Source organism: Mercenaria mercenaria, chromosome 15, assembly GCF_021730395.1.
Source record: "Mercenaria mercenaria strain notata chromosome 15, MADL_Memer_1, whole genome shotgun sequence".
In the NCBI taxonomy this organism is placed as follows: Eukaryota; Metazoa; Mollusca; class Bivalvia; order Venerida; family Veneridae; genus Mercenaria; species Mercenaria mercenaria.
The window spans coordinates 22,998-95,086 of NC_069375.1; the positions used below are offsets into that span (position 1 = coordinate 22,998).

Genomic DNA, 72,089 nt, shown 5'->3' on the forward strand with positions numbered 1-72,089 from the left:
TCTGTTTGAATTTTGACAGAATAATGTCCCTTTTTAACTTAGAATTTTTTGTTTAAATTTTTGATAAAGTCAAATATCTCTGTTACTATTAAAGATTTTAACTTGAAACTCAAAATAGTTATTTACTATTAAAGTCTACACCAGGACACACAATTCTCGTAACTCTGATTTGAATTTTGACAGAGTTATGTCCCTTTTTAACTTGGATTTTTTTTACTGGCAAAGCTCTAATTCAGAGTCAAGCACTGAGAAAAGTCGAGTGCGCTGTCTTACAGACAGCTCTTGGACAAAAAATTCGTGAAACCCCCGGACGATCCGGGAAACTTGACATGTATGTCATCAAAAGACAAGATTAAAGAATGTTGAAAGGTGTGTTTGATCTTTATTGTTTAAAAAAGTTTAATTAAATAAAATCATTTCAAATGAGTAATTATGAAAGTAATAGCTCAATGGACTTTGAAAATATTTGGGGTGGTACGCAAACTTTAACATTTATTCTAAGTCAAAAAGGGTCCATAATTCAGTCAAAATGCTTGATAGAGTTGCCTTCTCCTTTTTACAGACTGGGGTCATGATGGTAAGCAAGTATGCAAAATATGAAAGTAATATCTCAATGGACTTTGAAAATATTTGGGGTGGTACGCAAACTTTAACATTTATTTTAAGTCAAAAAGGGTCCATAATTCAGTCAAAATGCTTGATAGAGTTGCCTCCTCCTTTTTACAGACTGGGGTCATGATGGTTAACAAGTATGCAAAATATGAAAGCAATATCTCAATGGACTTTGAAAATATTTGGGGTGGTACGCAAACTTCAACATTTGTGTGACGCCCACGCTAACGCCGACTCCGGGGCGAGTAGGATAGCTCCCCTATTCTTCGAATAGTCTAGCTAAAAAACAGTAATTAATGCCTTAATTAATAATTATAGAACCTGTATAATAATCGTAGCACCCCCAAACTAACAGTGTAAATGCAATACTTTTTACAGACAGGACTATAAAAACAAGAGGGCCAAAATGGCCCTATATCGCTCACCTGTTATCATTGCACTCAAGGACAAGAAGGTAAAAAAATCATAATCAAGATCAATCAAAAAAATTATGAGAAAATATAGTTGAAATTTTCTTAAAGTTACTTCAAATAAATCAGGCCAGTAGTTTCATGCCCGAAGGATTACATCAGAGGAGGTTAGGAGTAAAATTTTGATGAAGCCCAAAGGACAGGAACAACAAAGGGAAGAAATTAAAAATAAATCTAAGTCCTCAGAAAAAATGTCTAAGTCCAAAGGACAGGAACAACAAAGGGAAAAATTTAACCAAAAAGAAAAAAAAATTCTTACAAGGTACAGATATGTCAAAATACACCTAAAAATTGGAGGTACCATCCATGTTGTACCACAGAAAAGTGGTCTCGGTTTTTCCCTAAGGCCAATAATAAAAAAGTTACTAAATAAGCTATTTATAGTAACATAAAAGGGAAGTAAGTAAAAAAAGTTATCGTAAGTGAACAAAAGAAGGATCTGCCAAGTTGTGTGCAAGTCTGGTTAAAATCAAATCATAAATGAAGCCGCTATTGTGCAGACAAGGTCAAAATAGCTAATCTTGGCCCTTTCAGGGGCCATAACTCTTGAACCCATTATGGAATCTGGCCGGTTCAAGAAAGGAACCTAGACCTTATGGTGACATAAGTTTTGTGCAAGTTTGATTAAATTCAAATCATAAATGAAGCTGCTATTGTGCAGACTAGGTCAAAATAGCTAATTCTGGCCCTACCAGGGGCCATAACTCTGGAACCCATAAAGGAATCTGGCCAGTTTAAGAAAAGAACCAAGATCTTGTGGTGATACAAGTTGTGTGCAAGTTTGGTTAAAATCAAATCATAAATGAAGCTGCTATTGTGCAGACAAGGTCAAAAAAGCTAATTTTGGCCCTTTCAGGGGCCATAACTCTGGAACCCATAATGGTTATAGAAGTTGCAATACTTAGCAGTGGCAGTAAAGTACGGTAGCGGCAACAATAGAAAGTAGTAGTAGTAGTAGTAGTGGTAGTAGTAGTAGTAGTAGTAGTGGCAGTGGTAGTGGCAGCTGCAGTTGCAGCAGCAGCAGCAGCAGCAGTAGAGGAATAAGTGACAGCAACAACAGCAGCAGGAGAAGAAGAGATAGATGTACAAGACGTATTAGTGAAAGCAGGTATAGTAGTATCACTAGTAGCAGTTGTAGTAGTAGTAGTAGAAGTAGTAGTAGTAGTAGTAGAAGAAGAAGAACATGTAGTAATAGCAATAGAAGTAGCGGCACCAGTAGTAGTAGTACAATCAAAATGTTAACTATTGACAATGGAGGGTATTAGAGTTGTAGATCTTGTAAAATTGTCCGTTAGGTTTGGTGGGGATCACTTTTTAATAGATATTATCGTCGAAAGTCTTTTTAGGAGCCGGTGTTTTACACGGAAAGAGTAACTTTTTTAAATAGAATAATGTCCGGGAATCGATATTGTATGAGGGTTCGAATATAGTAATTTCAGCAGTGAGTATTTTACATGGAAGGAGTCACTTTTTCTATAGAATAATAACCGGGGTCGTTATTCTATGAAATTCGAAAGGAGTCATCTTTAGGGAGTCAGTATTTTACTTGGAGGGGTCAGTTTTTCCTAGAATAATGACCGGGGGTCGTTATTCTATAGAGTTTTCAAAGGGAGCCAGTTTTTTATAAGGGGAGTCAATATTTTACAGGAAAGGAGTCACATTTTCTATAGAATAATGACCGGGGGGGGGGGTCGTTATTCTATGGGGGTCGAATATACTTCATTACACCGGCTCTTGCATTTATTTTAGTTTCATTGTTCAATGTCTTTAAATTTACAAAAAAAAAAAATACAACAACAACAAAACATAAAAAAATAATTCGGACGAGTTTTAGTTATTCCGTAATGACATTTTTACCAAAATTAAGTATGCATGGTATGATACCTGACTTCAGCAGACGACGTTTGAGATATTTACACGTGCCTAGTAGTATATTGAACTCTTGTACATATTAATGTTTTTCAATTTTATTTTAATTTTATTATTATCTTTTTATTTGGCGCCGGTTCGGAGTTACTTTGGTATCATTGCAGTTTATATTCTAATACAATTAAGTATGCAAACAATTGAAATACATGTATTAACATAAAACCGTTTAGATATCATTATTTGAATATTCCGCCATACTAAAGTTCCTGACTTTTCATTATAGGTTTTTCAAGTAAAATATAACGTATAATCCGATATTTTTTATAGACTGTCATACAAGTGTCAGTTCCTTGTCCAGTTAAACAATTAAAACGTTTTCTTTGTAATTTTGCTGAATCGTTCAGGTTGTCGTATACGAGACACCTCCATACCTTCGTCCGTGTAAAATATACATTTCGTCGCCTTATTTCCACAATGCACCAAGTGCCATTTTTGCAATTTTGGGAAATGCAAATCGAAAGTTTAGGTATCAATAACTTTGCAACTATCAGGTAAAAAAAAAAATTTCAGAACTTCGTCGCCTTATTTCCACAATGCACCAAGTGCCATTTTTGCAATTTTGGGAAATACAAATCGAAAGTTTAGGTATCAATAACTTTGCAACTATCCGGTCAAAAAAATGAAAATTTCAGAACTTGTTTAGTTTGTATTCTTCAGACTCAAATTTCAAAAGAATTACTAAAATAGAATTTGAGGAAATTAAAAAAAATGATTTTAAAAAATCACATGAAAGTAAATATTATACTATTGAAAGTTAATTCCAAAATGCAACTTCGAGTTAGGCCGTTGTGGAATGAAAAGAACTTTCAGAAATAGGTCAAATTGCCTTGCAAACTGTCTTTTTCGATGTTTAACACCGACTAAAAAGAATAAAAACATTATTGCGATGAATATTCACACAGAGTCATATTAAAGTCTTAATGAAAACTGAAAAAGCCCTATTCAGTAAATTTCAAGCATAATACTTCTTACAAAGAACTATTGAACAACTTTCTATAATGCAATACTCCGAAATGATCTCCTTACAAAAATTCAACATTTGATATTGAAGCAAAACTATTGAATGACTTTCAATATTCAATGTAACCACTGTTACCTGCTAAACTAACATTCAAGAAATAACTTCCATCTGAGCATATTTATAATGAAAATTGTAACAAAACCAAAAAGACGCAGTATACCAGTCTATAGACTTTAGGCCTATTATATAGATTTCACCATTACCAGATCAGCCTTTAAAAACATAATTGTGTATCTTTTGATCAATTTTAGAATAAAACATCGATAGTATGAAACTTTATAGATAGTGCAGATATTTAAAATGACTCCTTAACACAAATTTGCAATAGCAGTATGAGTATTGCATAATTTCAAAGTACGATACTTTAAATTAATAGAAATTTTAAGGTATAGTTTACCCAAATTTCATACAAATACTGCATACTATTTATGTAAACATAAAATCAACAAGTTTATGTGTATGAACAGTACTATGCATTAGGATAAAAATAGTACACCCTGTATACATGTAAAACTGAACACAGTATAAATGTGCGTGTCCGCTAAAAACACAGAATGTTTTTTTAAACAGTCAACTGTAGCTACTCCAGGACATTTTGATTACAGCTGTTGCCAGTGTCTTAAATATTTTGGATATATATAAGAAACACTAGACTGTATGCTTCTTGAAACAGTAAAGTATTTTTAATGTTACTATGGACACTATCATTTTTTATATAAAAATGGCCTGCACAACAAATATCTCGTCATTATCGTTATCAATTATGAATCTTTTCAGTGCAAATGTAATTATGTAATTCCTATTTTGGGACCAAAGTGAGTTCGACATAATGGCTGAATGCTCCAGGACCTGCTTCTTCAGCCAGCCGTCAACGTGATATGCAGTTTTATCAATAGAAAAATAGGCCTGTCAGATTGTACATGTTCAATTTTCTTTTGCTGATAAAGTCTTAAAAATTTGCCCTTATTAACAGGAAGGACATTATCTAGATAAAAACATATAACCAAACTGTTTGTATTATTTCTACCAGTCTCTTGCTCACCCTTTGTATCGATTTTGTCCTGTAAGTGTTGTTCATATCTATGCCTAATGCTTTCATCTATATGCTCAAAGTCATCAACCATCGATCTTCACAAGTGTCATATTTGTCTTTCATAGGTATATTGAATTCTATTTTATATGTTTTGGAACGTTCTTTTTCAGCAGATTTAATCCATTCTATTGGCATTGAACAACATATGTCATACATCTCAGCCACTGACAAACATTCTAGGTATTCCCTTTGGTAAATATAGTGGTTCGGTATGAATTCTGAAATTCTTTGATCATTAACCCCATAACAATTATTGATCAAAGGTGAGAACTGACCGTTTATTGGATACTATTGTTTCTCTATTTATACACTATATATACCACTAATAAAAACAGTAAATTACTAGTCTCACACTCAAGTATCCGAAACAAAAACCATCCGAAAATGTAATACACATTAACATTGAGTTTGCATCAAAGGTTGTGCTCTTTTGGCACAAATTATATACACCACTAATTTATGAAATTGTAAAAAAGCAATAAATAGCAAGTAAATATTCTCTATTTGCAATAAATAATCTGCAATATCTGTTTCAAAGTATGTACCTTTTTTGTAGAAACTTCGCCATGTTCCTTATATTGTTGTCACGTGATGTGATATGACAAATATAATTGGCGTTTCAATGTGTGGCATTGTGGAAATTACCTATAGTGTTTTCAACGACTTAGGGATTTGTGGAAATGCGATTTACTCTAGTTATATACGTTCCGCAAGGAAACAATCAGGATATTATGATAGAGCTCGGCGAGACGAAAAAAACGATACCAAACACTCCAAATTGACCAAAACTGACATATGGCGTTGTGGAAATCAAGCGACGATTTGTCATGACACAAAATATCTCAGTTTATACTTAGAGCAAGCACTGTAGATAAACCGCTTGACTAAGTTTAATATAAGCATGCGTGTCTTTTGAGCAGTAAAGTAATGCCGGTCCTTCAGTTCCTCCGTGACAAATCATATATATGTGGGGCCAAAGTATTAGAATGTTAAAATGTTTATCTGCACGTGTCTATATTTATTAGTACACTCGTAATTATATACGTCTTCGTGAAATTTTTATACGTGTACGCGTAAATATGTAGTACGCGCTTATATGAACCTGTTTGTGTAAAAATACATGCACTTGTCAGAATGCATGCACGTATAAATGTACGCGTGTATGTTCATGTACGTGTGCATCCACATCTTTAGAATATACATGTGGCAGGGCCGTAGGAACTGGGGAGGGTGGGGGGGGGGCAGGGAGGGGACTCCCCCCCCCCCCCCCCCCCCCCAAATAATCTGACCGATTATGGTAATTATCTTAGCAGTTAATTATTTTTGACAGCGAGTTCATTTTAGCTGTGAGCTGTTACCAGACATGCAGTTTTATAATTGTATTGTTAACCTTATTAGTGTCAAATCAAAGAAGAAAACACGATAAAAAAAAGCCTTAGAAAAGCGTTTCTTTGTCGGACCCAAGCCCAAGAAAAAGGTGAGGGGATTTATACTATACTCATTATACTGTATTCATTTGAAAATGTCAATACACGGGGTATATTGTATATAAAATTGCAGTGGTAAAAGTGTTCTTAAATGCTCCCAAAATGCCCCCAGAATGCAGGAAATGAAGCGCTGAATTTCAAAATTTTCCGGACTCCCCTACCTAGTCGCCTACTTTTCTATTTCAGCCTGTTCAATAAAAACTTATTGACAACCCTGAATACTGTATTCACTAGATCTGGGTCTTTTATAGGTCGGCTGATTTTTATAATGTGTGCCCCCACACCCACCCCCAATCTGAAAATGCTTCCTACGGGGGGGCCTTCTTGGACGTATATATTTAAGCGTGCATGCATATTCTAGCTGCACTTAAATAAACTCGTGTATTTATACATTTTCAAGTGTACGCGTAAATATATAGGTGCACGTATAATTTAACGCGTGCCTGCGTAATTTCGGGTGCTAGTATATATACATGTATACGTGCACCGTTATATTTACCATTCTAAGTGTACAAGTTTATGCGTACACGCTTGATTCTGAATGCTTGTATATTTACAAATATGCAAGCGAAAATTTATACGTACACTTGCAATTATTAATACACGCATGTATGTATATATAGATGGGTACTTTTATACACGCGCGCACGTCCATATAAGCATGCACATACATATTAACACTTGCACATATATTTTTATCACATGTTTGATGTCACGGGAATGAAATAAAGTTATTACTAAGAGGATAATATTCGGCTTGGTTGTGCCTTCTTGTCATAATGGCACACCTAGTGTCATAATTGCCCGAAAGCCATTATAAAATTAGGTGGGCCATCATGGCTAGTAGGTACAACCAGGCGTTTAATGACCTTTTTATTATATATCTTCGCCTCATATTCATCTTGGTATTTTCATTTTACCTAAGCCTAAGCATCATTTGTATTGATTTCTTCATCAACAATGGTATCAGTATTTGACAATCTACCTGAAAATTATTCAGCACTCTTTCGCCCGCCATAATGACGTTGCTACATGAAATCAACGTCAGAACGCGCTGACATTCCGGTTACCCGGGGCCATTATGATTATGGTGCATGAGGCGCACTGCGTCATTATGGCTCCGTCAATAGAGGCCGTAATGACCGTTTTAAGCGGCTTTTTGTCACTATTTATATTAACTTATATAATAAATAAATTTAATAATACACTAGTGTAATAAAGCTCGTAATAAAGCTTTGACGTTGACGTCGCTTTAAGTAAAGGAGACTTTGGCCGAATTTGCTTGGTCTATTATAGGTACAAAAAGGAGAACTTTTGATTACAGCAGAGAAAAAAAAATGTTTTCAGTTAAGTTGGTCTGCAGTTCGCAGTTCGCAGTTCCAATTGCGAGTAAAATAAAAAGAGTAAAATGCGCAAGCAGATGTAAATCGCTTTATGATAAATACATAAGTGGAATTCGGCAGGGTGGCTGGTAAATGTAATACAACTATAATATAAAACCTACAAAAAGATAGTAACTGGCAACTGGAAAGTGATCACACACTTGTATTATCCAGTGGGTTCAAGTTCGAATGGTGGTTTTCATGTTTCTATATACTTCTTTGACAGTGTTACTGATCTTGTGTTACGCTTGAGTAACTCTCTCCTTAGGCATATAGCCAGTCTTTGGATTTATAGCTTTTTATCATATTAAATGAATGCTTTTATTTTCTACATGTACACATAAATTATGATGGCATGGGCACATTCATTGCTTAATTCGCTTCACTCATAATTTCAAGGAAGTTTGTTTGTAAATGATAAGTGTGGAGAAAACTCCATATAGATAGATAGTTTCAAAAACTAGTTTTACATGCATATTAGTATTTATCTGAAATTTATATTTCTTCCAAGTTGATAATAATTTGATTAGTTTAACATATTTTATTGCTTATACATGTATATATGCAGAGACAAGACATTTACGATATATTTAAAAGCAAAAGGGTTGGGCCCAAGTTCTTACAATATTAGCGATAATTTGTTTAGAAGTTATACACTCACCAAGATATGATCATTTTAACGTGAAAAAAAACACCTTTAGTGTATGTACATTTTCCGCCTATTTTTCCAGGAACGAGCACAGTTTGTGATCTAATATTGATAGTAATATTCTAGACACTGAATGTTTTAAATATAAAAGCTTTCGATGAGTTCTGGAAAATAGGATGACAGGGTACTTCCTTCAAACATATGATACATTTGTTTTCGATTAAAATTACCAAAAAGGAATATCAATTTGGTACATTACCTTTAATCCTACAATATTAAGGATTGTTTCAAGTAATTTTGTATATCCTGGAGTACATGAAGGGTATAATAAGACAGGAAGATAAAGTTGCAAGTGAAACATATCAATATTGTAACTTACGTTCTTTACGTCGAACATACGAATCATCCCCTGCCTGTTTTGTACCCGTATCTTCTGGAATGAGAGAAATAAATGATACAACATGTTATTACTTACCATTTACTGTTTGCAAGCGAAGTCAGGAAAAGGAGAATCAGATTTATATAAATCACCTTTTTTTATCATGTCACATTATGAAACATATCTATCAAAGGCAGCAAACATTGTAGTTATAGTTAGACTATATAAAAACAAGATGGTCATTGACCCTTAAGCGCTCACCTGTGTACAAGGCTTCAAATGTGTCTGTATACTGAGTACAGAGTTAGGTTTCTTCTATGTTAGCCTATATTATACACATGTCACACACATTTTTGAACCTAGGGCGACAATTTGAATAATCACGATAGAAATTACAAATCTGATATCACACACAAAATATCAAGGCTCTGGTTATTATTGATTCAGGGAAGAAGATTTTCTATGTTTCTTATATAAAAGCTTATGGTAAGTAAATGTCAGACACAGGGGCATGGCCATTTCTTTTACCTTACGGTAATAATTTGGACTAGTATGGTAGAGAGTCAGATCCTTATATCACATGCCAAATATCAAAGCTCTAGAGAAAGAGATTTTTAAATCTGACAGCAAAAAAACCTATTTTAACATAAAGAACGCTTATGTTCAATGAACCGGAACCGTTTGAACAATTTTGAAAGAGGGCTACCCAGAAATCAGTTGTGTAAAGTTTCATCAAAATCCATTCATTGGTTTTGGAAAAGATACTGTTTAAAGAAAGTGTTGATGAAAAGTGACCACGTCCTCTGGCAGCCATGTTTTTAGATGAATCAAAAAAATTTGAACACTATTTGTAGAAGGTCTCACAAGAATCATTTGTGTGAAATTAATTTAAAATCGGACCAACAGTTTCTCACAAGAAGATTTGTAAAGTTTCTCCTATATACATATATGAAAAACTGACCATGACCTCTGGTGACCATGTTTTTGACGAATTCCTTTTTAATTTGAAAAATCTTGGAAGACGGCCATATAAGGAACATTTTTTTGAAATTATCTAAAATCGGACAACAGTTTCACACGAGAAAAATTTTAAAGTTTCCACTATATAATGCTACAAGCAAATTTATGAAGATCAATCAAGGGGTTCGTGAGTAGAAGTTGGTTAAAACCCTTTTCTGATTCTAACTTTGCGGCCCTAAAAATGACCGAGCACCCTGATTGAACAACTTTAGGAGAGGGCCTTACAATGATGCACTAAAACCAATTTTGATGAATATCAATGAAGAAGATCATGTAATGGGTTGAAGTCATTTAAAAGTAATCTTTATCCTAGCTCAAATGGCCACTAAAATAAGCCAAGTGCCCCTATTTGAACAAATTTGGCAGAACATAGCAGACGTTATAATGATGCTGCAATCCAAGTTTGATGAAGATCCGAGAAGCGGTATATGAGAATCCTCGTTCGAAGGTTTTTCAATTTTTAGCTCTAGTGGCCTCGAAAGGGGCGAATCACACCCATCTGAATACACTAATGAGGGAGGATTTATCGAGAGGTTCAACTGTAGTAGCACATAAAAGGGACTAAGCGCCTACCATTTGAACACTAACTCGGGAGAAGACCTTGCAATGATGTTTCAGATTAAGTTTGATGAAGATCTATTAAGGTCAAGAAGGCGTAATTCAGCGCCATCTAAACGTATTTAGAGTAAACATATGGCTAAGATTTTGTCATTTGACCGTATCAATATCTTACACTCAGATAAAAACTTCCACCGTTTTTATCAGTATGTATTTTTTTTAATTTTTTTTTTTCAAATTCGAATAACGTGGGTATTATAGCTGGATAAAACCGCTCACCTCGCTGTCATTTTCAACTTCAGCTTGAAACAAAACCGGTAATTTGAATGAACTGAAGTAAAAAAAATGAAAGATCGTGCCGTTTCCAAACTTTTTACGCAAAAATTTAGAACCCGGGTCCCCCCGAAACATAATCGCTCAGAGTCAAAATGAACTATCAAAAAAAAATAAATAATAAATAAATAAATAAATAAATAAAAGGGAGGGGGGAGGTAGAGATAACGACTTCGCGGTTTGATAATTAATTAAATAACTTCATTTTTTTAATCATATTGATGGCTATTTCTTTATACAATTATAATACAAGCATATCTTTTTAAAACGCAGAAATAAAAATAAAAAAAAACAACTAGGTCGGGCTACAGATTGTTTTTAACAACAGCCATTCATGTTTAACTTTCATCTTTTAAATGAAAATTTTTAACCATTATTTTGCAATTCAGAGTTTTTAGAATAATTCCCGTTCTGAAAACTTCAAATACCTTGACCCTAGAAAATAGTCTCTTGTCTAACTCATCCAGTCAAAAATTTGCCCCCACCCTCATTCGGACCGAATGACACACTGGTTTGAAGCGTTCGCCCGCCAATCGGGCGGTCCCTAGGTTTGGTGTCCCCGGGACAGTCACTCACAGTCACTCTAAACCGTGACTAATATTTTCAATGACCCAGTTACAAGTCACTGTGGGGAAAGAGTTAGTGCTTGTGAAAAGTAAAATGTTTACGAAAACGGGTGTAACCCAACCCCGCCTCCGCCCCCTCAAAAAAATATATTCCCGGCTTATTCTGACTTTTAAGTTGGTCGAAATATGCACAGTTAAGAAGATGTGAAGTTAATGTTAGACGTTTAAAGTGTGCAGACAGGAAATAAATACGTTTTTGCACTTATGCATTGATAACCATTAATTGTGTTGGGTTTACACCGTTTTCCAACAACCTTTAATTTAATTCACGCGGTCTGCTAAGGCAAACCGGCACTCCTTCGAAAGAAATTTCAAATTTCACACTTCATGGATGGTGTATCTAGTAGGGCTAAAACTAACATCTCCGGATTCCGGGAAAATTGGGATTTCACTATTTATGAAACAGCTAAAATGGATTGAAAACTAACTGAAAACCCAAATTTATAATGCATACGCGATTCAATAAAGGCTGCATATAAAATCCTACAAACAGACAATGTGAACGTAACATTTTAAATGATCTTAATCTTCCCAATTTTCATAGCATCGTAGTGTAAAGCCTTATTTTGCATAATTTATTCTACAATTCATTTCGCTGTGATCAACTTCCGAAAGTTAGTGCCCAAAAGATACATGTTTTTTTTCTGTTCGCCAGGAAAAATACGTTAAAATTCACCAGAAAGACCCTGATTTTAGGTTTACTCTCAAACAATTAAACACATATTTGCCAAATTTCACCGGCTGACTATGCGCTACGTAACATTAGTGTTTAAGGGCGGCGAATGATATCGCAATGTTCATTAATACTAGTGAAAAAAGAGCTCTTTTGCATTAATAAAATGTTTGCAACCAATCAACGACTGTAAAAATCTAAACGCTATTCATGTCAGAACCTGTATTTCTATTAATTGAAAACGTACTATAATTAATGTTTTGTCGATAAAGAAATGGCGACTTGAATGCGTTAACGAGCCCTCAAATATACCTCACATTGCAAGATGCTTGGAAAAAAAGTTTTAGAAATAAAACTACTAAAATAATTATTACCTTGCAATTTCTTTTCAAATTCTAGTTGAGCGATCCTTTCTTTTACAGCCTTCATATGGTGCGTAACATTTTCCTTCACTGCGTCAACATCTTCTTGTACTTTTCCAACCTCTTTTGCTACGTCTTTCTTCACTACGTCAACATCTTTCTTTACTTCGGCAACATCTTTTTTTACTTTGCCAACCTCTTTTGTTACATCTTTCTTCACTTCGGCAACATCTTCTTTTACTTTGCCAACCTCTTTTGCTACATCTTTCTTCACTTCGACAACATCTTCTTTTACTTTACCAACCTCTTTTGCTACATCTTTTTTCACTTCGACAACATCTTCTTTTACTTTGCCAACCTCTTTTGCTACATCTTTTTTCACTTCGACAACATCTTCTTTTACTTTGCCAACCTCTTTTGCTACATCTTTCTTCACTATATTAACATCTTCCTTCACGCTGTCAACTTCTTTTTTAACGTTTCCAACCTCCTTTGTTACATCTAATACGTCTTTCTTTACAAGATGTATTTCAGTTTCTAAGCCTTTCTCCATGTTTCGCCAGTTTTGTATTTCTGTTTGTAACTTTTTCTCAGCCTTTGGATCAAGAGGACTGTACTTGTATCCATGGATAAATTGTTGCAGGTTTTGAACAGGATTTAGGAGATTCAGCCGATTGAGTACCTACAGTGAAATAATGATGGGGTTTAAGCTATGGCAGATTATTGGAAAGGGTTCATAATATATATAAGAGGGTAGCGCTTATTTGAATATCAATGCTCATAATGTCAAGGTCAAGGGCACAGCGTCTTAACTTTTGTACACCACACTTCAACATCTACCGTAAAGTTTGGTATGCAAACGTGTAGCAATAGTAGTGTATAAAATACCGATTTTGAAACAATCTGACCCCATTTGACCTTTAATCCTCGGTCCGAACCAACTAATGCCGGACAATTTAAAATCCACAGGTTTAAACCCAGTAAAAAGTTTTAAACACATATAATATAATGAGTTTACAGAATAAAATATATTGTTTGAAAGAAAGAAAATTTACTGATAATATAAATCCTCACTATGTTACAGCAAAAAACGGGAAAAGAATGATAATGGCTACCTGTTCGTCTTGTGGAAAATGAAATCAAAGTTTGTTAAAAGAACTATCACAGCAGTAATTTAGATATTCATAAAGCAATGTTACCTTTATTCCCTAAGAAAGGTGTAACACTCCCAGGATATAATTATTGTGGACCAGGAAATCCTTTAGATAACGACCTCCTGTCAACGAACTGGATGCAGTATGTATGGACCATGACTTTTGCTATGACAGCGGTGTAAAAAAAAAGGTACATGCGACAAAAAAAATGCTTTCCAACTTAAATAAAACTAAATTAAAACATTTGGAGAAAAGATTGCAAAACATTTAGTTGTAAAACCTATAATTAAAAACGAAATACAAACTTGGGCTGGACAGGAACAACAGTTCCCTATGGGCTTAACACCCAGACAAAAGTCAAAAAACGGGAAAAGGGGAGAGTATACCCCCGGAATAACTGTACCAAGCTACCGCTGGAGCGATGAATTAGCAGAAGAATTACACAAACCAATTAAAAGAAAATTTAGGAAACGAAGAGTGACAGTTAATGATATTGATATACTTGGTCACTGATTTAGTTGACATGCAAGCTTTTTTCAAAATACAATAAAGAGTAAAGTACTTGTTAACCGTTATTGATATATTTAGTAAATATGCTTGGTTATTCCATTAAAGAATAAAACTGGAGAATCTGTTACAGAAGCATTTGAAAAAATAGTTTCAGAAGATAGAATTCAGGACGAAAGTCCCCGAAGACTGCAAGATTCCAACAAATTTATGGGTAATGAAGGAAAAGAATTTTATAATAAAAAGTTTGAATCATTTTAAATAAATATAAGATTAATATGTACCATACATTAATGAAGGAAAGGCTGTAGTTATTGAAAGATTTAATAGAAGTTTAAAAAGAATAATGTGGAAATATTTTACAGCAAATAATACTTATACTTATTTAGATAATTTGCAGGAAATGGTTGATAAATATAACAAAACAAATACTCTAGTATAAAAATGACACCAACCGAAGCTATAAAAACTTAAATAAAGGTACTGTTTACTTCAATTTATATGGTAATTTAAAGACACCAAAGAGTAAAGCAAAATTTAAAATTGGTGATCGTGTTCACTTAAGCAAACTTAAAAGACATTTTGAAAAAGGATATACGCCAAACTGGGCAGAGGAAATATTTATAATTTATAAAATTAATAATACAAATCCCAGAACATACACTATTAAAGATTTAAACAAGAGCGCCGCCATGCGGGGCAATATACGCCCGAAGGCTTACATCATAGGATTGGAGCAAAATTTTAAGAACTTGACTGCTGTAGCCCCAAAGGACTGGAACAACAAAAGGAAAACTTCAAAAAACAAATCTAAGTCCACAAAAAAAAATCAAAGTCTACAAAAAAATCCTTATCAGGTATAGGTATGTAAAAATACACCTTAAAATTGGAGGTACCATCCATGTTGTACCACAGAAAAGTGGTCTCGGTTTTTCCCTACGGCCAATAATAAAAAAGTTTCAAAATAAGTTTTTTATAGTAACATAAAAGGGAAGTAATTCAAAAGAAAAAATTATTGTAAGTACAAAAAAGAGATCTGCCAAATAAAAACATTAGACCACTGCAATGCAGAGCAATATACACAAAGCAAAGTCATATATGACCTTTGACCCTTAAGTGTGACCTTGACCTTGAAGCGAGTCAACCGGAACATGCGCTCTGCACATCGTTACAACGTGGTGAACATTTCTGCCAAGTTTCTTTGAAATCCTTCCAGCAGTTCAAGAGTTACAGAGCGGACACGAAACAAACTGATATGACTTTTGACCCCTAAGTGTGACCTTGACCTTGAAGCAAGTCATCCGGAACATGCGCTCTGCACGTCGTCTTGGTGTGGTGAACATTTGTGTCATGTTTCTTTGAAATCCTTCAAGGGGTTCAAGAGTTATAGAGCGGACACGAAACAAACTGATATGACCTTTGACTCCTAAGTGTGACCTTGACCTTGAAGTGAGACATCCAAAACATGCGGTCTGCACATCGTCTCGGTGTGGTGAACATTTGTGTAAAGTTTCCTTGAAATCCTTCAAGGGGTTCAAGAGTTACAGAGCGGACACGAAATTGCTAACGGACAGACGGACAGACGGACGGACGGACAGACGGACAGACGGACACCAGCGTCATAACATAGTACGTCCCTTCGGGCGTATAATGATGAAATAATTCAAGGTTCATTTTATGACCAAGAACTTTTACCTACTACACAAGAGGTTTTTAGAATAGAAAAAGTTATTAGACGAGACTATAAGAAAAAACAAGCTTTAGTAAAATGGAAAGGCTACAATGAAAAATTTAATAGTTGGGTTCCGTTTAGTGAATTGGAAGAAATTTAAATTGAAAAATATTAATATTAATTATATAAATGAGTAATAAAAATCTAATTTCTAATAATAATGGAATAGAAACAATAGATCAATTAATTATTCACTTAACTAAACTAGCTGCTGCTTACAGAAAAAGTTATAAATTTTGTGGGAGAGTAAGTACTGGGTTATATATTACAGCAGGTATCTTTGGTTGCTCAGCTGCATTAGCACTTGTTCCAGCTATTCCTATATTTGTAGCAGTTGCTGGCGCTGTTCCAACAATAATTACCATATTTACTAATAGACTAAAACTTGACGACAAGAAATTTATTTTAAAAGCACATCATCACAAAATAAAACAACTAATAACAAAAGCACGGATCGCAGCTTTAGCTGTTCATGACCCTAATGATCCTGGAAAAGTAAATAAAGAAGAAGAGAAAAAAGTTATTCAGGATATTTTTACAATACTATTAGAAATGCAGAAAGAAAAAAATTATTCAACACCTCTTGAAATGCACATGAAGGAATTTAAACTTAACGGATATAAAAGTAAAAAGGAAGAAGAGTTGTATTAAAGGTTATTAAAGATTATTAAAGATTTATTAAAGATTATCAAAGATTATTAAAGATTTTTTCTATAAGTATTTTATATAAATGAGAAAAATTATATCAGTTGAAGGTAATATTGCATCAGGAAAAAGTACGTTTTTAGATATTATTAAAGAATATAATCCTAATTTTAATATAATTCCAGAACCAATTCATGAATGGCAAAATGTTATGGACTCTGATTATAATTCATATAACCTTTTTGAACTTGCTGCTCAAGAACCTTCCAAATATTTATTTCCTTTTCAGCTAACAACTTTAAACAATCATATAAAAACGTTATCTTCTGCTAAACAGTTTGATGGCGTTTCTGTCCTTTAACGTTGTTATTTAACTAACAGTAACGTTTTTACAAAACAACATCACGACAACGGTGTTATAAATGACCCCGAGTGGGCAGTATACAATCTTTTCTTAACTGATCATATTATAAAACCATACGGAAAAAACCCAATTGATGGATTTGTTTATGTTAAAACCGACCCAGAAATATGTTTTAAAAGACTTCAAAAAAGAAACAGAACGGAAGAAAACAGAGTTGGTTTAGATTATTTAGAAAAACTACAAAAATTACACGAAGAATGGTTAAACAGAATGTCTCAAGAAGGTATTACAATTTTAACAGTTGATAACAATTTAGAAAAAATGACTTTAAAATTTTATTCAAAAGATATAGATAATATAAACAAATTTCTCAAATCAATATAATTTCATTAGGTGCGTTTTTAAAGATTTTTTTCTATAAGTATATTATATATAGATGGTTAATAGAAAGGTAGATAGAATGATTATGCCAAAATTATCTAGCACTTTAGGAGAAATAATGAATCAAGACAAAAATTCATATAAAAAAGTTCTTAAAAGAAGAAATGTTATTAAATATCGGTTAAATCAAATAGTTAGCGATGAATATAAAAATCATGTCATTGATAAATTACAAAATGTTATAGATCCTTATCTTTTAAAAAATAATTTATTTGAATGGGACTGTGGTTGTCTATTAACTGAAGAAGAAAATGCTGAAAGATTATGTGATTGTCCAAGACCAAATAATATTCGAAACAATCCTAAAAAGTTATTGCAACCAATTGGGATACTAATGAAGAAAAAATATATAGAAGCACTTACGCAGCATCCAAAGACCTTAATATTAATTCAGGGTTGTTATATTTTCTGGTCCTTCGGAATCATTGATTTCAACTCATATAGATTTGAAGATTGAATACTGCTTAAGCCGGTGCTAGGGGGCGTGAGCAGTGTTGCATTTTCCATTACTGCTCATGAACAGACTCAATCAAACCGAGTCTGCAATTTTCACTCTTTGCATTGTTCTCGGTGCTTCCGAGGGATCTACTTTTCAGATTATATTAATAACAATGTGCTGCAAAGGAAAAAACCAAGTTAAAAGTGGAATATCAAACACCAGCGGAAAAAGATATAAATTTAAATATTTTTAACTTCTTTTTTGTATTTTTCCTTAGTGATTTTTTTTTCTAAATATAATATATAGATGGAAATTGAGAGATCAAAAAATCAATATTATAAGAAATTTGAAATTAAAATTACATATAGACAAGATCCAAAGAATCAATTATATTTAACTATAAACGACTCTTATAAAATACTAAAATCTGAATTTAAAAACTTTAAAAGGTTATAAAAATAAACGTTGTTTTAAAATTAACTTTTGTAAAAATGAGTGCAACTGATACAAATATAAATCAGCTTATTTTCAATCAAAGGCTTTAGAAATAATTAATACAAACGAAATAAAAAACACTTTACATCAAGCCTTTGATGAAATAATAAATAGAATTGGAAATTTGGGTTTCTAAAGGAAGTGGTGGAGAATAGAGTCAGTTGATGTCATTATATAAATAGATATAAGTATAGTCCATTGGCTGCTTCAAGTTATTTAGAATTACCAAAAACAATTACAAATCCAATGAAAGGATTAATAAATATAGAGAATGATGATAACGAATGTTTTAGTGGTGTCATTTAGCTTACAAATTTTCTGTTAAAGAAAACCCTATGAGTTTCAAATATAAAAAACATTTTAAACGATCTTGTTTATACTGGAATTAAATTTCCTGTTACATTAAATCAAATACCTAAAATTGAAGTTTTAAATGATATTAGCATTTAATATATTTGGTTATGAAGAACCTAGGGGGAAATTTATCCATTGTACTATCAAAATTATCAATACGAAGAACACTGTGACATGTTGCAAATTTTAAAATGAAAAAATAACTGATGATGACTGTAAATCATCAGAGACCCGGTAGACAGCAGTTCGGGAGCTTTCGGGCCACCGTCAACATTATGTTTGGATATAAAGACTTTAAATTAGATTAATGACTAACAAACAAACCACATAAAAAAAATATTTTTGTAAAAGTTGCTTAACATTTTATCAAGAAAGAATATTAAATGAACATATTCCAAATTTTTTTAGCTATTAATGGTACCCAAGGTGTAAAAATGCCAAAAGGGGGAAGTAAAGTAAAATTTTAAAAATTATCATAAAGGTTAGCAGTCCCTTTTGTAATTTATGCTGATTTTGAATCAATAACTAAAAAAGTTTTAACTGCTTTACCATCAACTGAATCTTCATTTACTAAAACCATATCAAATATATAGATTGTGGTTACGGTTTAAAGTTGTTTGTTGTTGATAACAGTTATACTAAACCAACCCGATTTATAGAGGTCCAAATGCAGTTTATAAGTTTATTGAAAAAATGTTGAGGGGAAGGGAATATTGCAAGAAATATTTAAAGAACATTTTAACAAAGATTTGAGAATGTCTAAAAAAGTTTGAAAGTGAATTTAAAAAAAAAAAATTTGTCATATCTGTGAAAAAGAATATATAGAAGATTCAATCAAAGTAAGAGACCACTGTCATATAACAGGAAAATTCAGAGGAAGTGCTCACTCAGAATGTAATATTAATTTTAGACTAACACGCAAAATTTCCCTGTTAGTTTTCATATTTTAAGAGGTTTGACGGTCATTTATTATGCAGCAAATAGGAAAATTTCCCAAAAAAGAAATTAATGTTATTCCCTAACAATATGGAAAGATATATGGCATTTATGTTTTCCCGACTTGGTCTTTATTGATTCATCCAGTTTATGTCTCAATCATTGGATAATTAGTTAAAAAAATTTTTCCAGAATTTAAATATTTATCTCAAGAATTAAATTGCATTGAATTATAAAAACAAAAGGTGTTTATCCATATGATCATGGATTCATTTAAAAAAATTCAAAGAAACAAAATTACCTCCTAAAAATGAGTTTTTTAATTTAAATGAAACCACATATCTGACAACGAATATGAAGAAGCAAAGCTTCTTTGGAATAAATTTAAAATTAAAACAATGGGAGGAATATCATGATCTATATTTAAAAACTGACGTATTACTTTTAGTGAGTATTCAAAAATTTTTTAGAAAATTTGTTTGGAGTACTACAAATTAGATCCTTGTCATTATTTTAGTAGCCTGGTTTAGCTTGGGATGACTGGAATTAAGTTAGATTTAAAAAACTGATATTGATATGTATTTTTTATTGAAAAGGGACTGAGAGGGAGGAATATTTTTATTTTCAAACAGATACAGTAAAGCAAAAAATAAATATATAAAAGATTATGATCCTAAACTTGACAGCAAATACATTATGTACCTCGACCCCAAATTTAACCTTTACGGTTGGGCCATGTGTAAACCCTTTTAAACCTCTGGAAACTTTAAAATTTAAAATCGAAAAACAATTCAAGAAATTAATTGCAAAAGGTAAAGTAACTTTATAGTTGAATGTGATCTTGAATATCCAAAAAAAATTACATAAAACCCACAACGATTATCCTTTGGCCCCTGAAAAATTAAAATACAGACGAATGGCTTTCTAACTATAGTAAAACTATTAAAGAAAATTGAAATAGGAAAAAGTAATGTAAAAAAATTAGTTCCAACTTTAATGAAAAAACAAAATTTTTATGTAGTTCTTTTAAAAAATCTTGAACTATATAAACAATTAGGGTTAAAAGTAACAAAAATACATAAAATATTAACTTTGATTCATCTCCTTGGTTAAAAAAGTATATTGATTTTAATTACTCAAAAAGATCTAAAGCAAAAAATTCATTTGAAAAAGGACTTTTTTAAGTTAATGAACAACTCTGTATTCGGTAAGACGATGGAGAATTTACGCAAGAGGGTTAATTTAAATTAACTCATGATGAAAATTTTATTAAAATACATAGCCAAACCTTCATTTGTTAGTTCAACGATGTTTAACAAGAATTTTTTTGGTATTCATGAATAAAAGAATGTTTGTTATTAAACAGCCCTTGTTATGTTGGAATGTGCATTCTAGATTTATCAAAATATTTAATGTATGATTTTCATTAATAATTATATTAAGGAAAAGTACGAGGGTAATTGTAAATTACATTCACTGACACTGATTCATTATGTTATGAAATTAAAACCAAAGATGCATATGAGGATTTTTATAAGGACAAAGATTTATTTGATTTTAATGATTCGAAAACCCAACTAAAAATTTTATTCGACAATAATAAAAAAGTAAACTGGATATTTTAAGATGAAGCTGCTGACATTCCCATTTTTGAATTTGTTGGATTAAGAAGTAAAATGTTTTCATATTTATTAGAAAACGAAGTAAAATGTTAAAAATGTAAAGGAATTAAAAAACTTGTTGTTAAGAAAACAATAGTTCATAAAAATTACAAAGATACTTTGTTTAATTAAACCCCAAAACTAATCACACCTTTAAAGTTATTCGTTCTGATAAACACAATCTTTCCAGTTATGTTATAAATAAAACATCTTTATCATGTTATGACGATAAAAGATATATTCTTGATAAGGGTATTGATACATTAGCTTATTCTTAAATTAACTCTTAAATTTTTGAACCAAAAAATTGTTAAACTAAATATTCATAACGTTTAAAGAATTAATTAAATAACATCATTTATTTTAAATTTATTAGCATAATTAATAGAATAGTTTCATTTTTTCTGTTATTTTTTGCATTGTAACTTTGAAGAATTACGTTTTTTTATTTTTTAGTTGTAATTTGCTTCTCCTTTATCTAATTTAATTGCATCAACAAGAAAAAATTTAAAAATGCAATTAAAATTAAATTTTTACATTATTACCATTTTGAACTTAACCAGGACTAGCATTTACGTTTTCCATTGAAATAATCCACTCGGTTTATCTTGAGTATTAACATGTTAGAAACAATGGAGGTTTTTTATTATTTGTTTTTCTATTTTATTTACTTTTTCATTTATATTATTAAATATTCCCATTATATTAATTATTCCATTTAAAATTTAAAACACAGTAATTAAATAAAGTTTTAATTAAGTTGTAATCCAAAATTTGCTTTCTTTATAATTTATATATTCTCCAAAGTTTGCTTTCTTTAATTTATTATTCCTCCAATATTTTGAATTTGCCCAAAACTATCCGACATAAGAAAATGGTATTTCTGTAGATGATGAATTTTCTAAGGATGAATGTAAACATTGTCCTTTCTTTTAAAATAAATTTTTAATTTTTTTCTGATTACATACATACACTGCCCGATTCGGGCCCACTATCATCGATTTGGGTGTTATATTTACACTCCCCCCGGAAATGTACCTGGTAAAACCCTCTTGCCCCCAAACCTAAAAAGAAAAGTGATATTTTGCATTTTGTCGACTGGTGGGAGCACTATAAAAAACCTGATATCTATTATATAAATTCCGGTTTTTTTTTTACTGAGGACACATTTTTTAATAGTACATCCGGAACAGCTAGTTTATATTCTTGGTTTGTGTTTATAAAATCTGTATAATCTACGATATTTCCAGTACCAAATTAAATGCACTAAAATAGCCCGCACCACTATTAATTATATTATTCATATAATGAATATATCCAGACACCGTGGCGATCCAAAATACTTTTTCAATTTTGTGTATGAATATGCTACTACAATTGGATTTCATCATTATAACCGCTGTTATATCAAAAGAAACACTTCAGTCTTACTTTCTCTAGTTTTTTTCCCAAAATTCTTCTCTATCTTTTCTATCTTTCCTTTTAAGTTTAAGAATTATTTCAGCTAAATCATCAAATCGTTTTGTTGTAGCAACTTCAGAAGCAGATAAATTGTAAACAACACCCTTTGTTCTAGCTAATTGTGTTTCTTGTTTTAGAAAAGCATTTTTTACTTTTGTAATTTCTTTGGGATAGCAGTATTACTTGGGTATTAGCGTAATTGATTTTCTTGTTTAGCTGATATTTCAACTAAGAGTCCAGATCATTTATTTTTTTTTAATTTTAATTATTAATTCGTGATATCTTTTTCTAACATTTCTGTAGTGTACTTAATTCCGCGTACTTTAATTGTGGCGTGTGTCAACAGTACTAATCAAGTTCCGAAGTTGTTTCTTAAATTTTCTAGCTGATCATTAATTGTGTTAATTGCTTTAGCATTGCAGTAATTGATTCTCCTTGTTAACTGATTTTTCAACTACAAAGTCCAGTTCATTTTTATGTTTTTCAACTTTAGCATTAAATTCATTAATATCTTCTTGTAATTTTTTTGTAATATTACTTAAGTTGCATACTTTAAAATTATGAGGGTTTGGTCAACAGTACTAACCCAAATTCGAATTTGTTTTTAAAGTCATTATTTTAGAATTGACCCTCTTTTTTAAGGTTATCTAATGCTGTGTCTTTGATCATCACCTCTTTGTGAAACTGCCTTTTCCAGTTCAGATTTATATTCTGCAAGTTTATTTGAAATGTATCGAGTAAATCTTGATTCCCTTTTACCATTTCAGTATTTAGTTTATTTACTTCTGTTTTGTTTTCTAACTGATAACATATTTTGTAATTTTTTCTCAGCTTCAATAATCTTGTTTTTTTAGTTCTTCATGTTTAATCATACTGTCCTTTAGTTCTTTTATTTGACATGAACTATAGCAATGTTTTGCTTAAAACTTCTATTATTTGCTCATTGTTGTGTCAGATTTCTCTCTAAGTTCTTTTATGTTTTTTTCAAAAGTTCCATTTCTTTTTCAATTTTTCTTGGAGTGAAATTATTACTTCGTTATTCTTTTTAAAATCTTTTATTAATTCTCAATTTCTTTATTTGTGCTTTAGTGTCTGTTTTATACTTTTAATATCTTCAAGATTATAGTCATCTATTACACTTTGAATTTTTTTATACATAAACTTTCTGAAACTGCATCGTTGGGTTTATCTGGATCTCCTAGGTTGATTATTTCATTACCTCCTATCTAATGCTCTGTTCATTGTGTTATCAAGTTCCCTTATTTTGTGAAGATACGTTTTCCGTTTCCTTATATATCAAATTTAACTTTACTTTTACTGTCAGGTTCACTTATTTGTTCTATATTTTTTAAAATCTCCCATTATATATTACCAGTAAATTTTTCTAAAAATCTCCCTTGGTTTGTCAATATATAGAAATCATATTTTTGATTTGTTGCATTAGCAAAAGAGTTAGGGTTAATTTTTTGTTCATTACAATCATATCATTTTCTCGTTTACCTGGACTTTCAAATAAAATATATGTGAACAGTAAATTCGGATATCTTTTGGTGTTTTATGTAAGACTGACTTAAATAAATAACACAACAGTTTTTGTGACGTCCTTGAATAAAGTATTTTGTTATTTCATTTTGAACCTTTTTATCTTCACATAAAAATCATCAAATATTACTACTTTTTGTTTTTCTGATTCAAGATTCTCACAAGGTTCAATTTGATTGGAATCAGCCGAAATATTCAAGTATTTCATTTGGATCTACTTTAATTTTTTTTGCAATTTGGCCTAAGTGGTTAATTAAACTTTATATTTAGATTGTTCTAGTTTTTTAGCATATAGATATAATTTATCATAATATATAAGAGGTTTTGAAGTATATGCATTAATGTATTTGTTTTCAGATCCAGAAGATCCACATATTAACATTTTAAAAAAATGAATCTGGCCATAAGGATAATGTGTTTAAAGTTATTAGATTTATCACTTTTTGTATCATAATTTGGAATTTCCATTTATATATAATAATACATTATTTACATTATCTTACATTATCTTACATTATTTTACATTATTTTATATTATTATATAAATGCAATCAAAACTTAATGAAATAAGAATAAGAAAAAACTTAGTCGGGCAAAAGATGAGGTCTTAGAGAAGAAATAAAGAGAGAAAAAAATTAAGAAAGCTACAAATCGGGATATGTACATGAAATTTATAAGCCCAATTATGAAGGAATAGAAAGTCAAAAAGAAAAATTATCAAGTCGTTAAAAACATTACCTGGAATAAACAACAATTGCGTTATTAGGTGATGAAATGAAAGACATACAAACATATTTAAGGTTTACACAGTATTCCAAGAACCGTACCACCCTTACCGGACTCCTCTGAACGTGTTAAAAATCTTGAAAAATATTGGCAGATTATGAAAATAAAATAAGAAAAAAACAAGCTTTAAAATCGGCTTCATCGATAGATTGGGGAGGGTGACCCGCTGGATGGGTTCCCCCAAGATGAACTTAAAAGATTAGAAGATTATGGAAGAAAAAAAATGAGGGAAAAACTGAAGAATCAGAAGAAATGGGAGCAAGACCCAAAAAAAAAGAAAAAACCCACAGTAGATTTAGATGCTTTTCTGGATAATAATGTTTTAGAAGAATATAAATATTACAAACCGTCTGAAATGTTTGACTTTTTTACTGCAGATGAATCTAATCCAGATAAAATAGATAAAGACGTACTTAAAAAATACAGTAGATGAGGTTACTGAAGATATTAAAAAATTTAAAAAGGTCCAATAACTAGCAAAAACAAAATCGAAAGATCCAAATAAGCAAAAAGAAGCAAAAGAATTAAAACTGCCCCAAAGGGGAATTATTAAAGTACAAAAACGGTTAAATCATATTCTTGGTATTTTTTCTAATATGGACAAGGAATAAAACATCATAATCCCTATAAAGTTTTACCAAATGGACAATATGGTAGTTTTTAAATTTTTAACTTAAATAAACTTTATGGTCAAAACAAATTAATTGCTAAAGATAGAATAACCCGGAAAAGAAGTAATTAATACTGATTAGAAGTAGATATGATTTGATTGATTTGATTAATAAAAAGATATAACAATAATAAAAAAACATTCAATTCATTCTAGAAAAATATTTAAAGAATAACAGAAAAATCAGGATACCTATAAATAAAGATTATGAAAATTTAAAAAAGTAATTGAGGACAAGGTTAGTGTTTGTCCATGTAATCCAAAAGAATTGGTTAATGAGTTGGAGTTAATTTGTGGTTCAATTAATGCTGGAAATAATAATGAAGAAAATAAAAAATGAAGGTATTAGCATAATTGAAAAAACTATTAAAAATGAATTCACTTTACCAAAAGAACATGAAAGGTTATTTTAAAAATTATTTTTCTTGAATTTAAATTTTAATTATATATAAATGGAACAAAAAATAGTATTAGTTCTGAAACAGTTAAAGTATAATAAAAAATACTCCGAGTGATTTTACAATCAGATTTAGTCGTTCTTTATCTTTAGATAAAAATAAAAATTATGTTGTTGGGTTTTGGGTAGTATTAACACTATGGACTACTCTTGGCATAATTTGTGAAAGATATGATAATATTAGAATTCGTTACATAAAAGGTAAAGAATGGAAAGATATTATATTTACAATGGGTTTTACAGTTACACAGATATTAATAATTATATTAGGGAAACATTAATAAGTAATAGTGATTATGAATTTGATTAAATCAGGGCATTGCTCCAATAAGTTTGGAAATTTTATTTAAGTTGTTTTAAGATTTTGATTTTCAATTAAAGATAATTTTATGTTGGATTTAGAAAAATCAAATTTTCACACATTGCTTGGATTTGAGAAAAAATTTGTAAACAAAGCTGAATGGGGAAAATACAACACCAAATATAACTAACTCTGTGGATACAATTTACATTCATTGTGTTCTTATTGATAATTTACTTGTTGATGGTAATTTCAGTGATATTTTTTTATGCTTTTTAAATACTGCAGATTTAACAAGAGTTATCCATTTACAAAAGAAACCCCAAAGAGTTGGATATTCTGAAATTAATAAATATATTATAAAATTTAATTAGAATATATATTACGATGTATTTGGTTTGAATAATTAATTTTAATGAGGTTGAAACAAGTTTTACACTAATTTTAAAAGAAATTAATTAAAAATTAAGTTTTAAAACTTTAATTAAATAAATAATTTAAAAAATTTTAGTTTTATAAATGTACAAAAAATTTATGACAAAAATAAAGGAATATTTATTTATGTTGATGCTCACACGGGAAAAGAAATCATACACGGAACAGGTATCTTTGACACTTTAACGAAATTGCTTTCAAGTTCAGCCGCATCTTCAATTAGCACAGCTGGAAAAAAAAACTCTGGAAACAGCAGGAAAAGCAGCACTTGAAAGTGGAACAAAAAAGGTTGGAACAGAAGTTGGAAATTTAGCTGCTAATAAAAAATTTTTTGAAAATTTAAAAAGAAACCTGCCCCCGGCAGTTGTAATTTAATTGTAAGGAAAATTTCAAGAAAAGAATAACAGTAAAAAAAAATAAGGAGGAGGAGGATTTCATATGAGAATAAATAGAATATTGTCAGGATCTGGGACACGTAAACGTATTAAAAGATTAATTTATAAAAAATAAAATTTAAAATTTTAATTATAATGTTTAGAACAAAACAAAATTGTGAAAAGATATGAATTAACTCCTATTCAATTAGATACAGCTTTAATTCTGTCTTGGGAATAATATTAAGCAACAAGAAAACGGATATCATTTTACAATTAATGATAGAAGGGTATATTTTGATTGGTTTAATGCTTATTTTGAAGTAAGTTTTAAAGTAAATAAGCTTGCTAATGGTAATAATTATGTGATGGAGATCAAATTGCTTTAATTAATAATGCAGCTTCATTAATTGATCAGTTAGTGGTTAAACAAAATGGAAAAATTGTTTATGATTGTAATAATTTATCAAAAGTAATAAATGTAAAGGATTTAGTTGAACTATCTAAGGATTATGCAGAATCAACTGGAACAAATTTAATTTATCTCTTTAGATACTATGCTGTTGCTGAAAGTAGGGATGACCAAGCTGAATATAATAAAGGTTTGCTACTAGGAAGTTATTAATCCAAGGTGGTAATGAGGTAAATGCTAAGATTCCATTAAATAATTATTCATTTTTTCAGGGTTTAGAAACTAATATATACCTCCAAGTCAAAAATTTAAATAACACTACAGGGTGACAGATGATGATGAATTAATTTTTAGAGCTAATGCTGCTGATGTGGTAGAGTAAATTTTAACTAAATTAATTTTGTGGGTTCCACGTTAATTTCAATGAATTTGGACTTAATCTAATTTCTGAAAGATTTACAAAAGCAAGATGGTCATACCTTCGGGAAATGGTGACACAATCAATGATACACAACAAAATAATATAACCTTTAGAATAACAGCTTGTATAAAAAACCACAACATGTATTTGTTTATTTTCAACGACCTGACAAAAATAATTCACAAGAAATAACCCACACCTGTGGATACATTTAAGGTAATGCTAATAATTATAATTGCACTTTTAGCTCCTGTCGTCTTGAAGTTGGTAATGGTGTTTTTTATCCAGAAACAGAATACACAAGTATTTTCAAGAATTATGATGATGTAATTAATTATTATTATAAACAAAATAATAAGACTACTGGAAGTCTGCTAAAAAGATCAAATTTTTCTAATTTTTTTGGATTTGTTCATTTTAAAATTGGAATATAAAAAGGAAGTAATACAGAAGATCCTAAACATATTACATTAACAGCTAAATTAATATTCCCCCAGCAGCTAATATTCGTGTTTACGCAATTGTATTGTTGAAAAAAAACAGTTGAAATAAATCTATTTGGGAAAAGAATTGTTATTTTTTAAATAAAATAAAATATAAATTATATATAATGACATCAAATTATATTGAATATAAAGTTAACCTTACAGATGGACAAAAGAAAATTTTAGCACAAGCTTATAATAATTTGAATTTCCCCATACTTTAAAACATGAACAATTACATGGAAACTTCCCTTTACTTTTAACAAAACACAAATTAATTTAAATTAAAAAAGCTGTTGCAAATAAGAAGGGATTAGAAATTAAAAATTTCAAAAAAAACAATGTCCAGTTTAAGGTCAAAATGGTGGATTTTTAGGAGCTTTGGCTGGTTTGTTAGGAAAAACAAATTTTTTCCAATGGCAGCGAAAATAGTTCCAAAAATATTAGCCCCTCTAGGCATCGGAGCCTTTCGGACTGGCCACGTACTGGTGTTAGTAAAAATACTTGGAAATGGTATGATTTCAGTAGCTAATGATAAGAGAAATATAATATCGCCATATCTTACACCAATCAAAGAAAGCAACTAGTAGGATTGGGAGTGATTAAATTAACACAAAAACAGAAACAAATGGCGGTTTTTAGGGATGTTGGCTGCTAGTTAGGAATACCTTTGATTTAAACTTTGTTAAGTGGTAAGGGACATGGCCAGGGTATTTCAGATTTATTCGCAACGGAGACCTTACAGACGAATTCCTATAGTAAAAAAAAATACAATTTATAAACAAACCAATTTCTAACTTTGAAATTGAACAAAGGGTAATACAATTAAAAATTAAAAACTTTAGGGGTGTATTTATTAGAAATAATTTACTAAAAATAAAAGTAAAGGACGAGTGTGGAATAATCAATTTAGATGACTTTGCTGGACCTGGAACACATTGGGTTTGTTACTTAAATAATATGTACTTTGATTCATTTGGACTTCCTCCGCCGGAAGAAGTAATTAAGTATATACCTGGAATCAAGTATAACAACATACAATATCAAGACAAAACAAGTACACTTTGTGGATACTATTGTTTATTTTTCATTAAAATGTTACAAGATAAAATTTCCGTTGTATGATTTATTGTATAAAACACTGAGAGTAAACAAACAAAGAGTAAAAAGAACAAACTATTATAAATTATTTTAATAAAAATAAGTTAAAATGTATTAAAATGTACCAAGACGTAATATTCTTTACTACTAACAAAAAAAGTACCATAAACGTTATATTCCTTTCTACTCCCAAAAGCGTTACGGAAGTGACGTGCGTTTACACTGTAAACGTTACTATAAATAGAAATATAGATATATAAAAATAAACTTGAACGGGGAAATGACGTGGTTTACAGTGTAAACGTTACTATAAATAAATGTATAGATATATAGAAATTCCACTAATGTTTAAAAAAAAAATTGAAAAATGGTATACGGAAGTGACGTGCTTTTACAGTGTAAACGTTTTCTATAAATAAATGTGAACATTGTACATGGAAAATTTCCCCTAATGTTAAAAATACTTGAACGGAAGTGACGTGCGTTTACAGTGTAAACGTTACTATAAATAAATGGTGAACATTATACATGGAATTTCCTTACATAGATTTTATGTTAAAAGCTGATTTTGTTACCAATTCAACTCTGTACATATTTCTTCGATTTTAAATTTCCTATTTTTGATTAAAATTCCAGTGTTTAAAGCACACTTCAATAAATTCTTATGTTTTCAATTAATTCATAAACTAAAACCAGGTTCGACAGTTGGAAAACTTGTCCGAATGATTTCGTAATTTCTTTTTTAAGCTTTTCTTTTAACGTATCCTTGTTTGTCGCTTTGTTGGCTTACATGTATCAACCAATTTCTTGTAATACTTTGAACTGAATTTTTGTAGCCCATTCTTGGCATACAAAATCTTCTTTGTAATTATCTTTTAAATGGGTTGTTAATTCCGTCAAATCTTTTAACAGGTCTGCTGTTGTATTTTTATCCCTAAAAAGAAACACGATCTAAAGAATTACATAAGTATAAGCAGGTAAAAATAAATTTATCTCTAAGAAACACAAAATAATATTTCTAAAGTTAGTGAATGAGATCCGTCAAAGATCTGCTAAAGCTTGAACATAGTGGCGTAAATGTGTTTTGAAAAGTACTTACATTATAATCGTTTTCCTTGTTTCTGTTCTATCGTTGTATGTATTATAAGTCAGCAAAGAATGTTCTGGTGTTAATCGATTAGGTTTGTGTTGCAAAATACGACCATTTTTCAGAAAATATCACGTAAATCCCATATAACATTTTCAGATAATACGTCAGTTATTTATAACCAGATTATCCGAAAATACGATAAAACGAAAGTAAAGGAAATATGTCAGTTATTTATAACCAGGTTTTCCGAAAATACAAGAAAACGAAAGTAAAGTAAATATGTCAGTTATTTATAACCGGGTTTTCCGAAAATACGGGAAAACGAAAGTAAAGTTAAAACCTGTGGATTTTAAATTGTCCGGCATTAGTTGGTTCGGACCGATGATTAAAGGTCAAATGGGGTCAGATTGTTTCAAAATCGGTATTTTATACACTACTAGCAATATATAGAACAAACGCTCAAATAAATGGCATGGCAGTTAATTAATAAACCAAGAGCAAATAACAGCTATATGATTAATTAAACATTAGACCATGCCTTACATGACACATACCATCGCTTTATCAGCATTCAAAGCAATGGAGAACATTACAACGCTTTATCAAATGACCATTTTGTATGGCTGCATTTAAAACGTAATGTACAATGAAATATTTTCATTCTGTATGTATTTTGTTTAGAAAGAATTAAACGTATGCTTTTGTATAAACAGCATTGGTGCAATAATATAAATGAAAACTCTTTATGCGATATTGTACGTGCACAATCTCAATGAAAAAAAAATATGGCGTCGTTCAAAATAATTTCAGAATCAGTAACCAACATTCATTTACAGCACAAACACTTTTTATTACAATTAAGATCACGTTTGAGACAGGAAATGTATTCAAAGAAGTCACCAAAATGCATTATCAATGTAGAATACTAGAAACTAAACAAGTTAAAAAAATATAACACTGAATAAAACCAGTATAGATTCTGGTTATGAGGTTTCTTACAAAATTAAATCCAATCCTAACACATTGTATTCGCGTTTATATCCAAAAACATTTTCAGCATAATTCCAACAATTTGTAGAAAAAAAAATCCTCACAAATAAAACGTTATTACACCCGATAATAAGGTTATAATAATCATAACACTTTGACTGAAACTTTAACTGATTCAAATATTTCAGCTGTTCTCAATTTTTTTTAGCTCAAATGACAATTATCTGAACAAAGAAAGGTTAAGTGCAAACAGTTGAATGATTAGAATCATGATAAAAACAGAGATGTTGTAAATGTATGTCGCTTCTCCTCTCATTCATTTCTATCTCCAGTTATCTTCTCTCCTACGTGCCCAATACCTAATAGTTCGAAGCTAAGTGGGAATCATAATGAAATATGGCAGTTCTTTACTAAATCAAGGTCTAGCAACTCTTGTTTTTTAACATTGCCATTAATTTAGTTTGTGCAAGATAGTATAAGTAAATACTTACTTATCAAAAGATCCCGTGCCATTAAATTTTCAATTCAGATTATTTAGTTTAAACAATGTATTTGCAGCTTTTATCACCTTTACTGTCAGTTTCAAATTCATAAAAATCCAGCATTTACAGAACGCATTTTCTTTCTGGTCTAGTGCCAGTTGATAGATTTAATAAAGCTTTCTAATGGCTAAGGTCACCTAAATTCTTATTCGTAAATTTTCTTCTATATTTGCTCTTTTGAGAAATGAGATGTAATATATATTCCTACAGTTACCTGTTCGATCTCCATCCATTTCTGCTTAAATATTGCCAGATGTATCCCAGTTGTCGAGGATATGTGTGATATCTAGAAGAAGACAAGTATAGTGTTCATCTCACTGCTCAAACTTACTAAGACAAACGTTTAATATCATTGAGTTGTCTTATAAAATGAATATTAAATAGTATATGAACAGAAGCTATAGGAGTACAGCAATTCTCAACTATTTCTCAACACTACGGAAAGTTTATTGAAATTTCAAGATAATGAAAAAAAAATATATATATATAATAGTAGGCGAATTTGCTGCTAGAGATTTTTACTTTGTCTTTGATTGTGTCTTGTTTGACATTTTGAAAATCTCGCATGTCATAAGACTAACGATTTTAAAGCAAATATTAATTGATCATTGTATTATGTAACTCAATTCGAAAAAAGGATGTATCAACGGGATATATGACAACTGATATTGCATGCGCTGTTAAACAAAACAGCACTTTGGCACATCAATGGGATATCAGTGTGGGATATCAATGCACAGAAAACCATAATAGAGCTGTTGCGCATGATATTTTAAATTACTTGTGAATATGATATAATAAATATTATTATATTAATGCACCTACATGAGATTTGCATTTATTTGGTTATTTACGTGAGGTGTAATAAGTCTGAATATAATTTGATATATAAGAAATTCAGTTTGTAACATTTCCTGGTGCTTTGGGACCATGAAGGCCATTAAATATCTGGGTAATAGGGTTCCGCTTATGCCGGTGCAAGGGGGCTGAGAGGTGTTGCACTTTCCACTAACTTTCATAATCTCATAAACAGACTCAATCAAACCGAGTCTGCTATTACTTTGCTTGGATGCATTCTATGGAAATCCATATAGATTTTATGTCTTTCATTTGCAATGTAATAAAAGTTAGACTTACTTCATTTCTGAACATTCTCAATCGACATAGCTCTGCTTCAAGCGAAGTGTCTCCTGGCTGTGGTATCACATTCCATGCAAAATGTTTATTTAAACCGCAACATTTCAGGTTCCGTAGCAAACATATGACAAGCGTGAGATCAAAGTCAGCTATAGTTGGGAGCTGGCCACTCTGTGGATACAGCAAATCAAATTGTGTCTGAGTTATTGCTTTACTTGCCCTCAGACGATTAATTGTTCCCTTTTCATTATTCAGAAGAATATTTAGCGGGACATTTGTTCTCTTCTGATCAAATATATTCCTTACGACTGCAGTTCCTCCATCTATAATTAATGTTTGGAGTCGGAAGAGGTAAACTCGATTTTGAGGTACTTGTGCCATATTTAAAACTCTCTAAATTGACATCTTATCAAATGAACCAGTTGTTGCATCGAACCTGTGGATATAATCATACGCTGTACGACTATTTAATAAAAACATATTTGCAAACAATTATGCTTATATATTATATTGATACATAACGTAAGATATTAGGCTTATGCATAGATATTTGCAAGTTATTATATTCACACATTGATATTTGCAAGCTATTATGTTTACACATTGATATTTGCAAGCTATTATGTTTACACATTGATATTTGCAAGCTATTATGTTTACACACTGATATTTGCAAGTTGCTTTACTCGAATATTGTAATAAATGGGGTTTGGAGGTAAATGTGCCCAAAACTGCTGTTCGTAAGAGAGGTGGTCTGAAAGCCGATGAAAAATGGACATGCGGAGAAAATGTTACAGAGGTAGTCAATGACTTTAATTATTTAGGGGTTACACTTAATTATACTAGAAATTTTAATTTAAATACTCAAACCTTGTATGGTAAAGGTTTAAAAGCTCTTAGTACCCTCATAGCTAATTTAAAGAAATATGATACAAAACGAAAACTGGCGTTACAGCTATTTGATTCCTTTGTGGCATCGACAATTATGTATGGTAGCGAAATATGGGGTTTTTCTCAGTCGAAAAAAATAGAAAATATTCATATTAGATTTTGTAAAGTTCTTCTTGGTGTAAGACAGTCTAGTTGTAATGTAGCTGTGTACGGTGAGCTTGGAAGATATCCGCTATATATAAATAGATACATCCGAATCATTAGATATTGGTTAAAAATAACGAATGCAAATAATATTATCCAGTGTATAGTTGATTCTGGTTTAAAAGATGCCCGTAAGGGATGCAATAACTGGTTCACACAAGTACGAAACTTACTTGAAAGATATGGCTTTTTAGATATTTAGTTAAATCCTACAAATGTAAACCAGAGTCAATTTTTGAGTGTTTTTAAACAGAGAAGATTAGACGAGTATATACAAGAATGGAGAGCCAGTATAGATTCGAATAATGTTCTTATATTGTATAGATCTGTTAAAATTAATTTTGGATTGGAATCTTATTTAGAAAATATAGTATCGAGAAAACTAAGAATAGCATTAACAAAAATAAGAATCTCAGCACATAGTCTCAGAATACAAACAGGTAGATTTTCACGCGAAAGATTAGATCGTAACCAAAGATTTTGTGAAAGTAATACAAATGATACTGAAGATGAATTCCATTTTTTTTAAGTGTCCACCATATGAAAGGTTAAGACGATTGTATATTAAAAGTGATTACAGAAATAGACCAAGTATGTTTAAATTTATACAATTATTAAATAGTAGCAGGAAAAAAATGAAATTGAAATGTTATGCAAATTTATTTATGAAGCAGTGGAACAGCGATACCAGATCATGAATAGTTAGTCCAATAAATGTAATATATGTGGAATTATGTTTATACAAACTGAAGTTAAACAGTTCCGAACTACTTTTAGTGTTCTATAGACTTTAGCCGTTTATTGTTGTTATTAAAGCATAAATGTCATTATATCGAGTTTCAAAACTGCGTAATATTGTAACGCAACATGTTTTTGTAATGTGTCCATTTTACGTATCGCTACATTATAAAAGTCAGTATCTTAGTTAACTATACATGAATCAGACATGAAGATTCCAATAATGAGATAAATGCTATGTAAGCATAGAGGATACATCTATCTACAACGTTGCATAACATGGACATTTTACCGACATGTATGGTTTTGTTGAACCTATGCGCCACTCGGCTTGTATCTTACTCATCTGCATTGTGAATTCTAGTTGTTGTTGTTTTTAGTTAAAAACTTATGTTAAACAGTTCCGAACTACTTTTTGTGTAGTGTAATTAGTTTACTCATCTGCATTGTAAGCTCTTGTTGTTGTTGTTTTTAGTTAAGAAACTGATAATAAACAGTTCCGAACTACTTTTTGTGTAGCGTAATTAATTGACCTGCGGCGCATATGTGCGACATTGAATATTATATAATTAATTGTATAGCACTTGTATGCTATTTAAATGTTAATCCGTCCATCCAAATCCTGAAATATCTTACAAATAATTTATAAATATATGTATATATATATGTATATGATTAATGTCAAAATCCGTTATAATTGTTTGAATGCCATCTGTATGTTCATGCCATGCAAATATGCTTGTAAATGTATTTATCACGAGCAACTTTTAGTTCAAGTGAAATAAAATTTTGTTCTGTTCTGTTCTAACTCATCATCCATGATCTGTAACTAACGACCCGACGAAACGTAGATCTGCGCTCTCCCATTTGAGCTAAGCGAACAGGCTTCTGATCAGATGTAAAACAATAAAACGATAAAGGTTTCTACAACTGTGTCAATATATTATTCTCAGAAAAGAAGTAAAGGTAGTTCGTTGTGTAAGGAAATATGTCAATTTACATGCTTCTTTGTGACTGAGTTAACCATATATTCTTGTAACAGGATAACGTTATGGCCGAACATTTAAAGTGATTCGACTTCCGTAAACACCTGTTTAAATAAGTGCTCATCTTTCCGATATTCAAGTATGAAACTGACATGTAATATCAATGATGTAGACTTTACATTTTCTGATGAAAGAAAAATTATATATCCTCCACATCAAATATTATTACGGAGGCTCTTCAGGGACATTCATTTTATGACATATTTTCAAATGAGAAAAGATATTTCTTATTCAGTGAACTTGGTGGAAATGAACATGTTGGAAAATTAAACCCAACCTGAGGGCAAGTTCACATCCAGTAGATAGTGATATGTCATATTTTACCATTTAAACAAAACGGAAACTTAATTAATATTATTTTAAAATTTTAAGAGCTCTTTTCGTATGTGAATTATCAAGATGATGGCGTTAGGCATGACGTTGGTTTGATTAAATTCTACCGACAACAAGAGGGCCATGAAGGCCCTGTATCGCTCACCTGACCTATTGACCTAAAGATAATCAAGATTAACATTCTGACAAAGTTTCATTAAGATATGGTCATAATCTGGCATCTGAAGTGTTAATGGCTTTTCGTTTGATTTGACCTAGTGAAATAGTTTTTGAACCTACATGACCAAGATTCGAACTTGACCTAAAGATCATCAAGATTAATATTCTGACTATGTTTCATGAAGAAACAGTCATAAATGTGGCCTCTAGAGTGTTAACAGCCTTTTCCTTTGATTTGACCTAGTGACCTAGTTTTCGACCCCAATGACCCAGATTTGAACTAGATTATAGATAATCAAGATTAACATACAGACCAAGTTTCATTAAGATATGGTCATAAGTGTGGCCTCAACAGTATAAACTAGCTTTTCCTTTGATTTGACCTGGTGACCTAGTTTTTTATCCTACATAACTCGGATTCAAACTGGGCCTTGTGATCATTAATATTAACATTCTGACCATGAACATACAGTCATAAATGTGGCCTCGAGAGTGTTAACAAGCTTTTCTTTTGATTGGACCTAGTGACCTAGTTTTTGACTCCACCTAATCCAGATTTAAACTTGACCTATAGATCATCAAGATTAACATTCTGACCTAGTTTCATGAAGATACAGTCATAAATCTGGCCTCTAAAGTGTTAACAAGCTTTTCCTTTGATTTGACCTGGTGACCTACTTTTTATCCCCGGTTGACCCAATATCAAACTCGTCCAAGATTTTATTAAGGGTAACATTCTGACCAAGTTTGGGCCCAAATTGTGACCTCTAGAGAGTTAACAATCTTTTCCTTTGATTTGACCTGGTGACCTAGTTTTTATATCATATGAATCTAATTCTTTGGAATCAATCCAGGCGCCGACCTGTATCTGGCAACGGGTCTCAAAATTCAAATCTCGCTGGGCCTACGATTCATTAGTTTGACTGGAAACAGTCATAACTACGCAGCTCAGCGTAAACAAATAAAAATGAATAAAACAAAACAGATTGTCCTGGGAGCTCGAAGAGTGCATATCGAAGAGAAACTGGAGAGATAATTTATATGATAATCCATAATTATTACTGGGACTTTGGTATAAATAATTTAGTTGAGGCACCCTCATATTTACAGCTTAGACTCATCCTTGCTGGGTCCCCTTGATAGCTATATTATCTTATTGGTTCGGGTCGCAGTATAAGCTGATGGTTTTAGGTTACAGTGCTGAACCTTGGTAGGTTTGAGATAAGGTTTAAAACATAGGTTTAAGCGGAACCTGTTAGGTGTTGGAGACATTTGGTTTGAAATAGTGTTAAGGTTTGGACCTAGGTGGGTTGTGGAAAAGGTCAGTCTCTCATCCTTGCAGCGTATGCTCATATTTGTGGGGTTTCCAATCCAAATACTCATTCTAGGTCGAGTGGTTCGTGACAGAGTGTTGAAACGTACGGTTTGAAACAGCTGGTTAAAGACACTGATTCTGGTATGCCTGGTATGTGGCCTATGGAGATGATAAGGTCTGCGTATTGGCGATAAGGGCAATACACAAGTCGGGACCATTGGTAGACTTGCTTCTGTTTATTATAATAAGCTACTGTATAGCTACTGTGCAGTAAATAAATTGCAGGTGATATTTCTCACCTTTATAGCAAATCAGTTCTCACCTTTATAACGAGTTTAGAAAGTTTGATTGAATTAGGGCTAAATAAACAAAGTGATAAGATACAACAGTGTTTTTATCATATTTTTAATAAAGTAAGTTTTTTAACAATTACATCTCATTATTGCTGTTTTTTTATTATCAAAAATATAAAAAATGCATTTAGGCACATAGCTTTTAGAAGTAATAAATTATTGTGTATTTTGAACAATGATATATCTTTATTGCTTGATTTTATTATACATAAAAGAAAGTTAACATTATTTAGACAACACAAGAGGAATTAAGCATTTTTAATATATAACATCCTTCTGTTTATATACCTTCTTTATGTATTAAAAATGCAACTGAACGTTTCTTTAATTTCTAATAAAATCCAGCAATTATCTTTTTTGTTTGTTTTTATTTTGTTACTTTTGATAAAAAAAATCATAATCATTGAATAAACAAACTTGTAATTTCTCTTATTAAGTTTTGAATAATTATTTTATAGTGAGAATTGCTTTGCTATAAGAGTTATAATTTAATTGGTCAGGACATTACTCAACATGACTGAGCAATCAAAATTAGTATCTTATCAATTAAAATAATTTTGTGTACATTCTGAAAAAAGACTAAAAAAAAAAAACAACAGCATTTCAATTAATAAAATGCAAAACACAGGAAATAACCAATTTACCTGTAGGCAATAAAATTTATGATTCTCTGACAATAATTAGGCTACATGTCAAGTCTACAGGGGTTTATGGACCCTTCTCAGACTGGACCAGACAGGACCTTGTATATTGGGGATTAAAAAGTCTGGTATTTGGGGTGGGGGGGGGGGGGGGGGGTCACTTATATAGGAGATTTTCTTTGCCTTTAAAGGTCATAAATTTAGGTTGTTTGAAACCAGCTTGTGTACAAGAAGGACCGCATGGCAAATTGATTATCTGCTTGATTTTTAGTTAATTTATGTTTCAAACAATCAAACCAATCAGAATTAAGGAAAATTCATTATACACGTTTTATAGTAATCAAAAGCAGATAGCTTGAGAAAAAGTATTTATATACAGTTTAATAATTAGTAACGCTCGGTACACATGACACATGTTCACCACCGTTTGAATACATCTGCGGATGTCTCTAAATTGCTTTTTGTACTTTTAGCATGTGTTAATGTTGAGTTCTGTTCAACCCAGGGATCGAGGGCGTGGACGGTAGCTTTCATTTCCACTACCGTCCATGACCAGGCTCAATCAAACCGAGCTTGCAACATTTTCGTTTTTGTCGTGTTGAGCGACCTGTGAAGTTTCCTTATTTTTCTGTTCCAGTTAAAATCAATTCGAGAATGCAAACCATCTAAATACGTTAACAGATTCTGGCGCTGTCATTTCCGTTTAGAATTTATGCTTTACAAGTAGCTGTAATATATATATATCAGGAAGTTGGCATACATGTGAAATAAACAAAACATTTGCAAACTTTTCACTGAAACAGCTATCAAAGAACATTCATTCACAGTATTATACAAAACTGTCATAAAAACGTATTTATATTGCACTTGGAAACATATACGTGACGGTCAATTAAATCGAAATAAATACCCTCCTTGGAGATATAGACAGGTGATATTACATTATTACAAGGTCGGCATGTTTTTACAAATTGAACTTGGATGACATCCATATCTGATAAAATTATCCAAATAATTGGTTATAATTTAGGGCTGAAAGACACAAATGTTAAAAATTCTTTAGTGTTATTACTCGGTTCATTTGATTACTCGTAAGGAACGGCTATCGCGGTAATTTAAAATGTTTCCTTATGGTAATTATATATATGTCAGGCGATTATACTGTATACATCTTTGCCAACTAATCTCCAGTGTATAATATTGTTTTATACCTTTGTTCATGATAACCAGGATGTCAGTAATGCAGTAATTCATGTATGACAATGTGTCGATTTTAACTCTACAGGGTAAAACCAACAGCAAATATAAAGTTCACTTTGATAGAATAAAATCACATAACTGAGTCAACAGTGGCAGATAAAAGCCATTATTAAATAACTGTCTCGCTGTTTTGCTTATATCACAAACATTTAATTCAACTCAAGGATTCTTTTTTTAAATTGACGGCTCTTGAAATTTCTTAACCATTTATAAACAGACTCAGTCAGACAATCATCTGCCTTCCTTGTCTGAAATGTTTAATTTATTTATTTCGTTAGGTTTAACGTCGCACCGACACAACCATAGGTCATATGGCAACTTTCCAGCTTTGATGCACCTGTCAATATTTTGCCCGCCCGGCGGGCATACACGGGACTTTAGACAGAAGACCATTCCCGACAAGCGGGAATTTGACAAACATTTGATGTACCAACCAGGGTGTAGGGTGGGATTTAGACAAAAAAGGTTGTCTCTAGGGTGGGGATTTAGACAACAAAATTTTTGAAATGTCAAATCCCCCTGGAACAACTTTTACTTGACCTTAAACAGTGACACTGACCTTTAACCGGCACTTTCTAACATTATCCGCAGCAGTTTCTATATAAACAAATGCGAAATCGCCTATACATGAATCTGCTGTTCCGTTCCACCCAACGATTCTATCATGACTGTGAGATTCTACTCTGCTTCCGCTATTACATTTTTCAGTGCTAAGTAGTAGTAATAAAAAAATATACCAAATTTTCAGAAACAAACAATCTCTAGCTGATTAATTTATTTGTTTATATTTTTACCGTAAGAAAATGTTTCAGCCAGTATAGACAGTGCTTTAACATTAGTGCTTTGTATCTGGTCGTGTAAGTAGTTAACAATTTCTGCGTTGTAGGCACCACAAATGTCGACTGGATTCTACTTTGACAGTAAATAATTATAGGTTATTAGCTTTGTATCGGGAAATATGCACGAGTTCTTCAGCGGAAATATTGCGCGACTTTAGGAGCGCAATATTCTTCCGCTGAAGAACGAGTGCATATTTCCCGATGCAAAGATAATAACCTTTTTATTACATACGCATCTACACATATAAATATTATGTAAAAATTATAAATATGTTCAATAGCCTGAAAATGATTGACAATACTGAACTAAATAGAAAAAATAGTGCAACAACACACATTGAATTATGTCACGCACCCGATATGAAATTCAGGCGTCAGTGTATGGAAAAACATTGACGTTTCCGGTACCAGTGTAACTGAACGGGAAATAGAAACGAGTATGTAATAAATTATAATTTTTGTAAACATCCTGCGCAATGCCTGCGCCGTCGGAAGCGCGATGCCTTCATTTCAGCGCGGCACATTTTGTGCCGCAGGCAACGTTTCATACCCGTGAAGCGAGACCGGTGAGTGATTTTTGTCCTTTTTGTCATTTTGTTACTGCATGTAGCAAAAACCGGGGAATTTAGCGGGGTGTAGATGTATCTTATGTACAATACCCATTCTAATTTTTGTGGCAAATGATAAACTTCCAAGAAACGTAAGGACAAATAAGTTAGGAATGAAACGTGAATGTTTTCACATCAGTGTTTAATAAAATTAATGCTGGAATGTGTAATTCTGTTTTTGCTTAATTGAATTAATACTTGAATGTGTAATTCGGCCTGCTTATTGAAGTCTGGTCTTTAATTGAGTTAATGCTGATAGCTTGTACGATAAATAGAAAACAGTGCCACCAGTCATTTTACTTTTTTCCTGTACTGAGTTCGAAGTGCCTCATAAAATTCAATCCAAATGGCTATGTTTATATTTTATCATACTACTATTTATGTTATCTTTAGGTCTGCACATGGATAAGACATACATAAATAATATTTGCTAGATAGACTCTTCACATCTACTATAGTGCTACAGTAGCAGCTGAAAGTCTTTACACAAAATTATAGCATTTTAGTATGTTCGGCTTGCCGGCCAATTTTGATCTACCGGTCACTATTTTTATATTACAACTAAAGATACAAAATGATAACGAATGCTGTGTATCTTGTGAGCTTCATATACGTATCAGTCTAATGCAAAAAAAAAACGAAAAAAAAAAACGAGTGGCGTGAGTTGAAAAGACGGGTATTTGTTTAATAAACAAATTATTTCTGTATAAACAGTCATTTTCTTTCACGCAGTATTTTTATATTTGAAAACTATAACGATTTGCCAGACATATCATGAATTAATTTTAAAAGACCTTTTGTAAATATGCAAAATTTAAGTATTATTACACGGTGCAACAAAAACGCGGTTAGACGATCATTTTCAAGCGCATAGAAGTTAACAAATATGTCCTTGTATTACAAAATTACATGGATAATACCTCATTCAAGTGTAAATAAAATATAATGTTAAAGGTTAAAAAAAACTATTATTGTTCTCTCCTGACGTTAAATGTGAAGGAGTGTCAAGGAGCCATTGTGATCAAATGGTTAAGTTCGCTAATTATTCACTTGCCTCTTACCTGAGGGTTCGAAGACTCATTTAGGGTGTTAAATTGTAAATGTAAAGCAATCTAGATTATTTGCATGAACGTCAAGTCTTTTCATATCATTTAATACGTTTTTGCAAATCCTGCGGTTGCTCAGCCGGGAGATATATAGACTTCTTCAAACAGGTTATCGATGAAGAAGGGCGGAACTTGCATTCTAGAACGTGACTATTTCTTTTGTATCTATTTTACTCCAACAGTCGGATATGAAAGGAGCTGTTATGTTGTAATATTGTCTTCCAGTTAAAATCAATCAATCCGAGAATGCAATCCATCTAAATACGTTAACACGCTGTCATTTCCGTTTAGAATTTATGCATTACAAGTGGCTGTAATATTTTATATATACCAGGAAGTTAGCATACATGCAAAATAAACAAAATCTTTGGAAACATGGCACTGGATCATTTATCAAAGAACATTCATTTACATTATTATACAAAAGTGTCTTAAAATGTTTTTATATTGAATTTGGAAGCATATACTTGACGGTCAATAAAATCGAAATAAATAGCCTCGGTGTGATATATGGTATTACGTTATTATTGCGTTATTTCAAGGTCGGTGTGCTTACCCATTTCTTACAAGTTGTACTTGGAGGTCATTGATCCAAATAATTGGTTTTATTCTATACCTATTTTATCTATCCAATCGCGAACGTTCATTTGCAACACGTGACCGTACAATATATTACGGTATTTGGATGCACGTGCGTACAAAAATCCTGTATTTTCTGTATTTGGACGCACGCGCGTACAAAAAATCTTGTATTTTCTGTATTTGGACGGTTCAACAGTCCCATGTTAAACATACGATAAAGCCCGAAACGCGTAAAAATGTTCCGAATGTAAATCGGATGAAGTAGGCGCTCTATGTACAGAGTTTGATTATGCGTCTTGAAATCTGGATTTAATTTGAGTTTTTTTGTTTACAACACACAAAAACGATTCAAGGAATAAAAATGCTATCTGATTTAGATATTAAAACGTTCGTTAATAATCAAAAACTTAAAAATACAGTAAAAAGGATCATCAGATGTTGGAATATTTGAAAAGTAGCTTAAAGAAGCCGTTCCGGACGAAACCTAGAAATTGGTGTCAGCCCTTACTGTCTGAATAGCTACCTCAGCAGTTTTTATTTAACAAAATGGAGAAGATAATGAATGGCAACGGACGGGCGGTCAGCATCCAAAGCATGTCTGCTCTATAATTCAGTTTTCGTCGGATCTTCACCAAACTTGCTGACAATGTTTGTGGGCATTACATCTCGACCAATTTCGATAACCAGCCAAATTGTACCAGGCACCCTTGAATTACTCGAAAAACGGGGAGTTTAGCCTTGTCCGCTCTTTTAAGTCGAACAGTTTTCATCCGATCTTCACCAAACTTGCTGACAATGTTTGTGGGCATAATATCTCAGCCAAGTATTATTACCACCCAAATCCTAGCGGCTCGTCCAATATGGTTTTCTCAGCTGGGTACTCGTCCAAATATATCTCCGTATTGTACAGAACAATGTTAAATAACCTAATAATAATGTATGTCTAAAAGACAACAAATGGTATAAGTTCCATAGGGTTATTACTCGGTTCAGTTAACTAATTATTTGAAAACTCGTAAGGAACGGCTATTGTGGAGATTTGAAATGTCTCTTTATGGTAATTATACAGTGTCACGCGATAATACTGTAAACAACATTACCAACTTATCTCTATGTATTGTTTTATGCTTTTGTTCATAATTACCTAAATGACAATGATTCAGTAATTCATTTATGACAATGTGTCGATTTTAATTGTACAAGGAAAAACAAACTGTGCGCAAATATAAAGTTTGTTAGTGAGTCAATAGCCATGAATAGCCATGAATAAACAATTATCTTGCTGTTTTGCCAGTAGCGTAATCATTAAATTTACCTAACGTACAATTGTAATTGTAATTTGTTTAATTAAATGAGTTTTCTTTTAAATTTTACAAAGTGTTAGGAAAGGAGGAAGGAAAGATTTTTTGGGGACTAAAATAAATTGAATGTATTTGTTTCATAGACTGAAGCCGATGCTTGCGGACGTGACGGTTGTTGCTCATTTCTTTACCATTTATTAACAGACTCAATCAGACCGGGGTTGTCCGCTTTTCTTGTCTGAAATGATCTGTTATAGATTATACATATATTGTTAGTTACAGAGTAAATTTACGTTAGCAAAGACAAATAAGTTGAACATTATTTCTGATACTTTCGATAAATATACGTATTTATAAAAAAATAAGATTTGAAATAACAAGTAACCGAGTACAGCAGCGGCAATACAGATATCCCATACCGGTGGAAAACTTTGACTTTGTGAATGTTCGTTCCTTGGTTTAAGGAAACAATCTTTACTTAAATTCAGTAGTTACTTTGACCTACAAGCATAGATCATGTACGCGACAAATTGTATCATCTTGAGGAATATTTGTCTGCAGTACTAAGACATTCCATCAATGCACATAAAAAGTTATGGAGCGCAAACAATTCTATTTGACCTTCAATAGTGACCTCGACCTTTGACCAAGCACTGTGTAGTAAAAATGAAAAATGCTTCAATGAAATATAGAGGTTATGGAGTAGAAAAACATGTTTAATTGATCTAAACAGTGACCCTGACCTTAAACCGACAAATATAGACCATGTATTGACACACTGTCATCATAAAGGGGAACGTTTGTGTGTAGAACTTAAATAATCCATCAATGCATATAAAAGTTATGCATGCCGTGAATTCCCAGTCAAAATTACCACTTCAGATTTTCGCAGTAGAGACCTGTGTCAAGTCTATATCTGCATGTAGTTTTCGTGTGGCTGTCGGTGTGTAACATTAACGTATTCGCATTGACCGTTAAATATACGCTATAGCATTTATTTTTATCCATCGGTATTTAACAAATTAGAAGAGTTAAAGACCCACTAATACCTAGTGGTCTACTTTTTCCTCCCACATGAACTTTATGCAAATAATTCTGGTAATACTGGTATCATACAACTATTCTACAAGATGACAGGTGGACAAGCTCAGTCCGGTTTTCATAACTTCATCTGCAAACTTACTCGGTCATTCTCTTCTCAGTATAGTTTTATAAAAAAAAATAGAATAATAACTATCTTACACTGTATAAAGAAACAAAGTGTGATCTAAACTCACCTTAATACAAATGTACATGAAGTACCGTGCATACTACTACATTAATTGAATAATATATTTAGTAATGCATGTTCTTAGCCTTATATCTGTTACTGTCAAACTGTAATTAGACACTTGTTATTTCTCATATTTCCATATAAAAATGTATAATAACAATCATGGAACAATCTGACTGAAGTGCTTGATCTTCTAGACGAAGATCCGAGGAGAAGTACCCGTTCTTAATCGTCTTCTGTATATTTTTGATTTCAAGAACTGCTATTTTTATTTTCGCAAATCTATTTTTTTTTTTTAACCAATCAGACGACTTGTTCGAATGTCAAAGATTAAGAAAAATGTGTAGGCTGTCAGGGACTCGAATCCGGGACCAGTCGCTTACAGAGCAAGTGCTCTTCCGACAGAGCTAACGCTTTACCGACAGAGCTAACCGGCTATCTGACACTTTACGTCATAAAAATGTTACTATCAAAAACCCAGTCTAAATATAGAATTTTTATTCTTACAAGGTGTTGTAAGTAAGCCTTCTGTCTGGCTAACGGAATGGTCGTCAGAACGAGGCTATCAATAGCACGTCTTCAGATCCTAAGTATAGCGTAATAGGAGATGTTCTTTAGTCAGACAGCATTATGGAAATACAAAAGGTAACAGTTAGTTAGTGGTGTGTCTTTAAGTTAACTTGACAATAGCCACTACTGACCTTGACATTTTAAAGGGATAAGTACAAATATATATAACTCTCAAAGTTAGAATTGAAGCTCAAACAAGAGATGGCACTATTAGTGACAAACGCCCCCGAGGTTTGTCCAAGAATGCTACAGTTCGATGCGCAAAATATGCCAGAATAGTTAAGGTGTGACTAATTTTTCGACAAGAGAAAAAATTTCTCCGAAGGTAACCTTAACCTTAGAGCTAGGGTCTGGGTCTTGAGCATGACACACTAACTCATCATAGGGAAAATTGTGACAAGTAATGTTTGATGACGGCATAGTTATTGACTGGACAAGAAACATAAATGATAACTTTTTAATTTAAGTTTTACTTTGACTTTGAAACTAGAGATTTTTGACTTGCGTCTGACACGTCATTTCAATATAGTGAACGTTTATGCCATGTAATTTTATAATGTCTTCATCGACGGAATAGGCATAGAACTGACAAGAAACACACCATGTAAACCGTCAACCTCTAAATGTGACATCGACCGTGGAGCTTACGCACGACACGTTTTCTCGTTATCGGGGAATATTTCTGCTAATTAATTTCGAAATTTCTTGATTAATGACAGAGTTACGAACCGGATATGAAACAAACCCTTTTAACCTTTCATTTGACTTCTACGTGTAAACTTGATCTTGGAGCTAGGGGTCTGGGTCTTGCGCGTAATCATTTTGTGGGGTCGAATCTACATGAGTTTTTTTTTCATGTTTTGTCTTTTTGTGTGTGTGTGTGTGTGTGTGTATGTTGTGTGTGTGTGTGTGTGTGTTTTTCTTTTCGTTTTCATTTTTATTCCCGTATTTTTGTTTCTTTCTTTGATGGTTTGTATTTGTATGTATGCCTTTATATAAAACAACAGTATGTTTATTATTTGCATAGCTTAAATGCATGCATTTAGTCAATATCATCTTTGATATAATGGTAAACTTTTCTGATCTGCCATATCGGCTTATGACACTGCTCTGTTGTGTTGTCACATAGTTCATGAAGGAATCTAAATGTTTACGAGAAAAAAAAATAATGTCGTTGGTGAGTTTCGAACCCACACGGCAAAAGATCTGTTTAACATGGACTGTATACTTTACCACTGAGCTAATTTGCAATTGGTACAGAGTCTGGAAATATTTAGATTGTAACATGATTAATGACAGAGTTACGAACCGGATATGAAACAGGCCCTTTTAACCTTTCACTTGACTTCTAAGTGTAAACTTGATCTTGGAGCTAGGGTCTGGGTCTTGCGCGTAACACATTGCCTCCTTATGGTAAACATTTATGCCAAGTTGTTTCAAAATCCCCCTATAAATAACAAAGTTATATATCGGACACGTAAAGATCTATTATGATATGACTTCTAAATATGACCTTGACCCTGGAGCAAGTGATCTGGGTCTTGCGCGTGACACATTGTCTGATTATAGTTACCATTTATGCCAAGATATTTCACAATCCATCCATGGATAGCACAAATATGGATCGGACACAAAAATAACCCTGTTAACATTTGAACACGAAGTCTGACCTTGACCTTGGAGCTAGGGTTCTCATTTTAATAAACATTTATGCTAAGTACTTTTAAAACCTCTTGATGAATGGCAAAGTTACGATCCGGACACAAAACAGACTGTTTGACTTCTAAGTGTGACCTTGACCTTGTAGAAAGGGGTCTGAGTATATTTATGCCAAACTATTTCAAAATTCCTTCATGGATGACAGAATTACAGCCCGGACAAGAATTTACAAAGTTACGGTCGGACGGACGGACGGACAACGCGATTTTAATGTGGCCACCTTCGGGGGCATTAGAATCAAAGAACATACTGTAGCGTAAATAAAAAGTTATTTGCTGAAACATCTTTAAAGGATGTAAGGATTTTTTTCATGAAATAGATATATACATAATCACTTAATAACAACATAATATATTAGGCGCTAACAAAATCTGAAAAATAGATCCCTCAGAAAGAAATAGTAAATATTGCGGACTCGATTTGACTGATAGTTGGTTTAATTTGTACGCTAGTCAGCAGTGTACATGTATTTAGATAATTTACAACCATGCTTTGCACGGAATGAATTTGCAACCATGCTTTGCACGGAATGTCATGGATCAGAGGGATAGACTGGCTATATTCATCAATAAAACCCGGCAAACTGTATGAAATCTAAAGTGGTAGGATATTCATGGCATGGGAAATGAAACAATCTTTCCTTGACCTTCAATAGTGACAATGACCTTTCATCTACAAGCATAAATTTTGTACAAGCATAATTTACGTATTGCCTGCTATTCTCATATCAAGTCTTCTGAACCTAGTTTGTATACTTTTTGAGTAATTGCAAATTCCAAATTTTGACCTGGCAGACGGAAAGACGGATAGAGGGTATTCCTATATTCCCTTCCGGGAACCATATCATCTGTATAAGTTCTAAATGAAAGGGAATACCTCTTTTATATCATAGGTGAAATTATTGAAAGTGAAGAAAAACACACTAGCAAACCGATTTAATCGTACTTTCTTTGTTACATGTTTTAAGGACACGTCACGGCTGAGATAGTTTAGCATTATTACAATACACAGTCGGTATTGAAATTGTGTTTACAATACATCTGCTCATTAGATAAATCCTCAATATCTATGTGGAAATAAGGGATGTGTTTTGTATGATTGCAACACTGTGAGTTGCTCTAATTACTGACAAATGACTGAAACAATAGGAATTCGTACGAAACATGGATAGACAAAACGACAGTGAGGTAACAATATATTCTTTTATTGTTTTAATGTATGAGTTGTAAGCTACAATATAGAATACCCATTTTATCAAAATCAAACTGGAAGTTAGAAATAACAGAAAAAAATAATTAAGTCATGAGTCATCATTTACCTGTCAAAATTTGTCATTAGTTTTCACGAGCTGTCAAAATTATTTTTATCTCTCTATTCTGCAAATGCATTGTTTTTGAAAGTATCTTGGTCGGATACTGTAGTATGTAACTTACTTTACATTCCACATTAATATTTGTGCTTGAATTTGCTTTGTTGAGCTCACTATATGAATTTCTTTTTTTTAAATAATTTATTTTTAATATTCTCATCACGTGATACATATTAATACATATCTAGCTAAATGCTACAGAAGAATAATAACAAATTTCTTTTATTTAGTTCTCAAAACTATCATTTGCTATATGTGATGAAGTGTTTATAGTTTGCAACAGAAATATAAATGAGAGATAATTTTCTGTAATACTAATAATTAAAAAAAACACAACAGAAAAACCTTGGAAACAGATAAAAACAAATGGATTTTTTTGTTTTTAATTTTGGCATCAAAGATTTTGTTTGTTTTGTTTTGTCGTCTACAGTTTCTATTTACTTACACTGTTCTATTTATAAATAAACTGTGAAAGGAATATGTTTATATTTATAAAACATGCATATACCTTTTTTTTTGTCTTTAAATATGATTTTCATCTGCTGTTATCTTAAACATGGACCATTTTCTTTCATGATAGTTCATATTACCACACATGAAAGCTATTTCTCTTTCTATACTGATTCTTATTTTCAAAAAATGCATAAATGACTCAAAAAATGGAACTCTTTTCTATTTTTCATTTGAAATGTGTAATACTTCACCAAGTAAATGATTAAGTTTAATACACTATTTTTCACATTATTTTGCAAAAAACCAAAACTTACACTTTCTATATCAAACTTTACTTCAACTTTCTTTTGTTTGAGAAATTGAGTTAAATTGTTCCACAAAACTTGCACATGGCAACATTCCCAGAATAAACTTATAAGTTTTTAGGCTGCATATTACAAAAAGGCTTGTAGGGGATATATCCATTTTTAATAATCTTGTATTTGTTGGCAAGATTCTCTTGATGTATTTATATTGAACATTTCTGATTTTTGTATCTACTGTAGCTTTGAAAGGTCGGATATATACTTTTTTCCACTCAATATTGCTTATGTTCAAAATCTTTTTTTCCCACTTTTCTTCAGACTTTATTTTCGGTTTTGGTTTATCTTTAATCTGCCTCTCATACAGGATTTTATTTGGCGTTTTTGATGTACAAAAAAGTTTTTCTATAAGGTTTTCCCTAGGAGGGTTCATATCTTCGGTTTTAAGTTGTTCTTTGAAATGTGAAGGAACATATGAATTTCTATTGTTTTAGTTTATTGTCTCTTATAAAGGTACCAAATCTCAATATTAAGATATAAGAATTGTTCCGTTCTGGTAGACAAAGGAAACTACTTGTTTGAATCATAATATAACGGTTTTTGTAAAGAACTGAATATTCTTTGGGTTTTTGTTATTTACCGGAAATTAAAAAAGTTACATCACCTTAAAGTGGTCATGTCCTTAATAGAACAGCGTATACATGTTTTAATATCGTCTAGTAAAATTTAACTGTACAACTATTAAACATATGTTTTACATTATACTACAGGTTAATGATTTAACAATATCACAGAAAATTGGTCTTACTGACTGTTATTAAGACTGATGACTTAAGGCTGACTGTCGATGTAAAGAAAATAAAAGCAAACTAAAGAATTAATGTCAAGGTTTTCCGCTGTTCACAGATGAATTTACCGATAATATCACAGTACTTTTAATGTAATTTCTATTTCTCTACTATCAAACCAAAGAGAAAATGACACGGGTACCCAATAAAAGGAAATGGTAAACTTGAGGTATATCGTTATTGTTACATTGGTCATATTGAGGAGGATGTATATTATTTTGCTGATATAATTACTATTGAATAATGTTCGATCGGATATTTAACAGATCCCATTATCACTAAAAATGAAAAAACTATTGCATATTTTGCGAGTTCTAATATATTATGACAATATGATGATAGTTGTCTGCATTAGGTACATAAATGAATTATCACCTCTGCTGTGATTTTAACCTGATAAATATCCGATCATTTAGAAGTTTAACTCTCTTGACCAGAATTTTAAGACAGATGTCTTTGTAGGGATAATACACGTTTTTTTTGTGTATTAACGTCTGCAGAAGCCCGCGGGATTGTTTGACCCGGGATTGTTTGTGACCGAGACCGAAGGTCAAACAATCCCGCGGGCTTCTGCAGACGTTCATACACAAAACAAACGTGTATTGTCGCTATTCTTGCATAAAAATATATTTCACGACGATTTATGTATTGTTTTCATACGTGATGACTTGACAATTCCTGTACATTTTTTATTTACCATTCCAGTTGTTCTTGGAAACGGTAAACATGTTTTAAATATCCGTATCCAGGGCCCGGAAATAAACAACACTATCAAAAGCACATCCTGAAGGTTTTTAAGCGATTTTTTATCTCTCATTATTACAAACATAAAAATTACCAATAATTGTTCATATCATTTCACAATTTGGTGGACTCGATCACAATTTCAAGAATAATAACTTTACATTCGAGTTATATTGAGTACGGCCACGCAGTTGGAGTACGGATGGGTACGAACGTAGTGTCAAGTTTCCAAGCTGTTTATATAAATTCTTCGAGAAATTAGATAAAAACATACTGACTTATACTTACCAAAATCATAAATATGATACCTAAAAACAAAGAATCGCTCAGGTAAACACGCGATTCTTTAACATTCACGGTTGTCTACAAAATCTGAATTGACGCAGAGTTCTAAAAGGGGAGTAAACAAGGGAAGAAACGAGTACGAACAATGTAGGGGGCAGCGCATTTGGCGTTAGTTACTGATACAGTTAAACATTCTATGGTTTAGATTGCATCTTTAATGCTGCAAGAAGAGGTTTTTATGAAAGAAAAAAGACGCAGATACCAGATGTCAATCTGCGCAGAATTACATATACGGCCCTGGGAGAGCATTTCAAAAATAAAAATCTGGTATTAACAGCACGTGAATTGCCTTGTTTGCACACGATTTTTCTCCCGTTAATACATGGGCGGATCCCGTGAAAAAAGTAGTTTTAATGCAAGAATACAAAAAAAATACAAAGTGTACATACAAGTTTAGTCAGTACATTTTGTTTATTCTTACATGTTTTGTAATTACATGTTTTAGTGCCTTAAGGCCATACCAAATTGATTAATAGTTCTTCGGAAAATTTTCAAAAAAAATAGGAGCGAGCGAGCGAAATTTTTATTTTATTTTTTTTTTTTCTCAATTTTCTTTTTTTCAGAGGCGGGTAGATTTTACATGGAGCGAGCGGGCTTTTTTTATTTTTTTCCCCAACTTGGACCATTGAGGAGGCAGTTATGATTATACATGAAGTTAACATTTCTTTAGAAATAACACAGAAATCAAACATTTACAGTGTGGGTAACACAGTATATAGCTTTTCTATATGTTTTAAAGACTACATGAATGATTTTGCAAATAAATTCTTGCCAAATCTCACTGAATCACTTTGTTTCTTTTTTTATTTTGTAATTATAATTACTAAGGGATGAGTGTCTTATTTTTATTTTTTATTGTTCTACATTAATCTGAAGGCGTGCCTATTTAACGGCACAAGATGAGGAATATTTAAGACCAAACAGGCACATGTGTGGAATAACATTTCTGAAACACAGTTAGATGGCTTCGACACATGAACAACTTTGTGCCCCTAGTGGAACTCCAAGCCATAGAGGTGAGGGGAAGTAATAAACCACTTGACCGGTGAGACCAAACAGAGTTCGGCATACAGATGCTTCGACATTGCTCGAATCCCTTTGGAATAATTTCTTAACAGATCAGGCTGGCTTAAGTTTTTGTGGTAGAAATTCATTTCAGGCAAAAATGATAACAGACGGACAAAGTATGATCCCAATATGTCCACCCTTAAAAGTGTTATTTATTGTGCTTTGACTGAACTAGAAATTTAGAGTTGGGGAGGTCTGTTTTTTTCAGTTTCTTTCGTTCAGTCAATTCACAGCCAATTAATATACAAACAGGCAAAATTGGGGTTACAAAAGGACAGATTTTGTTAGAAATTATTTTCATATCTACACTACATATTTGAAAAGCTAAACAATTTTTAAATTGACTAAATGTGTTCTGATAGAATATCTGACTGCTGTACTAAAGAAGTTACGTTAAAAAAGATTTGGGTCGAGACAATGTGATGGGTCGGTCAGGATCTGTAAACAAACATTTTTTTTAAGATAGTAGTCGGCCTCGGCTTTGGGCTCTAGATCTAACATACTGAACTAAACAACTGATAACAAATGGTTTGAAAACTTTATATCTGAACAATATTTCTATGTTTAATCCAAATATTTTTAACTGCATCCCCGTGTACGTCTTACAAGTCGGGCTTCATTCTTTTCACTGTATTGAACAAAAGTAGAACGTGGCTACTTCATTACCTACCGGCACATCGAAGGCCATGTGTGGCACTAGCACAGACACTCCAGATATAAAACAAATGATGGACAACACCATAATTCCTGACTTTTTGAGTTTTGGTCATCAGCTACATGTATTACAAACGCACGAAATCCGATCAATGATCAATATCACTTTGACGCATTAAAACAGCGATAAAACCTGTTTTGCCGTTATTATTCCGGAGAGCGTAATCAGAAATTTTTTTATTTTTTTCGGAGATTTTTATGTACGTGCGGGCGGGTGATTTTTATTTTTTTTCTCGGGTATGAAATTATTGATGCGGTAGTTCCGACGAACGACATATCAATTTGGTATGGCCTAAGATATGTTTAATAACAGTATAGCCGTTTTGTATCGCATTCAGTTGGATACAATGTACTCAAATTAAACTTATTATAAATTAGTAAACAAAAGATATTTTTGCGGCGCTGAGATTTAAGGAGACAGAAAAAGAGTTGTAGGAAAACATCAAGTGACAGATCATAAAATTTAGAAATCAATAACTTGAATTCCATAGTAATTAATAATTTTTGATGAAATAATATCAAATAAGTCATTTAAGTAAGGTCCGTTGATCGACATAGTAATGGGATTTAAGAGGTAAAATGGAAGAAAATTATACATGCGCCGAGCGTTTTACATGTAATGTAGGATTCAACTTGAATTAATTATGATTATATAAGTAGGCTAACATAATTGCACATAGACATTGGTAGAAACATCTCATATCAAATTCACACCGAACAGGGACACATACAGCATAATAATGAAAAAACAATTTATTGGGTTTAATAAAAGTAAACGTTCGCAAAGAAACAATTAATTATTTAAAAAAAGCAGGCTGAAATAAGTGCGACGAAATTTACCTAAACTATGTGTGTTTATCCCCGTTGTTTGTTCCTTGAAAGGCCTAAATCCATTGTCAATTTGTTCAGTTAATATCTTTAGGTATTCATATCTACTAAACACTTTAAACTTTCCTCGTGTTTTTGCACTTTGTAGAATTAATTTTTATTTGAACACAATTATTTAACTCATATATGTAAAATGAGAACGGGTTTCTTATTTTCCTACAAACATAATTATACAGGTATATGAATTTAATATTTAAATCAGTAGAACATATAAAGCATATTCCTCCTCCGATATAAGTATGACAATGGTTGCGACAACAAACTTTAGCTATATTATAATATTACTCTATTAGAATATCGATTTTATAAAATATCTAAAGATTAAATTACCACGGAAAGCATATCTGAATTTACATATAAGAAAACACGTGTTTAACAATTAATTGAACAATTAATATTAGTGTGCCATTTTCACTCATTAGTGCTGCGATTTATATATTGATAACCAAAATAAAATGAACAAATAATTGGATATTCTATATTGGAGACAGTATTTTTTTGTTTCACATCCAATCAATATTTTACTACATTGAATGTCGGACGATAGGAACACCTGTGTGTGTGTGTGTGTGTGTTTGTGTGTGTGGCTTTAACGTCTTTTCAACAATTTGTCCGTAATAAACGGAGGTGTTTATTTGTAGCCGTAAGCGCAATGCCTAACTTTATAGTGCTGTCTCACTAGAATATCACGCCGAAGACTAGCGGCATGATACCCGCATCCAGTCAGATTATACTGACAAGGCTGGCCAGTTCTAGCAATATCCTCTTAATGCTGAGCGCCGAGCGAGGAAGCTGCTAGTACCATTTCTACGTCTTTGTTCTGACACGGTCATGAAATAGAAACACGACCTCTCGCACTCAAAGCGGGCGCTCTACCACTAGGTTACCAAGGCGGTATATTAAGAATCTTAAGTTAATAAAAATAATATATACAATGAGAGAGATCAGAGCGAATATTAGAAAGGTTCCAATGGATAAAGCATGCGCGCAATTTTGTGTAGCAATACTGGAGTCATAAAATAAACACTAAAAATAGAATATACAGGATGGCAACGGAGGAGAGAACATGTAAGTAGTGTAAATAACTACATACACAATGGCAATGTAGGAGTCAAACTAAAGCTATTAGAAATTTAGAATAAAAATACATAAGATGGCTACAGAGGAGCAAGAATATAAATACTGAAAATTTTAATTTACCGGAAGGCATTAGAAGAACCAGAATGTAAATACTGAAAATAGAAATAAACAGGATGGCAAAGCAGGAAGCAGAATTTATTTTTTAAAATTAGTACATACTGGGATTTAGTGGCGCATTGATTAACAAATTGGACTTTCACGCCAGCGGTCCGGGTTCGATTCCCGGTCGCGGCTGATGTCACGACTTGTGTTCAGTGCTAGGTGATTTACTTAAATTGGTACTGTTTCCAGCAGTATCGGCCTAGACTGGATCTTTGGGAGGTAAATATGACAGCTACCGTGGGCTCGGCTGGAAATAAATTGTTTCATTTATTCCAGATAGGGACTTCCGTCGACTACGTTAAACAAGAAACTTTACTTTACCATTTTTTGGATGGCAACAAGGCAGTCAGAATATAGATATTTGTGACTTAAATACACCGTATGATGGGGGAGTCAAAAGGTAAATATTGATAACTAAAATACACGTTTGGCAACGAAGGAATCAAACTTGACATTTATAACTTAAATACACAAGGACTCAGTACCGTAGCCAGACATAAATTTTAACCGAGACAGTGTAGAGGTATCCGGTTATCTCCTCCCCCTGAAAGAAACTGGGATATGTGAGCAATTTCCTGCGTTTTCTGCTATTCAAATGTTGTTTTTAAGATTTATGAAGACTTAGCAAATAAATAAAACCGAACTATAATGTTTCAAATATCAATGATTTTATGATTAGTCTGTTAAAGAGGAATTATGAGCATTTTTCAAGTAAAAAATCCAGCTGAAATATTTGTTTGTGTCAAAAGGTGGAGGAAATAATAGCTTTTAACCAAATTTAACAAATATATTAAACTCTTCCTGTTACCAGTACGAAAAATAACTGTCCAAATAAGAATTTCCTTTCTTTGACTGGGGCAGTCCTTTTAAGAAAAATCAAACTACACGCAGGAGTTGCTTCCCTTATATATCAGAAATCTCTATTTGTAAGTAAGGGAGATCACATCTTTATATACATTTTAAGGGACACAGAAACAAATGAAATGCAATCACGATTTACAGTTTATGACCATATCGTTTTCATTCAGATTATTCCAATGAACATCTATGTTTCTTGAATTAATTATATTACTAGACATAATTCCTTCCAATTTTATTGTAGGGACTTCGAAAATTACAAAAAGTCTGTAGACGTTTACGTATGTTACAAAACGTGTCAAGGCTACTAAAATGACTACTATGCACCAGAATAATACCATTTGGCATGAAAAGTAATATCGGATTCATGTGTAAGCTAAATCGTGTGTAAAACAAGTAGACGCAAAGCACATAAAACTATTGTTTAAAAGATTAAAGAGACTGGGCATTTCCATCAAAGCAAATTCATGTTCATGAACTGCATGTACGATAAATTTTTTATTGGTAATATTTGGGGTCACTCGAAGGAATTCTTTTGGAACAAAAGTTATCAATACAGATGTGTATTCCGCTAATTGGATTTCGTAACTTTGAGTGAAATCCTCGGAGTCAGATGGCGAAATTCCGTGACAGAAAATGGCTGACTCTAAGAAACTTTGAGTCGGAGCCTTGGTACTCGTTTTGGTCATACTCCACGAATCGAGTAGAAAGACATTTCCGCGTGAGTTGTTCTGTACCATGGTACTTCTGCCTGAACTGGAACCTCTGCAGTTTTCATCTAAGGTTTTTTTCAAGTGCATCTTTTGTTTTTCAGATTTGATAGGATTTTTGGCAAAACCTTTAAGGTTTGCATTGTAGAGGAAAACTTTCTTTTATGATTAGTTATAACAGGCGCGTGTCAGCTAAAACATATTGTACAGCATGGAACGGTTGCTTTATAACTAACATGCTTTCAGCTCACATGTAGGAGATATAACCTAAAACATTTTGTCTATCTCAGGATTCTTGTTGCAGCCGGTTGCAAAATGTTTTTCGCAGACAGTTATATACTGCAATGCTAAAACATGTTTGTGTTCTATACTAAGCTTACAATTGTTTGGTCTAATTGTTCCATTTCATATGGGAAAACTTGTATATAATTATTTGAATAACGTTTGATTTTTATAATAAGACATACATATAATTTTTAAACAGATGTAGGTAAGAAAAATCATTGTTGGTATTTTGATACTCAATAAAATAATCACAAATAATATGTCATGAATCTATGTTGCCTTGACAAATGAGCTGCGAGATGAGAAAAAAAACGATATAGTGCGTTTGTGACCAGCATGGATCCAGATCAGCCTGCGCATGTACGCAGACTGGTCAGGATCCATGCTGTTCGCTAACAGTTTCTCTAATTGCAATAGGTTATGAAAGCGAACAGCATGAGTCCTGACCAGACTGCGCGGATGCGCAGACTGGTCTGGATCCATGCTGGTCTTAAACGCATTATGTTGGTTTTCTCATAGTGCAGCTGATATACAGTTAACATCCATCTATACTATTAGGTTATTTAACATTGTTCTGTACAATACGGATATATATTTGGACGAGAACACAGCTGAGAAAACCATACTGGACGAGCCGCTAGGCGAGTTCAATACGGTTTTCTCAGCTTGGTATGAGTCCAAATATATCTCGTATTATACAGTACAATTTTAAATAAACTTTTTATTCTATATCTATTTTATCTTATCATAATAGTAGTGTTCCGCCGAGATCTTTACCTCCGGAACTTTTGTAGAATGGGGAATTTACCTAAGAAAGTATATAGAAGAAAGATCAATCCTCTTTTCCAGCAAATTTTATTTTCTTAATCTGTCATAAGAAAGTTGGCAGAATGATCATTTACATAATTAACATATATGTAGACTTAATCCTATTGTGTTATCAAGGTTAAAAGATTTGGGAATTTTTGAAACAGTACGGGGGAAAAAAGGCGGGTTTCGCCTGATGGCAAAACCCCTTTTAAACAATAGCAAAAGTGGTTGGGTTTAAACCCAGTGGTTTTCGATTTTGAAAAATTTAAAGAAAACCTTATATACCCTAAGAAAAAGGGGAAAAAAAAATTTTAAAGGGGCCCAAAAAAAAACCAGCTTAAAAGTTTGACGCAAAATTTGTCGTTTCGGCGAAAAACAAGGTTGTTCTTATTGGTCAATTATTACGCGAGGGAAAAAAAGATTGATTTTGCTTTCTTACAGAGATTTGGTTTTTTGGGGACAAATAAAAAAAACACCAATATAAAAAGTCTGATTCAATAAAAAGGGGCTACAAACTTAGTGTTAGGGAAACAGGCAAAAGGGGGGTTTGGTGGGGGTGTTGTACGGGACTGCTTTTAAACATGCGAAAAACTTTCGGCGGGAAAATTTCGCACAGTTTTTTAAATTTATGGTTTTTGGCAGTTAAATTTTCAAAAACATTACTTTCCCTTTTATTTGGGGGATTTACAGCCTCCTTTCTTTATCCATTTGGGCCCCTTTTTCCACAGACTTCTTTAAATATATGGGGGGTTTTTTGTACTATCCCCAGTCCCTCAAAATAAATTGGCATGGGTGATTTTAATCTTCACATCCACGATGACACAAATGAAAAAGAAACAGAATTCAAAAATTCTTTGTACGCCATGGGGTTTACAACAACTGTAAAATTTTTAGTACCAAAAATGGTGGTAACATTTTTGGGTTTTTGGTCCTTGGGAAAAGTTGAAAATGGTTTTGGGAATTATTTTTCTTGTAAACGGGGGTCCATATATTTTGATCACGTGCAGTCAAAATTGTGACAAAGGGTTAAAAAGGGAAAAAAATAAAACCCAGTGAGGGGGTTTTCCCTCTTTAGAAATTTCAAATAAAATTGGAAAGTAGACCCCTGGGAAAAGCACCGAGAAAAAGGAAAAAAGGGGAAAAATTGCAAAATTCGGTTTGTTTGGTTGTTCTTTGGGCAGAATGGAAAATGCAACACTGCCCCGCCCCTAGCCCCCGGCTTTGGGGCGGTATTCAATCTTAAAAATCTAAAGGGGGTTGAAATCAATGATCCCAAAGGGGCCCGGAAAATTTAAAAAACATGGGGACAAAGGGTGGGGGCGCTTTTTACGGAGCATGGATACGAACACATTTTAAAGCAAATTTTGAAAAAAAGACAATGGGAAAAGTGATAATGTGGGCCCTTTTTTTGGTTAAAGAATTTCAGACAGCTTTAGAAAGATTATAAACTCACAGGGCCCCAAATTTATAGAAAAAACCCAAAAACCTTCGCGCCCCCCCCAAAACCCGGGGTTTCACAATAAAACGTCTTCCCCTTTTAAAAAGAGTGGCTCGCAAATCTGAATTTTTGGGGAAAAAAACATAAAAATTCACATTGCATGAAGCCTTCAAAACGCAGGGTAAAAAAACAAAAAAGGAAACTCAAACATGAAAAAAAAAATATCTCTGAGTAAAAAAATTTTTTAAAAAAATCAAAAGGGGGATCGAAAAAGCTTTATAGTTTTGTATTTTTTTTGAAAAAAAAAAGGCACTAGGTCTGGAACCTTTTGCCAACTGGACATGCCCTTTAAGGGCTGAAAAATTTTTGGGGATCATTTCATTAATAAAATGGGAAACAATTCGAGAACTTTTAAAAACTTTTTTAAAAAGTTTCAACCATGCGAAAAAAAAATTTTTTGGGTTTTGACAGTTTTAAAGTTTCTGAGCGGGGAAGAATTTTGAAAATTATTAAACCAACTACAGAAAAAATTCTGTGAACTTGTATTTTTACCAAAAAAATTTCCCTAAAACCAAAACTTGGTTTGAGTTTTTGCCTGCTTTTAAACCAAATTGGTTAATTTTCGTTGCGGGGACGGATTTTCCCAAACAAAAGGGAAAACGGAAAAGAAAGCCTTTCCCTAAAAGAAAAATGGGACTGTAACTTAAATTCGCAAAACAAAGGGCCTGTTAAAAAATTTTATCGTTTCTGCCCAAAATTTAAATTGAAAAAAAAGCGGGCTTTTGTTCAGGCTCGGGTTTTTCAGTAAACAAACACAATCTTTTCCAAAAAAACCCAATTTTGGATTACAGGAAAAACCTTTCTGCGAATCACCCACTGTTTCTTTTAAAAGGGATTTAGGAATGCTATGGAGAAGAAAAAAAGTTAGGGCGCAAATTTGCCATCGATTCAGTGCCGTTTTTAAAAGTAGACCCAGGACTTTTTGGGTTGTTGTGTTAAAAAAGCAGTATGGCGTTGTGGGAACGCCAAAGCTGGGTTGTTTCCTTTCTGCGCCCCAGGTTGCGGGTAAGTGCAATTCAGCCATGTCATTTCCCCCCAAATTTTAAATTGTAGCGTTCCAAAAGGGGAGTGCTTGGGGACCGTGGCATACTGCCCTATGCGGGGACATGTTTGATGTTATTCCCCCGGGTCGATTTCATTTTACGGTTTTTGCGGATGCCCACACTGTTTAATAAACGTTTTTTTAAACCCCCTTTCCCCAAACATTTAAAAACCCCAGGAATAGGGAAAAACTTAAAACAATGTGTTTAAAACAATCAACAACTGGATGAAGGAAAATAGTTTAAAAATGAACATTCCCAAAAACCGAGTTCATCATTTTGGGTTTATAGGAAAACAGCTCTTTTTAAGTGTTAAAAGACAAAGTATGATTGTAGGTGATGAAGTAAAACCCAAGTGAGTTTATTCGTTATCTAGGTGCTTTCCCCTGGATGAAAACTTAAATTAAAAAGGTTGGTAAAACAAAAGTGTTGAACCAAGCCCCAAACTACTTCAGAAAAAAATGTTTCCGGAAATATCTTCCCAAAGAGGTTTCCAAAATTTTTGCCCTGTCATTGGTGATACCCACATTTAGATTATTTTTAATTTCATTCTGTATGGTATTGCCCCAAACCAAAAAGAAAACAAAATGCAACGAATTCAGAACATGTGTGCAAAACTTGCCCAAAAATTTCGAAGAAAATAGGGACATTTCCAAGCAAGCCCCTTTTATGACCCCCAGGGCCCTTACCAATCAAACCCCGGAATCACATTCAAAATGCTCCCCTAAGAATAATTGTTCAGTTGGAAACTCCCCAGAATTCTTTTTAAAACTTTATAAAAAAAACACGAAAGGAACTTGGGGTTTCTTAAAATTTCCTTTACTGGGTGTTTCGTTGTTCCTTTGAACAAGCCCCAAAACTTTCCCAGCGACAGAATTTTTGGGGAAAGTTGGACCTAAACTCTGGAATGAATTCCCTCTCGAAAAAAGGAACTCAAAACCCCAATTTGATTTTTTTCAAAAAAAAAGGGTTTTGAAAACTAAATTATTTTGGAAATTCTTTGCACTCTTTAGGGGATGTGACTGAAATTTTTTAAGGTTTTTGAAGAAACGTAAAACGGATTATTTTATTTTTGTAAAAAATTCGAATATGAACTTTTTTTAAAACCCAAATTTTAAAAAAATTTTCCCGGTTTTTTGGTATAACCTTGGACATGTCGAAAAAAACCCCACTTATTCTTATTTAAATTAACAAACGCGGTCTTACTGTATTTTAAATTCTAATATTTTTTTTAATCTTATTGATGTTGATTTTTTTTAAACCCTTACAAAATAGTTTTTTTTCAATGTTATTTTTGCCCCTTTATGTTAATGTCATTAAATATTTTAAATTTTTGTTTTATTTTTTGTTTTTTAAAACGCCATTGAATATGTTTTGCTTTTAAAATAGGCTTTTTAATTCAAAAAAAAAACAGTTTCGTATATGTATATATATATTGTATGTACGGGAAAATAAACTTTAAACTTTATTTTAAATATCCCATATAACCCAACAGTTTTTACTATGATTTCTGGGAAAAAAAAAAAATTTGCTTTGATATTTGCATAAGCGTCCACTAAGGTTACCTTTTTTTGTTAAATTTAAAAATTCCAAAATAAAAAATTGAGAGGATGTTTAAGGGGCTTTATTTAAAACTAAATTTTTTGAACTGTAATTTTGTATCAAATCATTCAATAGCTTATGAAAAATGAAATATTAAAAAAATTTAAAGATTTAAAGTTCTTTCGGGAACTTTCAATTTTAAAAACTTCCCATTTTTAAATTTAAATCTCAAGAAATAAAATATGATATTTGGAAAAATAAAAATAAATTTAAAAAAACCAAATTCAAGATATTTAAAGTTCAATGGGAAATTTAAGTTTATGTACAAAAAAACTTATTTAAAACCTATTTTTTTCTAAAAAAAAGGGTCGACCCAAATGTCAATAACAATTTTAATTTAATTTTCTTTTTGTTTTAAATTTTTAAATTTTTTTTCAAATATAAAAAAAAATCAAAGAGATACATAAAAAACTCACTTACCTAAGAAAGTATATAAAAAGAAAGATCAATCCTTTTTTCCCAGCAAATTTTTTTTTTTTTAATCTTTCTTTAAGACGTTGGCAGAATGGGTGATGCCCGCTTGAAAAAAAGATTTTTGAGGGTTCCTTCGTTTGGGCCCTTGGTCCTGGATCTTGACCCAAACCAAAAACAAAATTTTTACCTAATTTACATAAGGCGGAGAGATGTTAAATTTTTTGTTTTTGTAGTAGAAAAAAGGGGGAAAAATTTTTTTAAAAATTTCCCGACAAAAATATAACCTAATTTTTTTTGAAACCAAAAAACAAACTTAACATTTGCTAAAACAGCCCAAAAATTTTGATCACTTCCTTTGAAAGGAAGGAAAGGGGGTTTTTTAAAGGGGCTTTTACAACCTAGTTTCGATGTCAGGGTTTTTGAGGCTTCTTAGTTTTGTTAAAAAATTTTTTGCAAATTAGTGCTTTTCTAAAAGTTTTCATTCCTGGGCTGTTTGGGGAAAATTTTAAAAAATTTTTAAAAATGTAAAATTTTTTGTGGCCAAAAAAGGGAATATAGGGGCCAAATTCAAAACAAAATTTTTACTAAAAATAAATGCAAAATAAAATATAAGAAATTTACCCCAAAAATCACAGGCCTTAAAAACCCCTTCCCCCCTTAAAATTTACTTTATTCCTATAAAGTATTTAAAAATTTTGTGACCAAAAAAAGTTGTGAATTTGTTAGTTGTGGGTAAAATGAAACCCAAAGGGTTTTTGTACATAAATTTTAAAAGGAAAATTTTTATTTATTTTAAATCCTGCTAAGGGGTGAGTTCCATTTTTAAGTTATAAAGCTACCGCTTTATTTTCTGTGCTTTTTTGGGGGATTTTCTTTTAAGCCCCAAATGTGATTTTCTTCTTTCCCCTTAATGTGACTCATAGAAAGATTAATTTTTTTTAAAATTTAAAGGGGTTTTTATTTAAAGGGTTTTTTTGAAAACTGAATTTCTTTTTTTGCTGTAGAGATGTGTCATTGAAAAAATTTTTGGAAAAAAAAGCCAAATTGACCGGGTTTTTAACTTTGTGAAACTGGGGTTTTTGACCCAAAAAGGGCAGTCTTTGGGGGCGGTTTCCTACCCTTGGGGTGATACAGAACATTGGGGATGGAAAAGTTAGAGTACAAAAAATTTCAAAACCTTTTTTTACCTTTTGTTTAGATGTATTACATGTAAATTCCCAAAAACTGAAATTTTTTATATAGCCCAATTTAAAGGTTTTTTTTGTGTACAAATTTTATTTGGTTTTACATGAAACGTCAAAAAAGAAAAATCCCATAAATTTTTTCACGTAGTTAAAAAAAGCCCAAAGGGCAATTCTCAATTTTTTAAAGGGGACCCAAAACTTTGTTTTTTTTTACACAATAATTTGTGTTGGTTGCTGATTTTTCGTCAGCAAGGTCATTTTGATTAAAAAAAAGTTTTAAAAATTTTAAATAGGGAAAAACATTGCAAAAAATTTTAGGTAAAATTTAACAACGGGGGCTGGAAATGACTTTACCCTTAAACAAAGGAGTGGTTTTTCCCGAAATGGAAAATATTTGGAAATTTTAAAACTACGTTTTTGTTCGATCCTTTCCGATTAAAAAAGACCCTTTGTTTTCCAAATTTTGGTAAATATTATTTAAATCGGGATAGTCCCAAGGGGAAAAAAAGGATATTTTTTCATGCAATATCCTTTTTTAATGGTTTAGAGACTGTTTTTTCCAAGGTTTTGCCCTTGATAAGATGAGGGGGAAAGTTTTTCCCCTTTCCCCTAACGATATTTCACCATCTTAAAAAGTTCATTAAATCTGGGGTTCAATCTTTCCTAGATTTTTTCATATGAAAGCACTCATAACAGAGAAAGCCTTTTAAAAAATTTTTAAAAAAAATTCATAAAAATTGTTTTTTGAATTTTTGTTCAATTTCTAAATTTTTTTATCTTTGAGGGCCCTAACATGATATTGGTTTATTTCCTTTTTTCCGAAGCCTTAAAGTACGAGGTAGATTTTTTTTATGGTTTCCCCCCCTTTTTAAAAATTTTCTTTTTTATGTGTTTCCCTTTTTAAAACATTTAAAATTTTACGAAACTTGCATCTAAATCTTCCCAAATGTTTTTCTTTTTCCCAAAAATTTATTTACTAAGGTCCCCCTATAAATGAAAAACAAAAGGTTTTCTTTTGAAAAGAAATGCGCCCCACTTTTAAAAAAGTCTTTTAGGGATTAAAATTTTTCGGGTTTTTCCCAAAGGTTTCTATTGATGTTTTTTCGGTTTTTCGTGCCTTATTTGGTTTTTATCCCGTAAAAAATTCATTCATAAAAAGCATGTTTGTGCGTTTCCCTTTTTAAAAAACTTGGTAAATCTAACATATTTTGAGTTGTTGTAACTAATTTTTAAAGGTTTTGGATTTCCCCAAAGTCTTCTGCCATTTAAAGTTTGAGCTCGCGGCTCGAAAGGTGACACCTTTAAAAAAGACGTGCAATAGTCGGAAAAATCCCAGAACCATGGTCCGACAGAGAGCCAGAAGAAATTTTCTAAACATCTTTGGCCCCCCCTTTTTAAATATAAAGAAATTTGAAAGAATGAGGGGCCCGTAAGGGGTTTTTAATTTTGCGGGGCCCAAAAGTTTTACAATCTTTGCCTATAGTCAGGAAAGGAAAAAAACAGAGAGAAATAAAAGGGAAAAATGGGGAAATTTTTTCACTCACCTACAGAACAGATACACACACCTTGTAAATTTAATTTTGAACTTTAAAATTTTTTGTTGGGCATTCCCCCATACAATTTTTAGAACACAAAAATGATATGCATTTGTATTTAAAAAAAATGGATCCCAAATCAACCCAGCGAACACCCCTAAGCTTTTCTGTGACCTGTTTTAAATTTTTTATGTCCCCTTTCCAAGTTTTGTAAAAAAGAAAAATGATTAAGAAATATAAGTATTTTGTGAGTTTTAACAGCAGCTTAAAGTGTTTTCGGTAAACAACGCTTTTTTCCCTTTTCCATTAAGACCCAAATTTTTTTTTAACTTTATCAATCCCCTTAACCCCCTAGAACAATATGGTTCCTTTTTTATCCCCTTTTTTTAAGATACCTTAGTTTTTTTTTGTTTGTTTTTCTTTCGGTTTTTTTTTAGTGTTTGCCTGGGTTTTTTGGGGAGTTTATTTTAAAAAGCAATTTTTTTAAAGCCTGGGGGACATCATTTTTGTTCCCCCAGCGTGGTATGTTGGGGTTTTTCCATTCAATATAAAATTGGTTTACATTTCCCCTTTTTCTTTTTCTAATGATTTTTGTTTGGGGCCCAATGCCCATTTTCCATCATAGTCATGCTAGGGGTCAGTATCATTTTGAAATTTGGGACTGGCTTCAGGTGTTTGGGCCTTTTTTGAAGTTGAATTTTGGGTTTTCCCATTGAGATAGGGCCAGAGCTTGGCCCTGGTTTGGGGGAAATTTTAAAAAATGCCGGAAATTTTTTGTGGCGGCTTCAGGGACTTGTCGTTGTTTCTAGGAAACATGGGGACCTTTTTTGATTCGTGCATTCCCTACCTTTAAAAAGTTTGTTAGTTTTGTTTTGCTATGCGGAAGGTATTTTTGGGCTGACCTTTTTCAGTGTTTTGATAGGGGCCCTTTTTAAATTTATTTTTTATTTGGGCAAACCTGGGGTTTTGCTTTTTATTCTTTAACGAACCCCATCCCCCAAAGTTTTAAAACTGAATTCTTTGCTTTGAAAAAATTCACGCTTTTGGGACTTTCCTTTGTGTTTAAAATCTTGGTTGGTTTTTTCCCCGGGCATGTACCAATCTAAGGTTTTTTAAGCATTTGTTTTACAAAGGTCTTTCATGGGGTTTAGTGTTTCTCTTGGAATAAGGAGGTATCAACGAGAAGTCGCATTTCAGTACCCAAAAAACATTTTGTAGGGAGGTAAAAAGTTTTTTTTGCTTTTGTTAATTTTATTTTAAAGGGTTTTTGCCAAAAATGGTTTTGGACGCCCCACGCAGCCTTTTTGCTTGGGGGATGATAGCTGGGGGTTTTTTGCCTGGAAACTTCATAAATTTCACAAACGGCTTTTACAAAATTTTAGAGGGGGTTGGGTTTCGGGCCCCCATCAGTTATAAGGGGCAAACCCAAACACCCCTTGCGACAGAAGATTTTTCATCATGAAGAAAAATCTTTAAATTTTACTTGCCCCGACTTTTAGGGAAACAGAGGAAAAAGGGCCCCAAACCCCTTTCTGAAAAATATCCGGGCACCCGACCGGGGAAAGGTTTTTCTTTAAACCCGGGTTTTTTTTTTTCGTTTTGCGGGCCCCCGGATATCAACATGCCCCTTCCCCCCCCCCCAAAAACCTTGAAATAGGGATTGGATTTAAAGGGAATGAAAAGGATTTTGAAATTTTTCTTTGGGCCAAAACTGACACCCATTTACATGATTTTATTAAATCAGTAAAATTTTTGGAAACATTCTCGGCCCAGTTAAAATTTTTTTTGAAAAGCACCAAAAGTTTTCTTTTTGCCAAAATGGGCCCTTAAAATCATGAAAGATTGCATTGCCCGTAAACGAATGTTTAGAAGGGAAAAGCTTTCTGGGGAAAAAAAAACTTTTCATGATCTGGGCCCTTTTTTCCCAGACCTTGGTTTATATTTTTTGCTTTAGAATTCCCTCAACAATGTCATAAAAAATTTTTTTGTAAAACAAAAATTTTTAAAAGTTTTTTTTTCGGATGGAAAGTTCCCAGGGAAACCAAATTAAATTTTTAAAAGTTTTTTTAAGTCAGGGGACTCTTTCTTTTAATTGTTTTCAATTCAATTCTTTTCAATTTTTTCAGTGATGGTTTTTTCTAAATCTTCCAGATATGACGGGGGAAATTTAGAGTACTCAAAGGTTTTTCTAACATTTTATTTTTGGGAAATTTTCCTTTGTTTTCCCGGGCCCAGGACTGGTTAAATTTTTTGTCCTTTTTTTTCCAAAAATAATTTTGTAAGACTTGGCTTCCGAAGTTTGTTCATTTTCCGCCCAAATTTATTAGTGGTTTTCAGATTAGAACGGTTGGGGTTTAAATTTTTCGTTATGACTTGTTTTTTTTTGTTTTTGCTTCAAAGTAAAGGGTTTGGGTTAAAAGGGATCGGGACTATTTTTTTTTGCCTTTAAATGTAAAACCTTTTTTTTATTTCCCAAAGCCTTGGAAAAAGAGTGCCCATCTAGCAATTCGACTATTTGTTGATCATTCATGGAAATTTTAAAAATTTTTAGTGCTTTTTACAGTAAATTTAGTTTAAAAGGTGGGGCCCGTAGGGAAAAATATTTATTTGTTTGTCTTTACTCCAGAAACTATAGCTAAAAAAATTCCAAAATCAGATTCTGAATAATTTTTCCGCCCATGAACGCTTTGGCCACCCTTTTTCAATTTAAATCGCTCTTTGCCTTTTTCATCGAGCTGACCTAATTTTATAAACCCGGGCCCGCGGTTTCCTTTTATACATGTGAGTATTTAAAAAGGGTTTTTTCATAAATTTTGGAAAAAAGCTAGAATAGGCGCAGATGAAAAGGGGGGCATTTTTCAAAGTTCTAAGTGCTTTTTCACCCTCTTTTGACCATTCAAAGGTTATACCCTTTTTTTGTAGTTCAAAAATTGGGGGGCCAAAATTTACCTTTTACCCCGCGATAAATTTTTTTTAATTGTTTGTCAAACCCAAAAAGGGCCCCTTTTTTTCCCCTTTTTTTTTATCTTTTAGAGCTGTTTTTAAAATTTTTAATTTTTTTTTAACTTTTCTCTCATCTGGGGTCTACCCCATCCTTTATGAACACCTGACCCAAATAATTTAAATTTTCTTTTGTTTCGGAAAAATAGCACTTATGTGGGAAAGGTTTAAAACCGGGTTCCCCAGACGCCCTTTAAAAACCTTGAAATGTGTGTCAAATGTTCTGAGAAAGGGACGAGGGGGAAAATTTTTAAAGTCATCGACATAGCACCCAAAACGTATTTCCCAAATAATAAAACCCTAAAAAATGTATCATTATTTGGAAAAAGTGGGAGGGGACTCCCGATTTAAACCGAAAAAGGGTTTTTTCGAAAAGAAAAATTTCCGGAAAACGTGATTTAAAAGGGACATTTTTTCTTTACTTTCCTTTTTCAAGTGGGGGCCCGCCCAAAAAGGGGTTTCCCCAAAACTAGTGATTAAAATTTTTGGGCATTCGACCCCTATTGCATCTAAAATATCTGTGAGCCTAGGTATTAGGAATAGAAAAAAGTGGAAACTTCACAGGTCGCCCAACACGACAAAAACGAAAATGTTGCAGGCTCGGTTTGATTGAGCCTGTTCATAGACGGTAGTGGAAATGCAAGCTACCGTCCACGCCCTCTAGCCCCGGGTTGAGCGGAACTCAACATTTACACATGTTAAAAGTACAAAAAGCAATTTAGAGATATCCGCAGATGTATTCAAACGGCGGTGAACATGGAACCTTCAATGATACACGTGTTGAGGCGTGTAATTCCATAAAGAGCGGAGTTTGGTCCCCAGAAGTCCTGTTGCTTGCAAATTTTGTTCAACCTACGGTAATCGACCGCGAACCTGTACTCGTCTGAGTTGGCTTTACGGACGAGAACCACAGATGAATGCCAGTTAGAATTGCTTTCCTCTATATGACCTGTTTTTAGCATTTCGTCAGTAAGTTCTTTAGTTTTGCACCTCATTTGTGGTGATTGATTGTAAAAAGGAAGTTTCGCTGGTCGGGCATCTCCTGTATCTACCTTATGTGTAACTAAATGCGTCCTACCTAGATCATGTAAACCCTCAGAGAAGATATCAGAGTTTTCATTTAACAATTTTAACAATCTCTCTTTTTCATTAGATGTCAGATCGGAATCATCTAAATTAAAAGACCACTTTTTTGTTTTAGGCCTATCTGAATCTGTTTTACTTTGGTCTTCAGTTAGAGGTTCTGAAAGTGCAAACAAGAGTGCCATAATGTCACAATATACGCCCGTCACAGCAAATTTCTTTACACTAGCACCTGTATTTGCAAATGGAATTTTAATTTTCTAGTTGTTTACATTGTTGTTTTTTTTTAGAAATTATTGTAATTCTTTTATTTTTTTAAGTCCACAAAAAAAATCCTTACCAGGTAGAGATACCTTAAAATACACCCAAAATTTGAAAGTAACATCAATGTTGTACCACAGAAAAGTGGTCTTGGTTTTTCCCTACGGTCAGTTATAAAAAAGTTACAATGTAAGTTATTTATAGTAACAACTAAGAGAAGTTTATCTTTAAAGAGAAAAAAAATAAAAAAATTACAAGTCCATATAAAAATCCTTACCAGGTAGAGATAGCTCAAAATACATGTTGTACTACAGAAAAGTGGTCTCGATTTTTCCCTACGACTTGTAATGAAAAAATTACAATATAAGCTATTTATAGTAACAGCAAAGGGAAGTAATTCAAAAGAAGGGACCAGTGCATGACACTCCGTCTCATGATGGTGTACAACTGTGCCAAGTTACATCAAAATCCCTCCATGCATGAAGAAGAAATGCTCCGGACAAAGTCATTCTTGTATCTGACCTTTGACCTCTAAGTGTGACCTTGACCTTAGACCTAGGGACCTGGTTCTTGCGCATGACACTCCGTCTTATGCTTGTGAACATTTGTGCCAAGTTGTATCAAAATCCCTCAATGCATGAAGAAGAAATGCTCCGGACAAAGTTTTCATTCTTGTATCCTTGACCTCTAAGTGTGACCTTGACCTTACCCCTAGGGACCTGGTTCTTGCGCATGACACTCCGTCTCATGATGATGAACAATTGTGCCAAGCTACATCAAAGTCCTCTCATGCATGAAGAAGATATGCTCCGGACAAAGTTTTCATTCTTGTATCCTTTGACCTCTAAGTGTGACCTTGACCTTAGACCAAGGGACCTGGTTCTTGCGCATGACACTCCGTCTCATTATGGTGAACAACTGTGCCAAGCTACATCAAAATCCTTCCATGCATGAAGAAGATATGCTCCGGACAAAGTCATTCTTGAATTTTTTATTCTTGTATCCTTTGGCCTCTAAGTGTGACCTTGACCTTAGACCTAGGGACCTGGTTTTTGCGCATGACACTCCGTCTCATGATGATGAACAATTGTGCCAACTTTCATCAAAATCCCTCTATGCATGAAGAAGATATGCTCCGGACAAAGTCATTCTTGAATTTGACCTTTGACCTCTAAGTGTGACCTTGACCTTAGACCTAGGGACCTGGTTCTTGCGCTGACACTCCGTCTCACGATGGTGAACAACTGTGCCAAGTTTCATCAAAATCCCTCCATGCATGTAGAAGATATGCTCCGGACAAGGTTTGTGGACGCCATCCGCCCGCCAGGGGCGTTCCCATAATACGTCCCGTTTTTCAAACGGGCGTATAATA

The 72,089-nt window shown here is 32.5% G+C and overlaps 1 protein-coding gene across 1 annotated transcript; it reads right to left on the reverse strand.

Annotated features, from left to right (window-relative positions):
• Nucleotides 1–9,005: 9,005 nt before the first annotated feature.
• LOC123559426 (uncharacterized) lies at nucleotides 9,006–55,572 on the reverse strand. Its single transcript, XM_053524391.1, has 5 exons — nucleotides 55,148–55,572; nucleotides 33,527–33,962; nucleotides 32,604–32,675; nucleotides 12,607–13,276; nucleotides 9,006–9,076 (listed from the first exon to the last, which is right to left on the reverse strand). The coding sequence occupies exons 2-5, from the start codon at nucleotides 33,905–33,907 to the stop codon at nucleotides 9,006–9,008; spliced, it is 1,194 nt and encodes a 397-aa protein (XP_053380366.1). The 5' UTR covers nucleotides 33,908–33,962; nucleotides 55,148–55,572.
• Nucleotides 55,573–72,089: the final 16,517 nt, after the last annotated feature.

What these genes read in the sequence shown, in the direction of transcription:
- LOC123559426 (XM_053524391.1), bottom strand. Translation starts at nt 33,907, where the DNA reads ATGGCACAAGTACCTCAAAATCGAGTTTACCTCTTCCGACTCCAAACA. An exon ending in TGAGAATGTTCAGAAATGAA is followed by an intron (nt 32,676 to 33,526) that starts GTAAGTCTAACT and finishes GTCTTCTTCTAG; the next exon opens with ATATCACACATATCCTCGAC. An exon ending in ATTTGAAAAGAAATTGCAAG is followed by an intron (nt 9,077 to 12,606) that starts GTAATAATTATT and finishes CTCTCATTCCAG; the next exon opens with AAGATACGGGTACAAAACAG.